This window comes from Gallinula chloropus, assembly GCF_964237585.1.
Source record: "Gallinula chloropus genome assembly, chromosome: 1".
NCBI lineage: Eukaryota > Metazoa > Chordata > Aves > Gruiformes > Rallidae > Gallinula > Gallinula chloropus.
Window position 1 is genome coordinate 167667358 of NC_140085.1, and position 72089 is coordinate 167739446.

Consider the following 72089-nt stretch of genomic DNA (forward strand, 5'->3'; position numbering starts at 1 on the left):
CCCACCACAATAGCCATTTGGTAACAGGGAACTGGGTGCGTGTTACATACCCTGGAGTCCATGAAAGTCTTTCAAGGATTCTTGAGCTGGGGGATTCCTGAGAGAAAATTTAGCTTGGAAGGAGCCAAACATGGCACTTCCACACAAGGAACAACACCTAGACCCAAGTATCTCCAAACCACACCTAGGTCTTACATGGAGAGACTTATTTAGTTCACACTAAACAGAAGCACATACTCGGTCTTGGGTCCAAGATCCAGGGGTGGCTTGGGAAGTTACTTTCTTCTGATAGTTTTCTTTTACTTAGATGGTGGTAGGGTGGGTTTTTTCTGCAAACACAGACTGTGAAGCATGAAGGTGTGCTCTGAAGCAGGAATCAAAATGGAAAAGTTGCAAACATAAAATAAAATACACAGTGACAAAAATAAATGTGGAGAGAGTACTTTGCCTGGTGATCTGTGGTTTTAGGCCCAGTGAAAAGATCAAAGTTTCTCATCGCTAGCAGGTGAAGGGCCCACCAGAGAAAAACATCTTTACTCATCAGATGCCCTTTGAGGAACAGCCAGAACAAACACAGATGGCTGATAATGCACAATATGTGTCATCTGCAGATAACATTCAGCCTGAACAAAAGTTAGAATGGAAGACACATGAAATATGAAGATAATTCCTTAGTCAGCCTGACTTAATAATTCACTCCTTCAGAAAAGCCACAAAAGATACTAATTTCCTATAAAAGTTTTTATAGAGAAAAACATTTTTTAAATTTCCTGAGTTATACTTTTCAGATAATAGCATGAAATATAAATGGTCTGGACCAGTACATCCCACTGGTATCATGATAATCCTCTGATCAGCATTAATCATTCAGTTTCAAGGTGTTTTTGAAGTAAGCAGAAACACTGAAACCAATTCGCATGGTGGCAAACTGCCCTAGAAGGCTTTCCCTTATCAGCGCTGTCTTTCCTATCTGCCTTACTGCAGCACACCCCAGCAGGAATTGGGAATGAGCAATTCTCTTGTTACCTTTTTGTACAGAATGAGAAGTCTGCTGAAATGAAAATCTTTCTGCCTGTTAGATACAATACAGTAGTTCCACGTACCGTAAAGGAAAGGCCATGCAAAGAAAGTCCCTCTTTCTGGTTGTTCATATGAAGTTACCCAGCTCACTTTGCTGGCTCTTCCTCACCCTCTGCTAAACCACATTACAAGACAGCAGGAATACAGTGAATACTTCCATAGTATCTGCTACAGGAATGTTTTGTAGCGACCTGTGTGAAAATTGCCAGCCTGTGTAATGACGAGGGAGGGGAACACAGTTTCCCTAGACAATCCCTCCCTCTCTCTGAACACTACAGAGATTCATACTGCAGAGCCATAGCAGACTGTGGGAAAACAATGAATAATTGTCGGTCTCCTACAGTCGCTTCAGAACTCAGAGCTACCATGTAGCTAAGTGACCTCTGCTTCTGCTGGGTCACCAGGAGGTAAATAACAGGAGAAAGGCAGTAAATGAAGCATTATTGTGCAGGCTCTGCCTGTACTGTATCAGTTCTGTAGAAAAATAATGGTTTCCTGTGTTCTCTTCCTCCATGGTCTCAATTGTGCGATTAAGCGCAGGACCGCACTATGCCTGCTGCGAGTTACTTTGCCCCAGGCTGAGCACTGGGAGGTTCAGGGAAACAAAAAGGTTCCCAGAATGATGTGGTTTACTCAATGAGAGCTTGACCAAACCGCTCTGTATCTGTGGCCTGGGACGTAAGGACTGACAGAGTGACAGTCCCACGCCTGGGCCTTTAATGCTGAGAGGCGGGAAGAGGGGACCCTGGTCCTGCCCTCTGCCTTTCCCTTTCCAAAGTATGTGTGCCTCCTCTGTGCTTCTCCCCGACTCTACTTAGGCCACAATTTGCAATATCATCCCTCCAACATATGAGTACATTTGTTACAAATCAGTGGCTGCATTTTGGTATGAAAACATTACTGGGAGGAGGATGAAAAGAGGGATATCAGGCTGGACAGAATGCTACACTATATCCTGCTTCTAGAACCTGATCCTGCTCATAAAGAGATAGTTTATATGTACATGGGGTTGCAGCACGCCTTGTGGTGATATTCTCAAGGAAATGCCTAGCTCTTGTCTAGCAAAAAGGCTTTGAAAACTGCGTGCTTTGGTTATGCTCTAAACTCAAAATAAAGCAGACACATGAAGCACCAAACTGCAATAAATAAAAGGGGTTTATCTTTGCTTTGCTACTGTGATTTCTAGACAGTCTCACGGATATAATTCAGAGTTTTTAAATGTTCAGTACCCAGCATATCACGTTAAAGTCATTTTGCTCCAGCAAAAAGGTGGTTGGCTTGTCAATCAAAATATAAATCAAGGTCAGTATCAATGCTGCCTTGAGACCAGATTGAGCATGACCCTATAAGCTTTTATACTTGCCAGTATACACATGAACAACCCTAGTTAAATAATCAGGATGATTCACTTCAGATGAGAAAGGTATTACTGGCCCTTTATCTTTCATATTATGAATCTGACCTCGAAAGCTCATTTATGCATGGCTTGGTCACATTCACTATTGAACATCTACACTTCTTAATTTAAGGCAATAGCATTTCCAGGTATTTGGGTCAGAATTGCACATTATACATTTCCTTTGAATCTCAAATCTGCTCCACCCAGTTTTTCACATGCAGAGATTAACCACTTTCATGAGTCAGTCACTCTTCCTCCAAGGATCCAGACAGCAATTTACCCTTTCCTTTTCTATTTCAAATGAAATATATGTTTAATGGGAAGAAGGCAATGCATGATTTCTCAGAATCAGGAGCAGATCTGAAATAGCCATAGGTTTGGGCTGCAACCCTGTTTCGTTTGTAGCTTGTTAATATGCAGCATAAATGCAAATGACAAAACTTCAAAGTAGTCAAACGTTTCTCATAAAAGCTTACACACACTACACTTTCAAGCAAAACTCTACTACTGGCCAACAGTATAAACTTAAGTAGCTCTTTTGTAATCAGTTGACCACTATATCCATGTGCCAAAGTTGGTATGATGGCAAGTCAGTGAACAGAAAAGGCAAGACTGATGTGCAAATGATTGAAGCTGTATGAAGATGCGTGTGTTTAGAAGAGAAAAGAGGGAGAATGCTGAGGTCCCACAGTAGGCATGGTATCTGGAAAATGTGTAGAATATCTGTTGAACATCTGAAGTCTGAAAGTATTTTTCACAACAAGCTTATCTGACACAAGGAGAAATAAAAAATTATTTCATTACATCTGGTTTTCAACAAAGTTTCTGAAACCACATCAGCCATGGCTTGGGTGGCCAGACTGCTTTGGTGGTCACTTCTTTTCCCATCAGAGACATTGAAGTTTATCTCAGATTAAAGTTCTACCATAATTAAATTTTATGATCTGCAACAGCAATCTATTCTCATTTAGACTGCTGATATATCACCCTGAGCATTCTGACAAGACAGAAAAGGTCTTGAAAAACAGGCTAAAAAATGCTGTGGATGTTTATGTACATCATACCATTCAGCTATTGCACAATGTATCGGCCTGGAGATATTTCTATTTATATTTGCATCAGAGATAAGAGATATTTATTTTTGCCTCCAAGAACTGTTGATTAAATAAAACTTGTCAACCAAGCTTTAAGTTTGCCTGGGTTTTTTTTTTAAACAATCTGACAATTAGATTTTTTAACATTGAATTACACTTCCTGGTAAAACGCCAGAAAAAATATAATCTAATAACTGTGGCCTTATTAAGGACAGTTATGCTCAAACTAAAGACTTAGGGATAAAGTTCGCTTGATTTTAGTTACTGGTAGAGACAGACATCAGAAAAATACAACATCTCTGCCTTTCATCTGGAGATATCTGCTCATGTACTCATGTATTGCCCTTACTCAAACAACTCATTCAGAGGGAAGAGCTGGGAATGCCGTGCAAATAGGAATTAATTGACTAGTACCAGCATCAGAAATATTTCCTGACGTTTGCCAGCATACAAACACAGAGGGACCTGAGTGACCCAAGTGAATACAGCTCAGCATGTATTCACTTCACCTTCTCCTTCTTGCTTTGAATACAGTTCTTACACAGGAGTTAGGATTCATGTTTGCACATTTCCTGACTATGTATGGCTCCCATACCTCACAAGTTCACCTTGGCCCCATGCAGGATGACTTTGTCCTTGTTTTCAGTCCTTTCTACTTTGAGAAACATTTTAATCTGATATATTCCTAGCTGGAAGATTCTCTTAATCCAACTGCCGGAAGAATAGCTCTCCACATCTGGACAGAGTCCTATTACTTGGTTGTTTCCCGGGGGACCATGCAAGTGCCACACAAAAGCCACTTCAGAATATGAAACTCAACACATGAATCTATGCTTTTCAATTCGCAGTGACACTGTCACAAGGAAAACACTCCAAACAACCTTAATGAGGGGAGTTCTGACAGCATTAGTTGATGTGTGCACACTGAAGCTAGCCATGAGAAACTCACTGCCTGGCAAAGCGTGCAACTGCTACATTTTCTAAATAACTGGTGCTTGGTGAAATATTTGTGCACACTTATCATTATGTCAGAGATGCCAAGGCCAATTGAACGTCTAAGGCATTCCTCAACCGAGATGACAAAGGCCCTCCACTGCGCAATTCATCCGCACCTTTTATGTCACGTGTGAGACAGATGTAGTCAAATGGGTCTGCTCTGTGTGACATTGGTGGCATTCCTTCTTGATAGCCATAGACTTTCCTTTAGGCTCATTCAGTTAAAGTTATGTGAGCAGGAAGGATACTCATACCGAGTGATACGCGCATGGGGTCTTCGCTTAAAAAACCCTTTCAAACATTTTTTTGTCTGTGGGCTGCTATTCCACTTCGTTGCCATTTTAGACTTCAAGGGACATTTCTGCTGTTTTAATATCCCTCAATAATTAGCAGGGGAAGACAATTTAATTAATACTGAAATACCATGAATATATGACTAAACTGGATTTATCATTTTGTCTCAGATCACCAGGAATTCTATTATAAGCAAGAACAAACACCCTAACCCTTTATCTCCAGTCCATCACTAAAGAAGAGAGCACTCCCTTTGGTATGCTCTAACAGCCCCGTGCCATGTCAGATATGCAAAGCAATCATAAATCCACTTTAGCTTGTTAGTTTACTGCTGTTTTCTATCACCAGACAAGCGCAAAGCAACTGGAATGTGTCAGTGAATCTGGCCCTAAATCACACTTCTTTTTTTTTCTTTTTCAAGTGGTATTTTAAGCTGTGCCAAGTAATAACATTCCAAGGCACCCAAGGAAGGGAGTTATGCCACATTCACTGACATAGTATGCAGATGGCCCTATTCTCTGTGAAGTCCTGGCTGGCTGCTTGGCACAATTTGGGAAAAGTAGTACAACCCATGCTCAGCTGACTAGCTAAATGGAATTTACTAAAGTAGTAAGAACAAGTATACTGTTCCTGAAAGAAGTCCACCAGAATTCAATAATTCAATTTCTTCTTTGCTCCATAAATACATCCTAATTGTTGTGGAGAAAAAGTTTCTTAAAATAAATACTAGGAGGAAATCTCTTCCCCTTCTTTCTTTCCTTTTATCTTGAAATACGTTACATCTACATTTTACAGTTGTTTTACCAAGAGGAAAACCAGAAGTACACAAGCGACAGTCAGGAAGATAAAGCTGAACTATTAATCCAAAGATAAAAGTCAGATCTGCAGCAGAGTGAAAAAGCAAAACAATGCATTGAAGATGCAAACACAGTGGCTGGTTAACCTAGAGAGACAAAATGTCTGTCCTTTGCAAGACATGGAAGCACGTAAAAGTCTCTTAAACACCACATTCCTGAGAGACTATACCTGGTTCCATAATCAAACTAAATGAAATGGTAATTGCTCATCCATTATTAAAAGAAGTCTTGTTTCTTTTGTATGCCATTCTCTAACAAAGAAAACTGTGAGAATTAATACACCAGTGGTGATGATATGAGTGCTCCTGTGACCAGGGAATGACTTATAAACGTATGGGACTTAAACTGTTTTGCCTAATATGATAGGAAACAGTGACAATCTAATTCTGCTTCTGTCAAACCATGGATAAGAGTTTTAGTTGTTTTAAATAAGTGGATCAAATTAGCTACATACGTAAAGAAGACAATCAGGAAAACCTATACAAATATAATATGCCAACCTATAGTCAGCAGCAACTCAAGTCGTCTAGGGCAGGAGAGAGGATATTTATAGTGGGAGTCAGTTACCCCATTTGTCTCTTAACTCTCGGGGCCAGCAGGACTTCAAATACAGCCAGCAATTAAAGCTAGTTATCCAATCAAAGGTTACATAGAGACAAATGGGGCTATTAAGGGGCTCTGTTTCTCAAAAAATTTGAGAACTACAGATTTCTTTTGTGTATATTCTTTTGCTCTTCTTTCACAGGAGATGAATTTTGTAGGTGTCTCACAGCACTAACTAGGGCTGCCTGAAAGAGACAGTAAATAAGTAGTGTAGAGGTTGGCATAATTTAATGGCCTGATTTCATAGTTTCAAGGATGTGGTCATCTTTTTCCCTACAAGCCTGTATTTCTGACTGATTTTTACAAAGCTTATTAAGTGTTTTCAAGTACTTCAGCCTGTAACAAAACATTTGGTGCTATGGCTGTGGCTAGCTGTCTTTGATACAAATATCTTAAAAGCAGCATGGGAATGTGCTTCACATTCAGAATACCCCGTGCTCATTGGGCTACCACATGGGTCAAGAGAGTCATCTATGTGTGCCCTTGTCCCAAGCATGCTACCACGCAGTGAATGTTTATGCCCAGAAGCCACATCTATACTAGATATAAAATAGCCAGGGATGGTGCTCAGGTCAAGTAGCAAAGTCATTTCCTTTGCCTTTGCCTTCTTGTAGAAGGTGTAATCTGCAATGTATAAAATCCAGCTCCTGGATGTGTCTGTTTGCAACTTGGAAAATAAAAAACCTACTAAGAAAAGGAGGAAGGTAGTCCTAGCCAAGCATCACAGGGCCTTACCATATTTCACCTCTAACAATGATGTTGGTTTTTGGGAAGTAGCTGTAGGATAACAGGATCAAAAGACAATTCAGGTGGGACCTTGGCAGATTTTCCAAGCTGCTGCTTAACGTAAGGGTAGCTCTAAGATCAAATCAGATTGCCCAGGGCTCCATGTAGTGGTGTTTGAAAACCTGACAGAAAGCACAGCTTCTCTGGGCAGCCTACTCCACTGCTTGACTGACCTCATGTTTGTTTTTTATTTTAATTTGATTTTTTGCCTTCTACTACTTGGTAGCTTTTTCTGTTCCAGTGTACAACTGGTGCCTTGTTCTCCTACCTGTACCTCCTTAAGGAGCCAGGCTCTGTTTCCTGACGACTGCCCATTACCAGGGATCTTCTGTTAGTCTCCCCTCCCCTAAAGCTATCCCTTCCCCAGGCTGAACAAGCCCATATCCCTCAGCCTTTACTCAAAGGGCAAGTGTGCCAGCCCACCTTAGCATCCTGGTGGCCTTCCACTGGACTGTTCCCATGATCTGTACAATTACATCTTCTATGCACGTGGCTGAGAACAGAATTCAGGTGAGAATGTGAATTTTTGAAGGTATTTAATTCAGTATGTATTTGAAATACAGTTCTGTGATCTATTATCTACAAGAATTCTCACTCTGCATCACACTGCAGAGCTTTCAGATGGTTCTCCTTTGACTTTCACATCACAAATGAACATGTCTCCAATGGGACTCCATATTGTATTCCCTAATTACCTTGGGACATTCACCTCTCTCTTTCTCTCTCCCTCTTTTGCTTTCTCATTCTTTCCTTCTCTCCACTTCCCATCTTCCCTTATATGGGGAAAAAACTCAAATAATTTTTAATACTGTTGGTGAAAGTATTTTCAAGCTTCAAGGCTGTAAAGTTGCAGCACACCTAAAAGGAAAAGCCACTTAGAAAACTTTGATTTCTCTAGCGGGTCTGGGCTTGTTTGAAAGAGTAATAATAGTAATAATAGCTGTAGTGTAACTTGAAGCAAGACCTGGCAATCTGTGAGACAGCTTGAAATGAAAAATACAAAACAAAACCAAACAATCATAGTAATTTCTGACAGCTACAAAACATTTCTTTTCTGTTACTATTTTCATATTTTTATCCCCACAGTTAGTTAACATTTAAAAAGAATAATTACCTTAAGCTGACAGGCTAAACCAATTTCTAACATATAAGAACTTCATTATGAGAATTCAAAAGATTTCAAAGACCTATTAAAACCAGAAATACTATACTTCTTAAGAAAATACTGTCTCAAAAAACCCTCAGTGTTATTACAAAGTATACACTATTTGGCAGCTGGTTGCCCTCTGCTTTTGGACTGGGAGTTGCAATTCAGCTTTATGATATGATAAAATATGTTCTGCAAATTGGTATGCCAATTTCGTATTTTGGTCCTTATTCAAATGAGCTCTAGGATAGTCAACAAAGGAATCAAGGCACTTACTGTGCCATCAAACCTCTGTGCACTCAGAATGCTGCTCCTCAGTGCTGAAGTCTTTCCTTCTGCTATCTGAGGTCCTAAAAAAAAAAAAAAGTTTATATATATACACATATATACACATATATATACATACATATATATATAAATTACTTCTACTTCAGGCCAGAGAGAAAAAAGCATCCCAATGAGAATGATAACCAAGCTAAATTGTCAGAAAGAGTGCCAGGATAAAAGATTAAATTTTCCATTCCTGCTCCCACTTTACCCAGTGTCTGGTTAAAACTAAACACAGTAAAATTCCTGGGCACCTGGGTCCATAACCTATTGAGTTGTTGAGCAAAAACCATCATCATAAAGCTATATTCTGTCTTTTTAAAGAAAGTGGCAGCAAAACCTGTCAGCATGGTTGCCCATACATGCCCAGGATACTTTAGTTGCATCAGAGGTAACACAGGCAAAGGAATAGCCACTTTGCAGACTGCAGCTCAGTTAGGCTCAGATGCTCTGTTAAAAACAAAGGAAACCTGGATGTAGTTTGGAACATGGAAGTCACAGTGGGAATTTTCTAAGGCACTTGAGTATTTCATGTGATACCTTATTTGTGCACATCATTTTGACTTCAACACTCCATCACCTATGTACTCCCCAAGATGTGATCTAGTTCTCACTGTGACTGCACCAGCTTTTTTTCTCTTCTTCCTTGCTATGGCTCCTTATCTCCTTATGGCAGATACCTACAAAATAACGATACAACAGATCACAGAGCACTAGGAAAACAGCTCCTATCTGACCCGGCCTCCCAAAGTCAGGAGTTCTTTTCAAAGTTGTAATTTCAAAGGAGCAAGATAACTTCTGACGAACTGATCTTGTTTAAGTCTCTTGGAAGAAACAGAATCACTCATCCTGCATGCCAAAACCCATGCCAAAAGGGGTTCTATCTTAGGTTTGCGAAACCTTTTCTTGTGAAATCTTAATCTAATGTAACACATTTCTCCAAAGGATTTTGGTTTCAACTACGGTTTTCTAATAAAAATCACTTTCCCCAGAAATGCCAGCTGTTTCTACCCCAAACAGGACATGAGTGTCTTTAAAGTTCAATTATGACATAGCAGTTGGCTATATCTTCTTGGGAAAGACAGCAGAGAGAACACCAATTCACAATGAGTTTCATCAAACCCCAGATTTGTCCATTCTGTACTGTTTTATGAGCCAGTAAACTTTGCTCCTTCGGTGCAATAACATAAGCGATGTGCATGGCAGGCTAAAGCATAAAAACCTCACACAGTTTGCCTGGGGATTGTCCTGGCAAGTTCCTATCAACTTTTCTTTAAGGCCTTGAAAGAAAGTTGGATAAAAACATCATTGTTTTGTTCTCCAGTCATGACATGGTCTTGACTCTTGTTAAACAATTAATCCTTTACAGAAGCCTAATCCTCTCTTTAGTGGTCCCTTGGAAGTGACACTAGCAGGGGCAGAAATAAAAAAGGGAGCATTATACTTTAGCATCTTAAAAGGAATGATATTAAGAGAGACAAATCAAAACAACTCAAATTAAAAGGGATTTATTATTATATTGTCTTCCCTGGAACAAATTGTAGTTTGTAACAAAAATTGCTCCAAATACTTCTGTGGTCTGGTTTTAGACCACTGCTATTTTTCAGGGCTTGTTTATTCAAAACAGTAAAACAGTAAGTGTTATATAATTAAAACCACTAATGTACTCAGTATTTTAGACTGATGAGAGACAATTTGGATCAGATTATGAGCTGTTTGTTTGTTGTTTTGCTTTTCTTATCATTGTTCTTTGGCTAATACAGCCTTGCTTGCTTATATGCCCTGAAATGGATTTGTCAGTGTCGTGGAACTAAGAACTTGGCCCTGCACGTTGTCCTTAACAGCTTTACTGTGTCAGGAAAAGACTGATCAGTGCATTGGCAGATCCAGTCCACCTGTATGGTAGAGAAAAACACCCAAAAACTTACGTGAAAGCTCCAAAGTTATTGTGTACATCACACACTTGGAACAAGCAAGCATCCAGGATTTGTTCTGGGAAAATGAAAGCAAGACTTTCTTTCCTGTGTTACTGGAGAGACAGAAGAACAAATTGTTAAGGATAATCACAGGGTAAGAAACATTTTCTGAGACCCTGGGTGTCTCACAAAAAAGCCAATTCACTTTTCAGGGATAAAGAATGGAGCACCTGGCATCACCAGGATTTTACTGAGAAAATGTTTTAGCATACCTTTCTTGCCTCAGAAATTATCAATATCTAATTATTTTGGGCTCACAATTCTTTTGCTGTTTTCTGCATTTTGACCAACGTGAAAAAAATGTTTTAGTCCAGAAAGCAAGCACATTTGAACCAAACATGTTTAGAAGTTCAGAAGTGGAAACAGAAGGAAACATACTGACACACAGACTCTTGCATAATAAATGGACTTTTAAAATCATATACTTAAAAGTTCATTGGTAATACAGAGGATAATCAAGTCTCCTGAGCTTATTTAGCAAGCTATTATTCACTTTTAGCATGATTTTTAACAGTAAAAAGATAAGGGAATGCTGGCATTATTGCTGGTGGAAGAAAAAGTTTCCATAATTAGGTTAATTACCATATTAGGTAAAAAAAACACTGTGATCTCAGTGTGCACAGAAAAGATCTATCAGATCTTCCAAACTTACTACTTCTTACTGAACGGCTTTTTCTCTCTGCTTTTTCTTTTTACAGATCACTGCTGCACAAACCCTACACCATGAACTGAAATCTACTTATTAAGGCTCTGTCAGCGATGGCATAAATGTATCTTACTAGAATCGGTGTAATTTCACTCCCTCCACATATCTGTGTATATTAAGAGACTAACATTAATTGTAGTTCAGATAGTAATCTCATGCTGCAGAATCACCTAAAATAGCCTTGCATTTTCTAGCCTCTCTGTAGGGTAGAAGTCTTTTATTGAAGTCTGAGTCTAAAGGCATAGGAAAACTGCACAACCATGTGTGATGAGATTGCGTTATGTCATTTAGGTTTCTCCTTAACTTCCTCCAAACATTGCAAGCATGAAATGCAGGCTATTCCCTGTTCCATCTGAACATCAAAAACCACTTTTTTACTGAGGGTGACAGACCAGTAACACAGGTTGCCCACAGAGGTTACAGAGTCTCCGTCCTTGGAAATATTTAAAAGCCATCTGAACATGGCCCTAGGCAACCAGCTCTAGGTGGCCCTGCTTGAGCAGGTGGGTGAACCAGATGACCCTCAGAGGTCCCTTCCAACCTAAACCTTTCCATGGTTCTGCAACTGTGTGATCTTCAGTGTAAAAAATATAAATAAATAAATGAAGCGTTATGAGGTAAGACTTGCAAAGGAAGGTTGATAAGGAACAGGGCAAGTATATATATATATATATATAAAAATAAAGCAAACTGGGATAGAATAGGGAACTTGCACAAGTTCAAATATTTGGCATGAAAAGACATCTCAATCTACATCTCATTGTAGCTCTTTGGCTTATCCTATCCACCACACATTTTGCTACATGAACCTTCTAAAATTCCATAATTTACATTTGATATTTCTGATAACAGACTGAGGGAAGGCACAGCAAACATGAAATGGCTGCCACATTTATGTTACCCTTCTATCTTTGTGATTTGATCCCTATTAAACAGCCAGGAAACCTTGCCAAGCCACTCAGAGCACCCACACAAAGATACCTGAAAATTGGCCACTCCAGGTCTCTGTAGCAGTGAGATTTACCTGTTGATGTCAGATGCAGCAGCTGACTCAGATTCCTCCTTCTCCTTAATAAATTCATTCTCTGGGTAAAGCCAAATTCTCCTTCCTTCTGGCTTTATTAGTTCTTCAGGTGAAAAGAATTCTTCACTTTATAGCAAATAATCCTCCTTTTTGGTCCACAGATCTCAAGAAGATCTTTTATTAAGGTATTTATTTGACTGCCTTTCGGACAGAATATTCCTGTATCCTGTCCTAGGTGTCTGTGGGCATGTCTGAAGTATCTAGTTGCATAATCAGAAATACCTTACACAGAGATTTTTTCAGTTTCCTATTTCTTAAGTGCATATCTTCTGATACCAATAGAGGAAACCTTCCAAGACTTCATTCACACATCAGTTCAGGGATCAGCCGTACTTTATAATATTGGCATGAGTTCATCTCACTGGAGTTCACAGGAGTCTTTTGAGATGGAACCTGAAGATTTCCTTTATTTACAGCGGTCTTGTAAACTTGCTTGATTGAAATATCTTGCTTGACTTGCAAAACACCTTAAAAGCTAAGCCTTGTTCTGTTGTTTTCCCAAATAGCCATTTAATCCATTGGCAGTTGAATCACACAATTTGCTGTGAAATCATTTAATGTTACTTTGGTTGGGCAGTTTAAACCATGTTACAATGATTTGCCATGTTTCTGTCGGGTCGCATTCACTTCAAACTTGTGAGCTACCTAAGTACTTAATGAAGTGTTTTCATACAGAAAATCATGGGCAAACTTTGGAAAGCTTGGATAAACCAACAGATGTCCAAATGATTATTTAAAGGTCTTTTGAACTTAATTAAGTTGTGTTTCATGACAACCTCATGGCATGAGTTTGAAGTACTTCCTAGCTTTCTGCCAAGAACACATGAAAATAGTAATTTCTTAAAATATACTGACAGACATGTATCTAATCCAGTGGCAAGTAACGCCCTGTAACAATTTAAAACCAAAGTTAACCAGATCTGATTGGTTTGATTTCAGAAAGGCTTTTTAGTTCAATTCACTTGGTCTTCTGAGTAAAGGGTCTAACTATGTTTCTCACTTCTTTTTACAAAGTAAGTTATTTTGTAAAGGTATTGGGAAATGTGATGAGCAACTGACAATATTTTATGCTGAATTAAGATGTTATAATATGTTTACGAAAGATTTCATGGAAACTATATGTCTTCTTTGGATTGCAACTGGACATCACAAAAAGAATGGTAGAAGAAGGAAAGGAAGAGAAAGGAACAAGAATAAGGATGGAAAGAGAAAAAAAGGTCAACATAAATAAATAAACCCCAAGAATTTAGAAGGGCATGATCCAGATAAATCTGGAATTACATTAGGAATCAGGAGAGATGGTTGGTTGCATTAATAGCAAACTCCCACAGTGGCTTTGTTGTAGTCTCTAATACCTTTGCATCAGTTTTTCCATCTTTAATAAGAATATTTATCAGTACAGAAGTAATGGCTAAAGTTAGATTACCTTTTGTGAGAAGAAAATTAATGCCAGTAATCTTACACCTCCTAAAGGATGTCCAGTTATTAACTACCTTATCTAATCAAAGGGTTTTAAAGCATAAAACACTCTGACAAGATTCTTTTAATAGATCACAAGCAGCCAATAAAAATGTTTCTTCCTAACATGTGTAGAAATAAATCATTTGTATAAAATAGAAATTGCCCGCTGTGCTTTTTATGAAAATAACAGTAGCACTTCAGACAATGAAGGCGAGGGTGGGACTACTAACAGTTATAAATACAACATTAACAACGTCATTGTATTTCCCTTGACTTCCACACTTGTGTCCCTAGGGAAATAAAAGCCCTGTTACTTACTAACTTGAATTCCTGTCATTGTACTTTGGGAATCAGTTGCTTGAGATGAAAACCTACAACATACGCCGAAGGCTGTCATGTTTGGAGTCATTCACAAGCACTGATGTATAGATGAAAAAAAAAATAATCTTGTGGGGGTTTTTTGCTCTTTTTGGGTTTTTTTTAAAAGCATACAGATAAATCAAGGTAAACAACAAACTGTGTCATGGCAGAAATTGTAATGGAAAAGTGAAAAATATCCCTTGGCTTTTTTATTATTATTAAAAAGTAACCACACTGTTCTGTAATAAACATAATATTTTTGTAACATTTTCATCCAGTCTGAAGCGGTGATGTGTCAAGCTTTGCAAAACCAGCAATTCGTCCTTTCCTTCCCAGTATCTTTCCCTCCCTCCTGCCACTACACAGTTAAAGTGAGCTGATGATAGCAAAACCTGGTAAAATGCTTGTCTCCTATTCTAGCTAATACCAGTGGGTAATTATGCTAAAAATCTACCCTGGGTCAGACAGAGCTGCTGCTAAATTTCTTCCATCAAGCTATAGCATTCTTTTCCCTCATCTATTTCCATAGCATCTAATAGAAATAGAAAAGCATCTATGTCCATTTAGAAAGGGCTGGATTAATGTAATTACATGTTAAATTGCATTATACATATATAGATCCTTCTTGGAATCCTGTTGCTCCTGCAAAGGGATGACTGAGAGCCCTGGTAGAGCCAAGCATGGTGCGGGTAAGGAAGGGACGGACCAATCAGTTTGACAGAATAATGTTATTAAAAAGTCAGCCAGATTTTCAAGGTCCTGCAATCCCAGTACCACCTCAAACATCGCCTGGTTCCCCCTCAAGACTGTCATTCAAAAGAAATTATTGGAAACATAAAAGAAGAAGCAGTCATACAGAGACAGAAAGATACAAGGGCAATGGCCCCGGGCTGCTTTGTGGTGCTTCTCCTTAACCTATCTGTGCTCATGGATATTTTATATCCTATATTTCAAGAAAAACTGAAAAGTAACAAGGCAGCACGGAATGAGCAGTCATTTATTTTGGGTTTAGATGTTTCTATTTGTCCAAAAAATTTATGGCTGTTCCTTTACAGGGGAATGGCCAAATGTCAGTCTCAGATGGTGGAATGACAGCACCAGCAGTTTCGTGTTTTAGTGTTATTTAATCTGTTTAGTTATGATAAGTCAAGGAATGGTCTTTTCAGTTTTAGTCCCTGGACTGAGAACACATCTACAACAGTGAAAGTAGGCTGGAGCTATTTGCTGGCACCGAGGCTGAATGGCATGGGACAGCCAACAATGATACAGTTAAAATCTTGTTTTTCAAGACAAAATAGCTATACTCTAACTGCTTGATGAGAATGGTTCTCATCCCTGCTAATTCTGGAAGCATGCCCAGATATTGTTTGGGAGTGTGCTAGCTAGTCACTAGAACTGTGCCATAGACTATAGCATACTTTAACAGCATGAACATCCAAATTCCTTTGCCTGGGATGTTCCCTGGGAATGTCTGATTTACTTATTCAAGTGTAGCCACATGTTCTTGGGATAGTAAGAAGTGTTAGCTCTGCCACACCTGAAACAGTCTCAGCAGTGGGAATGTAGACACAAAAAAGACTGAATTCTTCTATTTGCCTTTCTTCTACACTTCCTCCCTCATACACTGCAGAAAAAGAATAAATTCCAGATTCTTTTTTGTTTATCTCCATACTGGTATGGCAACAGCATGTTACTGAAGTAACCTTGTTTACACATAATTATCCTCAGAATAGAACAGTTGGGCTTGTTTCCCCTTGTCTTTCTCAATCTAGGACTGAGGAGGGTGTATAAGCTTTCTGTTTTCTCATACTAGGTTTTCCTAAGCCTACCTGAGGAGCTGATTCAGGAAGATGCTAAGTAGTGTAGAAGACACAAGCTGCACATGTGGGGTATGCATGAGAACAGATCTCACTTCGCAGTTTCTCTAGGTGTTACTTTTTCAACATTGTAAGGACTCTCTATTTGGGGTTTCAATATTTTCCTTTGCCCAGATGGAGAACAAACTTCAGTTTGTGTCTTCCTTATGCATGGCTGAGAAAAGAGGCCATGTGGTGGCCATCGAGGCCATAGCTTCTCAGATCTAGCCAGACACCCATCTTTCCTAGACATTTCAGGCTCAGATGCAAAACAAGGTTTACATATGCATACCTGTGCAAATGAGAATGCCTGTGGTCAGGGCATGTTGATAAGTCCAGAACTAAGAATTAATCCTGGAAAAAATATAGGAGTTGATGCCTATAAAAAGTGCACATCTATGGCTACAGATGAGTGAGAGTGAATGAGGTTAACTTGTTTTGAAGAGAAAATAAAAATACTGGGTGGACTAGTGAGAATAGGAACCTTTTAGAATAAGAAGTAAGGTTTGTGAAGACATCAGGTAAGAGGTGGTTTGTGACACAAGCCAAACCTAGGCTCAAGTGTGCCAAGTGTTATGAAGCCCTATTGTAGCCCTGTATTTTCCAGTCCACCCAAGACTGGGATGTTTGCTAAACCTTCTAACATAATTTCATCTCCAAAAAATTTGCAGCATCAATTGTGAACTCAGGAGAGGCTTACTGATTACCCAAACCAAACCTTTAGTTTGTACTTTGTTTGCCCATCATCATCAGAAGAGCTTTTTTGATGTGTGCTTTTCATGCCCTGTTGTTCTACATTCTGCTTCCAAACCCACTGCCCATTGTGTCAAATGCAGACAAATAGTGATGGGAACTTATTATATTGACAGAGTTCCAGTGGACACTAACTCTGAGCCAACAACTTATTTCACTTGGAACCAAGTCCAGGTTTCAGGCCAGTTTTCTGGAAGCTGAACCCATTTTAACAGCAAGCATTTCTAGCACTGACTGCATTGTCGTCAATTGTCTCTGTTTTTCAAGCTGGGCGCCGAAGCTGACGCTAGGAACCAAGGACAAAAAAGGCTGAAACAAAAACCATTGCAACCCCCTAGCATATAGTCCCCCTACAGAATTTGGAGAGTTCAGTCTTAAGTAATCCTACCTGAAATGCTTTCATATGGGGAAGGGAAGGGAAGGGAAGGGAAGGGAAGGGAAGGGAAGGGAAGGGAAGGGAAGGGAAGGGAAGGGAAGGGAAGGGAAGGGAAGGGAAGGGAAGGGAAGGGAAGGGAAGGGAAGGGAAGGGAAGGGAAGGGAAGGGAAGGGAAGGGGAGGGAAGGGGAAAGGGAAGGGGAAAGGGAAGGGGAAGGGGAAGGGGAAGGGGAAGGGGAAGGGGAAGGGGAAGGGGAAGGGGAAGGGGAAGGGGAAGGGGAAGGGGAAGGGGAAGGGGAAGGGGAAGGGGAAGGGGAAGGGGAAGGGGAAGGGGAAGGGGAAGGGGAAGGGGAAGGGGAAGGGGAAGGGGAAGGGGAAGGGGAAGGGGAAGGGAAAGGAATGGAAAAGAAAGGAAGGGAAAATTATTTGCCTCAGACAAGTTCTACACATTCAAATTCACTGGTGGGACCTAACACACATCCTAATAAAAAGTTTTGGGCCTTCTCTTCAGCTTTGAGACCAGATAAACTAGTTAGGGTCTCTACAGATAAATGTTTTCACCTTCCAAAGAAAGGTGGTACCTCTTGGGAACAGACCCTCAAGTGTTCTCCCAAATACTCTGACATTGTATAGGTAGCTATTTCTACTCAAACCATGCTAGGGACTACTTTAACAACTTAAAAATACCGACAGATGCAGAATAATGCATACTGCTTGGTTTTCTAATAACATTTGATGAAAGAGACTTCTAAATTAGAAGCATTATTGCTCTGTCTCTTTTCTTGCCAATAGGAGAGATAGGTTCTTCAGATACCATATGGCCCAAATTTCACTCTGTGTATGTCTTCTCCCATTGAAACAAAGGGAACTGGGAAAGTTAAACTCTAAATACAACTGGCTTGGTTAAGTTCATACGTTAGTTGGAGCTACACCAGTCAAAATTTTGCCACTGATATTTATCAAACTACTTGCATGATAATTTAACATTTTCAGGTAAAAAACCCTATTTATCTCCAGTGTTATTTATGCATATCCAACAAAGACAGCGTAGGCCATGAAATCCATCCAATTTCCTTTTAGAACAATAATGATTTTTAGATTTCCAATAATTTTGATGCTACATGAAGAAAATTTCCGTTTCTCAGAGAACACTGAGTTTTATTTTTAAGTACAAAAATGTTAGACTGTCAAAGACTTTTCAATAATGTAGTGTATCCTGTGTCCTTTTTTCATGACATATTTATTAAAACTGGATTTTGCCCAGAAAAATATACCACTGGTGCTAAGTTATTTCTTTTGGAATTACTTTTTTTAGCTTTAAGATAATTGAATTCACCAAAAGATATTTATTAAGATGGACCCTGTCCTGTCCCTCCAGAAACCCAATGGGAGTGCTATTATTGATTTCCAGAAGAGTAGGATCAGGTCCAAATTATCTGAATCGATGCCAAGAAAAAGTTTGTTTTGGTCTGAGCTTTTGGCTAGTCCTTCACGCCAAAAATAGAGATAAAGGAAATGTTTCCTCTTGATCATGAATATTAACCCATTTGAATCAAAATATGAGTTAAGCTCTGAGTGTGATTTTAGAAACGGAAACTGTCCAGCACATGCAACGAGTCATTGTTTAGAAAAAGTGATTTGAATTTACTGGTGTCTTAAATGGTGACTAAAGTTACACATAGGGAATTAGTTCATTAGGAAACAGATGTTAAGAAGGAGAATAAATGATGAAAGAGACAGTATGACATTATCTGCCCTTGAGTGGAGGTAAAATTTATGTGACAGTACGCAAAGAGGGTTCTTGAGAAATGCAACAAAAAGCTCCTCTCCCTAACTTATTTATCCTGTTTTAAACCTTCCTCCAGCCAAAACTCAGACACTTGGCTTCACCTCATCTAGCTTTAAACCTTTACAAGTTTGAAAATTAAATCTGAGCTAGTGATTAGGCTCTTACCAGACTCAAAGTAAAGAGAATAGTAGATTACCCAGAAGACAAATCTCTGAGCAATCTTGTGCCCTAATGTCCGGATGCAATTAGTCACTTTCAGAGACAACATTTCATTAATGCAAAGAAATATTATAAAAGCTGCTTCAGTTTGCATCTATCATGCAGATGCCTAGCTCAGAAATTACTCTCATGCAAAGAACAGCCTCCAGCACCTTTTTTGTGGGTAAATAAGGAGATCAGGAAAAACAGATCCCCATTTAGCGAGAGTCTATCTACCATTGCCTAGCTATTACTGAAGGTCTCATTTGCATCATACTCTTTGAGACGCAACACTAAGCTCCACAGACATCCTATGGGCAACCTGCAGAGACTCATTAAGCTATTTAGATAGCTCTTCACCTAGCTTTAAAAGGGATGGGCTTTTTTTTCTTCCCTGTTCCACAGCTACCAACTCTCTTGAGGTTCAGGCTGAAACACACCATTGTTTTGCCAGATGACCCTTTTCCATCAGCTGTTCATCTTCTCCACTATCTGCATTACAACTGGATCCACCTCTGACTTTGTGAGAGCTATGTCTGCTTACATTTGAGGTGAGTAGCTCACTACCTGTATGCCATCCCTCCCTGTGCTGAAGGCAGCCCCAAGGTCCACCATAACCCTGTCTTCAAGGCTTCCCTGGAACTTGCAGGATATGTCTGTATCAGCAAATAGGATTATCCAGGAACCTGAGGATTGCTGGTGTGGCATAATTTACTTGCATACATCTAAACCCTCTCTCTCACGGTCCCCCAACCCTCTCCTATCCCTACCATACATAGCAAAAAAAGGTGGAGGTGTCCAGATTTCTTACTGGAACAGACTCTATGGTGCATTATCCTCATTAATATACCCAGGCATTATCTAGGTCAACATTACCTGGTACAGACATAACCACAGTGCTGTGTGGGTGTCCTTTGAAAAGTGGTGAATTTAACCAACCCATCAATGAATAAAAAATACAAGGAATTAGTCGTTCCTGTTTGTCAAATCTTGCTCTTGCATAGTAATGTTTAGATCCATATATATAAACTGTTTAGATCCAACTGTTCATGGTGCTTAACAGACTGGCATCCTCGTGAAGCAAATTGCCTACCAAGGGGGAGGCAATATGAGGACATGAAGCCCTCCGAAATGATGGTTGACTTACATTCTTAAGACCCCGTTAACCACTTAGCTGCTAATACATGGTAGGAACCACTGACTACACATGGAATAGTTAAGGAGGAAATCTGTTTCTCTAACTGTTCCCTTCCTTTTTATTCCAGAAGCAAAAAAAAAAAAAAAATATATATATATAAATATATGTACACTAGTTTCATATTTTGGGCTTTAAAATGTTACAAGGGGTAAAGGGGTTGCTTAAAATAGCAACTGTAAATGGAATGATGAGAAAGGGAGTGGACTGTGTCTGTTTTTAACAATGAGAGCAAGTACAGAGATACATTGGCAGGCTCATTGCTGGTCTGAAGTATAACTGATAGTTATACCGTCTCATACCATCAGTACAGTAGCAGTAAATCTGTCCCTCTTCACTTATCAGTCCATAAGAGGGGTGTTAAATTTAGTGGGAATTAATTTTAACATCGTTACGTTTGTACTGACAAGATGCTTTTGGCCAATCGAATGTTACTACAAAAGCTGTCATAGAGCAGAGCAAATCACAGTTGCATTCCTAAATGTCATGGCATCTTATCTTCTTTGCCCTAATTCTCATGGCTTTTTGCTCTTTGCATCTGGATTTCTGGCGTAACACAACTATGAAAAAAATGTGCGTTTCAGTCAAGTGACTCCAAGGAAGGGTTGCATCAATCTAAATGCACAGGAATCATGTCTGAGGGATGTAACTCATATCTAACCAGGAAATTCCCACTAAAATAAAACGTCTTGTTTGCAAGGGCATTCTGTGTCTCAAATAGAGGAAGGAGTGATCCTCATTCACGTCATTAGAGTAGCCAGGCAAGGCGTCTGCAGTGAGGACATGGGCTAATGGGTTATCGTTCTCTTATATTTAATCTAAAAATACAACTTTGGTACTTTATTTTTAACATAACAGGAGCAAGCACATTCTGCTGACAATGAACAGAAATAAGGGAAATGGCTCAGATATATTGAAATCCTCTTTGACATCTCACTCAAATTAGGATGACCCTTTTGGAAGCTGCAGTACTTGCACTTGCTTTTCTACATTGTTAATTTAGTTTTCTTCCTCCAGTGCTAACCAGAAACATAGGCTATGAGGAACAAAATAAAAGACAACTATCGAGTAATTTTAGTCCTTATTAGAAACAAAAATAGAAATGGCCATAGACTGAATTTTCAGTAGGTTAAAGCTGCTTCCAAAAGGTACCCAGAGCTGCTTTTCTTAACCCTAATTGAACCCACACTTCAGCTGACGTGAGGTAATACAGTGCTGTGAATTTGTTACTTTGCACACTTTGCATGGTCCCATTCCAAAAGACAGTTAGTTGTATGAGAATGCCAAACACACCAGAGAAGAGGGACATGGGGCATAGGAATTAGACAATGGACCATTTGATCTGCCGTGCAGATTAATGAACATGGGAAGACAAAGGTGTGCTGGAGTTGGGTTTTATAGACCACCAGGAGACTGGCATGGTGGAGAATGATGAATGAGCAATACAAAGTAGGAATGGTGAGAATGATGCACGGCAGAACAATATTGAAAAACACATGTGCTTGTTTTTCAAGATGCTGAATATTTATTAATTTTAAGGACATTCTCTACAGGCATAAAACCCTGGAGAACTTACTCCCTGCTTACAAAGAGTCTTTAGCAAGATAGACTCATGTGGACTGCAGCTGTTTGGCACAACCCTTCTAAGACTCTCACCTGTTCATATAATTTTTCTGGAACATAAAGCTGAAATTTCAGCACAGAATTAATGAGACTTCTGGCCACTTACTACAGAATCACAGCCCTTACTCAATTATGGGCAAAAGACTATAAATACGCCTGTTAGAAGATACTGGATTTATGGAGGACTCAGAGGAAGTCTAAGCCTCTGCAAGCAAAAGGAGCATGAGCATGTTTCCAGAAGTAAAAAATGAAACAGTAGAATAAAGTTTGATTTAACCTGTGAAGAATGGGTGAGGGGATAGCAGCAATATGTGAATATCAGTTTTGTCAGAACAGATACTTGGATCATTCTGTTGGCCTGTGAATGTGTGGAGTTCTCTCTGGGCCTTGCAATACTTTCATGTCATATTTAGAAGTTTTCAAGTGATAGACTTGAAGAAGAAACGAGGTTTGCTCTGAGAAGAAGCAGTGTTCGGTGGCTGTGGCTTCCAGTAAAGTTCAAGTTCTTCTATGGAAAGATTTCAATAGATGAGGTCAAGGCTACAGAAAGTACATGAGATATTACAGGAAGAGATATGCCAGAAGCAGGATTTCAATGCTGGGATGAAAAATCCAAAAAGAGCAGTTTAAAGTGAAGAAAGTAGATTTAGAACATGGCTAACAAAGCAAAGGAGATAGAGCAGAACCTAGAAGTCAACATTTGTACTCCAGGCAAACTAGGAAAAAATGAAGTTTGCACTGACAGTGCTGTAACAGGGAAGCTTACTTGGAAAATGTAAGCAGCAGAAAGTCTCCAGTTTTAAAAAGTGCTGGGAGGAATTGTACGGAGTTAATTTCTGACTGATGTTGGTGACAACATGATTTTGTTGGCCTGGAAGCTTAAAAGAATGAGATATAGGTACTCTTCTCCAGCAAAGCAGAGAAAAGAGGAAGGGTCATGGAGGGGAGGTCACAGAAAAATGATACCTAAAGTTCAAGGATGGGGAGAGAGCTAAAAACAAGTTAGGGAGAACTTTTTCCTGGAGAAATCAAAATGTATTTTTGAGCAGGAAGTAGCTTTGGAGAGTTCCTCTTGAAACAAGAATACTCCATTTCCTGGAGATAAAAAATAGATTGCTGTTGGGAGCAAAGAGGTCCACCTCAGAGAATGGTGGCTTGATCTGAGAACAAATACGTGACCAGGCTACCGCAACATCTACAGAAGGTTACTGTAGATTTGGAGACCCAGAAACAAGCAAGGTGACATTCTATTAAATGGAGTGAGTTTTACAGAGCACAGGTTTGAGCAAGATGGGTACAAGAGCTCTGGGTTCCTCAGTACATAAGAGAGATGGAGCTACTGGAAAGAATCCAGCTGGAATGAACTGGGACTGTTTAACCCATCAAAAAGAAGGCTCAGGACTAATCTTGCTAAATACCTGAAGGGAGGGTGCAAAGAAGATGGAGCCAGGCTCTTTTCATTTCTGTCCAGTGACAGGAACAGAGGCAATGAGCACAAGATGAGACACAGGAGGCTCCACCTGAACATCAGAAAAAACTTTTTTGCTGCCAGAGTGACCTGGCACAGTTTGCCCACAGAATTTGTGGAGTCTCCATCCTTGGAGATATTCAAAAGCTGTCTGGAGACATGGTTCTGAGCAACTAACTATAGGTGGCCCTGCTTAAGTGGAGGGCTGGGCCAGACAACCTCCAGAGATTCCTTCCAACATCAACCATTCTGTGATTCTGTACAGAGTAGTGATGATAGTTCCTGTGGCTACCAAACCTACTAGTTGAAGGACCAGAGACAGCAGGAGATGCCACACAAAATCACAACATTTAGAAATTAAAATGTATTCCAGAAAAAAAACAAACAATGAAAAGCCCACCAACCAATAAACCCCAGTAACTCCAGTGCACTTGAGAGAAGGAAGGACAGCAAGTTAAAGAGTAGTCCATTGTGTAGCAACAAACTGGTCTCTCTTTTGTGGAGAACTTGGAGGTTCCAAGTCAATACCTGGATGGGTTAGGTTAAAGGGTTATTTTAATAACATATCTGGAATGGAAGGAAAGGTTTTGAAAACCTTTGAAAATGTAATATTTTCAGGTTTCTTCCTGAGGCCATCTTCTATAAACAAAACAGTATCTGAATACACAACTCCTGCTTTCCCTTGGCTAGGAGCATATGAACCTCTAGCACTAAAAGCAGATGTCTGTAAAACTGACATTCACAGTTTGAGCCTTTAGTGTATAAAGGGAGAAGTCATGTTAATCCCTAACTACCTTTTTATTTTTTAGTTGTTGAAGGCTAGGTTTTGCTGCAAAATGTGCAAGATGACAATAACACATGCCTTTTTGTTAAGGGCTGAAATTGATGAGGTCCCGAGGAGACACACATCAATAGTAACTACAGAATGTCTATGTAGAATATAAATAGAGCATCTTGAAAAATGTAGTTAAAGAAGCCATTGCAGCAAGCAGCTGCACTGATTTGGAAAAGTGTGGGTTCAGCTCATTAGATCTGGGCCTCCTAAACACCTCCTACCAAAAATGTGGTGTCTAGTTGGGCTAGGAGTGTTAGGAGCTTCCTAAAAGTTATCAACCAACTTCAGTCTTCGCTGCCTGAAGGACAGAGTGCTCCACGTTGAGAGCTGACAAGCTCCCCAGCTATTCCCATGGACAACACCCAGAACGGAGAAAATGGCCAAGCATTGTTTTCCATCCACAACCCATTTATTAATTCTTGAATTCATCTAAATAAGGACTATAAGAGACAGACAAATGCTGCTATTGTTTTGCATCTTGCTGTTTTAAGATAAAATATGTAATCTTTTATAATTAAATCTACATTAAAACAGGTATCTGCATGCAAATGTCATGCTTTGTGATATCTACTTCTATACTCATTTGTGATATCTACCTATTATAAGATTCTATGATAAAATTATAGAATTATAAAATTATTCCACTTTTTTTTTCTAGAATTGGGTGTTACATCGATACAGTGCAGTTGATACCCAACACAGTAACTTAAAAAATTGCTTAGTTTTGTAGAAGAAAAGTGACACGTAGCACTTAAAAGACTTTTGGGGTTTTTTGCATAGATTTAGACTAAGGGGAAAAAAATGAGACAGATTATGTCATTCTTCTGTATCATCTGTCCAATGTATAAACTTGCACAGTTACAGAACTACAATATCCTAATTTCTCAAATTCTCAAGTACATTGATGCCTTTAAAATTACCATCAGTAATGCTTCTGTGGTACCTTCTGAAACACAGATGGCTGCTTTCTGACTTTAATTCACCTCATGCCTCTAATGCCGTGGCTCACACTGAGTTAGTTATTCTTTCTATTCATCCCAGACCTGCCCCAGTTAGTGGGCAAATTTCCACCAGACTCATTAAAGAGAAAAAGCAGGCCGGGTTTCCGAGGCTACTTGGTTACCAAACAATGTAAACAGAAAACTAATGAGATTTACAAAAGTACCTGCGAGCCCGGGACACGATTCCTGTTGATGCACTGAGTATAACATGAATTAAAATATACAGTCATCAGGTGTGTCTCATGAGCTTGTTAATGAAAGGGCTTTCTGATGTCATGATCGTGACTGCTTCTCATGATTTATACCACATACAACAGGATAGCCTTAAAAGTCTTTCTGTTGTTAACAATCACTCTGGGGGTGATTACAAGGTATCCAGTCTACACGCTTCCTCCACTCCATATTAAAAAAAAAAAAAAAATTAAAAAAAATCAGCCGTGGATGGAAACACTGCACCTGACATAATTAAAATAGTGACTGGCTATAATCCATATATAATATATAATCCATACATTAGTAGCTGGTGGGATGGAATGCAGTGGAAGTGCAGAATGTAATAAAATGACCCTAAGTCTGGAGGATCTTTGAGATAGTGGAGCAGCTTTCCCAGTTTTGTCCAAAAGTGAACTTCCTGCAGGGCAAGAAGTAATCCTGCTTTCTAGAAAAAAAAATCCCACAACCAACCAAACAAAAAAACATAAACAAACAAACAAAACCAGCTAGATACACTAGCAGCAGTTTGCATAATCTTATAAAATTAATTATAAGCAGTTCAGTAAGGAATTTACTTTGTAGCTTAATTAGTAGAAGCCACTTAAAGGGCACCAGTCTGTTATATTTACATGCATTTTTTTTCTTGTTGCAACCCAAATTAACAATGTTAGTTGCTTCATCATTTAAACTACAGTGTTTGATACAGCATTATCTTCATCCTCACATAAATTTCAGTGAAACTGTGTTTTCCTTTGCTTTTTCATCAATTAAAGTAGACTTATGCCACAGCAAGCGCCCTTTTTTTAGTTCCTCAAATATTTTAATCTCTGAAAAAACAGAGTAAAAACAAAAAGGGTGTCAAACTTAGCTAGTTGCATCTCCTTGACTATCGCACCATTTCTAATTTTCATCATTAATTGTTCATCATAACCAAGAGTAACTAGGAAAAGAGTTGGTCCAGACAGTCTGCTGGCAGCCAGGAACAGCTTAGATGTCTTGTCACATAGACCCATTTTAGGGCTCATCAATGTGCTTCAGGTATCAGCAGCTGCCCAGGGTTCTAGATATACTAATGCCACCATTAAAAACTTCGGAAACTAAACTGCTACTACTAGAACTTCTGAAGCTGAACTAAGTGGCAGCAATGGTGCTGCCACCAAACAGCAGCAAACATACCTTTTGGAGTGGGGCTAGCAAAAAAAGGTTAGCAAATACATCTCGATATCATCGCAGTGGTGATGGTCAGGATCAGCTTGGAAGCCTCTGAGACTTAACAAGAACCTTGCAAGTGAAAAGCCTTTCAAGACAAAAGTTAATGCTGTGCTAATCAACAGAAGTTTCTAATAAAAACCAACACAGCCTTTAGGAAAGCATCGTTCCCTTATGGACTGCTGAACTGGGGATTGAGAAAGTGCAGAAGTGAAAACCAGAGAGACTTTGCTGAAGTCGCATGGGCTTGGAACATCATGGTGTTAATTCAGTGTTCATGCTTCAGTAGCTGGGAGAGGAATCAGCACGATGCTGCGCAACGAACCCTGCTGCAAAACACGAACTGAAAAAGCCTGAACCTGTAAAGATCAGCCTTCCAGATGAAGCACCAGCGACCTTCAGTTGCCCTCACTTCACAAGTACTGAAATAGGGAAAAAAAGGGAGCATGCTACCTAAATTAGGAAATGGATGATGAAATGGGAAAGGTGCTTAAACAAATATGATGTGAAAGGGAAAACTAAATGAAGATGAGAAAAGGCTGTCTGCCATGGTAGCTCAAGATGTTACGTCATTAGGTGATGCTGGAAGGATGAGACAGATCAGACCAGCAATTTTGGGAAAGGTTTGCAGAGAAATAATTGGGTTTCAGTGCGTTTCCTATGTCAATAATGTAGGTGAGCGGGTCACTTCTGAAATGAAGCATACATTCATGTTCTGCGTGTGATTTAGCTTCCAGCAGGACTTTAAAAAGAAAAAGAAAGAAAGAAAAAAGGAAAAAAGGAAAGAAAAAAGAAAAATCAAAATAATTCAGGAAGGTGTACTTAGAGATGCTGGAGACCAGCTTCAAATTAAACTCTTCTTAGACGTGCAATTGCTTCCAAACCGTCGGAGACTGCTCTTAGTGTGCACAGAATCCGGCACAAATCTCTTTGCTCCTTTAATCACGCTTCACTGAAGGGCGCAACGGCTGGAAGGAACCCGCCGGGATCGGATGCGCTGCTCGGGATGCCCGAAGCGGCACCTCTGTAGAGCTCGGTCCGGGCAGACTTCCCAACAGCAAAAATACGATGTCTGACCTAGGAAGAGTGTTCTGAGCACCCCGGGTTATGAAGCTCCTCAAAACGTGTCACTCACCCCGCAGGCGCTGCACGGGGAGCTTCTCCGGCGGTTTTTTTGCCGCTTTGGATGTATAAGGGATTGAATGTCTGCAGAGGGGAATAAAATGCAGGGGGAGATCCCCGTGACCAGCTTTTGGGAATGGGTCTAGGACAGACAGGGGAGTAATGCTCTCTTCCTGCCCGCGCGCATCTTCTAACGATGTTAAAACCTCTTCTAACAACCCTTCTGGCATCAAAAATTGTTTCAAAAGCCACAAAATGACCCTTTTTGGGTTTTTTTTCAGGCTGCCACAGTCAACCTGGTACAAGGCGAGACGGGCGGGCTACGGAAGGGGCAGGTCGCAGGGCAGACCGCCGGGTAAGTACCGAGGGAAGGAAGCACCTCGTACCGGGGTGGGGGGCAGCCCTCAGGGCAGCTGAAGGGATCGCACCGCAGGGCCGGCGGGCGGAGGGGCCGGGCTGGGCTCCGCGGCGGCCCCGCGGGGCGGGGGGGGAGGAGGGCGCGGGTGGGGTCTAGCCGTGACGGATGCGCCCGATGCGTTTGAATGTTTTAGAAAAGGGGGGGGGCCTGTCCCGCTAGCGCGGCTTTAGCCACAGGGTTTGGTACGCTGCTGACGACCGCCGGGTCCTGCCGCAAGCGCCTGTCCTTCCCGCCTCCGCGGCTCGGGACGCCCATCGCCGGCCAGCGGCGGCAGCCGGCCCGGGGAGGGGGGGAGCCAGCCGGGGTGCGGAGAGAGGCAACCGGAGGAGCGCGTTTCCCTCGCTCGGCAGGCAGAGCTCCCGCAGGCGAAGGGCGGGGAGGATCGGCTCGGCTCCGCTCGGCGAGGTGAGGGAAGAGACGAACGGGTGGCAGAGCGGGGCGACGCCGAGCAGGTTCGGCCGGCGGGAACTTCTCTCCCCAAGCCGCCGCGCAGGTTTTCGCCCGGGCGCTCCATTGCCGGCTGCACCGCCGGCATCGGTGCCCGTCCCCGTCCGGCGGCAGGCAGTGCCCTGGCTCCGTCCCCGGGCGGCGGGAGCGATGGCGGCGTCCGGCGGGGCGCGGTGTCTCCGCCGCTGACGCCCTGTCCCCTCTCTCCTCGCAGGTCGGCTCTGACGGCGGTGGGCGCCCGGCGGGGGATCGGCCGTGCCGCAGCGCCATGCCCGTCGCCCGACGGTGGGGGCTGCCCGCCCTCCTCCTGCTGCTCCTCAGCTGCCGCGCCGCCGCCGAGGGCGACGGTTCGCTACGCCCGCCGGGTCCGGGCAGGCTGAGCCCCCCGCCGGCGGCTGACGGCGTTCCCCCGACGGCCGGGACCCCCGCGCTTAGGGGCGCCGAGACCAACGCCTCCCGCCAGGCAGCGCTGCCCAAGGTCGGGGTGTCGGCCGGCGGGAGGCCGCGCTCGACCTCACCCCCCATGTGTACGGGGCAGACGGAGATCAAGGAGACATTCAAGTACATCAACACGGTGGTGTCGTGCCTCGTCTTTGTCCTGGGTATCATCGGCAACTCCACGCTCTTGCGGATCATCTACAAGAATAAGTGCATGAGGAACGGCCCTAACATCCTCATCGCCAGCCTGGCCCTGGGCGACCTGCTCCACATCATCATCGACATCCCTATCAACGTCTACAAGGTGAGGGGGGGCCGGGTGCGGGTCCGGTGGTGGGCGCGGGAGTGCGGCGGGCTCTCCTCGGGGCTCTTCGCCGGCCCCTGGCAGACACCCTGCACCGCGACGGTGCGGGGGGGAAACGCCCCGTTCTCCTGGCTGCAGAACCCCCGGGGACTAATCTCATGCCTAAAACCTGCAGGAGAGTGTTTTTTCTGGTCCGGTGTTTTTCCTGTTGTCCCAAATGGCACCACCTCTGTGCCCCGATCCCAACCCTCTCAGGTGGCCGGGCTGGGAATGGGGCAGAAGTGTATGGCTTGAGGTGTCCAGGTTCTGAAAACCCCCTAGTAACAGGTTCTGTCCCAGGGATGAAGGAAGTAAATGCACTAGATGAATCCGCAATGGATTCGTCCCTTTCCCCCGAGGAATGGAGGACGGGGCTGTGGGTACTGCTCAGCTGGGACAGATACAGTCATATACTTCACAGGGGCCTGTACAGTCGCTGGTGGCACGGGACCACTTTTTCAGGAGGAACCATAATAATTCAGCTGGGCGTTTTGCATTAGTTTTGTAAACTCAGTATTGGTGAGGCGCGGTGCTGTCCTGAGCTGCCAACACTTTCGGCCAGCGTTGCAGCACGGGCAGCTAACTGAGAGGGAATGAGCCACACCTGCTGCTCTTCTACCCTTCGCTGCTCCTCTTTGACGTGACAAGACTTGCCACCGAAGGACTATAACTATAACCTCTGCCTCTTCTGCCCGGTTTGCGCAGTCCATTCTCCTTAGGAATTCGATGGGTAGTTGAATCCAGCCTCTAGTTAAAGATCAGCCCCCTTGGGAGGGATGCTGGCAATCTTCTGACTTGGAAGTTTAGTCTGCATCCCTGAGCACCCATCAGTTACCGCATGAAGTGAAGATGAAAGCCCTTATCTATTCCTTCTCCTCAATTCATATGTATGGTTTTAAACCCAAGGGTTAATTACTGTTAGCTCTGGAAAACGCGAAATTGAAGGGACAGTGTTTGAATTTAGTTTTCTGTATCCATAGAGATCGGTCCCAGAACTGTTGGAATGGGACAATGCTGCTGTATCTTTATCCTTTTAAGTACTGAAGTATTAAAGTACTATAAAGTTAGAGGTATTATAAAGTATTATTGAAGTATTATAAAGGTTAGAACTCATCATAACTGTGTGAAATTAATGAACTGGATAATTTGCATTACATGGAAGTTCTTTGATTTGGAGTTTTGGGATTTTATGTACTACATGTTTTTCATAGTTCTTGTGAGAGCTGCATACTCTTGTGAGCAAGACTGAAACAAAAAAACCTTGGAGGTACAGTGCTTTGAAAAAAAGATGTTTTTAAAAATAAAAAGGATAATGAACAAAAAGGTTTTATATCTGCTCTCAGAAAAATAAATATTAAATCATTAACAGCTGCTCAGTACAAGACTTCGCAGTCTCACTGACACTATTGCAAAATTAAATTAATGATAACATGCAATAATATACCACAGTCCTTAACTTGATTGAATATCACCAAGTGGATCGATGTGAGTAGGTTGGAGCAGGAGGAGTAAAAGGTCAGATTGCCAACAGATAAGTATTACACCAGTTTGCAAGCCCAGGATTTTTATTGATAATACTGGGTGCTGAGCAATAGTTCTTAGGTGCTAAATCTCCCCTGCTCCTACTCAGTTCAATGAAGAGCCCATAATAAAATTATATGATCTCTTGCAATAGTGAATTGTTAAATATTTGCTGTTTTAAAACAGGACTTCTGAATAAATGTAAATTTTTAAGTCTTAGATGCCGTGCTTATTTAATCAAAATTAAGAATTTGAGTGTGGTTTGAGCTGATGATAACTTTTAATCTGCCCTACATCCCATTTAATTCCACCCACAGAGCAACCTCAGGAGGGAGAATACAGCAAGGCAATCAAAAGCCAGCCTGTGATCACCCACCAGTATAGGAAAACAAAGGCTACTGAAGGCTTGGTTTGTCAATCAAATGTACTTAGCAGTTGTAACTTGTCATTTGAAGCAATTTTAAACTGGATGAATCAGATTTTCAGGGTTGCTACCAGATCCTCAGTGAGACAGCCCTGTACAAGGAGTGTGGAGACTTTCACGTGTTAATAAAACGCCAGCAGTTTACTCAACCTCACTTGCAACAGAAAGTGAGAAAGTGTCTGCAGACACTTTCTGGACAGACCTGTAAGAGAGAGCTCAGAATTCCCACTTGGAGCAGCATTTTATTAGCTATTGAAAGTGATAACTGCAAAAGATTTTCCCTTGTGACTATTTAAGTGAATATTTAAGTAGGTGAAAAAAATACACAAACAAAAGTTTACATCTCTCAAACTGAGGATGTCTGAAGAAAAGCAGGTGTTACCTAGATGGTGACACAAATGCAGTCCAGTGTGTAAGATGCTAATTAGTCCATTGCACTTGGTAAATTAGAATATCAATCACTACACTCAGTTAAAAAATGGAAAGTATTGGGATTTATCACAGAATTGGGAAAACTGGGTATGAAATGAGGGCATGGGAGGCGTTCAGTCCAGCACTCAAACCTGGAAGACCTTTTTTGGTGTTCAAGGACCTGGTAAACAATCTGGCTTTGGCAGTACCCCCAGAACTGCAGAATGTGAAGTAGAGGAAAGTCTGAGATAATCTTTCTGCAGTACTTCATGTTGTGGTTGTGTAGATAACTTTGCAGAATTGCTGTTAATTGGATGTGAAGGAGGTGGTCCTATGCCTGTTCTGCTGCTTCAGTAAACAGGCTTAAGTGAGCATGTCTCTCAGAATTTGGGCCTGCAAACAACAGGTAAATGTGTGAATGTAAGGACCAGAAGGATAGAGTGGGAAATATTGGGTGGTCAGTGAGCTGCTTATGTCCTCTCTGCCCTAAATCTTTGGAAGACAAGACATTGGCAGCTGGTACACCTGATAGTACAGGTCTGTGGTTCTGGAAGGCTTATGCCCAGTTTCTCAAACTGATGAAGATGGCAATTCCCATGTGTAAGGCACCAAAACTGACATCAGGATTGGAAATTCCAGATTCGTATCAGCTCCGCTTCTCATGCATGTGCGTGCAATGAGATAGTAACCTACACTTTAAAAAGCTGTAATCAAATAACAACATGCCTCTCTTTTGATATATAGACAACATCTCTTCTTTTGTAATACTTACTCTTTTATATTAAATCAAATTAATTGTCATGTTCCAATGGCTTTTTAACAGGGGGAACAGCCTATCTTCTGCACACACTCGTGTGACTTGCTGAACTCTGACTGTCAATTTGTAATGACACAAATGACTGAGGAAAAATCTCTACCTGTAAATACTGTCACAGATTCCTTTATCTCAGAGCTCAATGGAAAAGCAGAGAAAAACATTTCCAAGGAAGGCATAAAAAATGGTTTTCAACCAGTGATCAAGTGGGCAAAGGCCAGAGCTTTGTGGGTAATGATTATTTTTTTTTTCCCCCAGTAAAGTATTTTAGAGATTGATTTAACATACAGCGTTTTCAAACACTGGGAAGATAAGAAAGGACAGATTAGGGACAGCATATCCCATGCTGAGGAAAACTGGCCCCTTTGTTAATCCAGCTGTGCTCTGCAAAAGGCAGGGTTTCCATGGAAATGGCTTTGATGGTCCTACCAACTTTTGTAATGCAAGTACCTGTAGGGTAGGCATCAGGATAAAGCCAATCTTTTCCTAACTTTCACAAAAAGTCATTGTGGTTGTGTTTTGCAAACATCCTTACCACCGGTATTCCTGGTGTTAAAGATAACAATTTTATTGGGAGAAATGCATTATTCCCTTGCTTTCAACATCCCAACCCTTTACTCAAGGTCTCACAAAGTTCATCTTGAAATTTTTGTACACAAAGTTTATTGATCTCTGACTGTATTAAATTAGAAGTTCAGTTTGCTTAGGAGCCCTTTATGGTCAGAAAATACAGCTCATAGGCACTTAAGAAAGATGGGAATTGTCCCCAGTGAAGGAACCTGTCTGACTCTGAAGGCAACAGGCGGTAACATCATTCTTTAGTTAGATGGGAACAATCTACTCTGAAATCCTATATATGGGGCAGTGGAAATGTCTGTACCTTGCTGAAAAGTACACATTCATGGTTTTCGTGCTGGATCTCCAAACTGAAATATGTTACATGGTGTCAGTATAACTTTTTCATTTAGAGTAGGTGGGGTTTTTTTTTCCATGATGTATACATTTTTTATATATGTGTGTACTTAAAAAACATGCATGTGACAAATTTCAAAGTAAGGTTTCATCTTATCTGTTCTATTGCTTCTACCCTGTGCCGTGCTTCCCAGTCTTAACAGCAGCAGGGCTTTCTTAAACGTTTCTTCTGATGCAGTCCTTTCACTGGGATTGTGAAATTCCAGGTATTTTTTACTTTGCCAACGCATTATGAGGCTTCTGACATTTTCAAGATGCCTGCATGATATTACTTCATTGTTTAGGGTTTTTTAAAAATGAGGTTTGTAAGCAGAAGGTACTAACAAAGACCCAGGAAAAGGAACTAATTGCATGCCTCATATTGAGATTTACACTGCTTATTAGATGGATTAGTAAAACATTCTTAGTTTAACTGGGAAGCGGGAAATATGTTTCCTTGTCTAGCGGGAAGATCCCCACCCTCATACCATAATTATTGTTAAATATTAATAAGTTTAGTAATGCTGACTTATCTGTCACTATAAGCTTCATTTCCCGGGCAAATTTCCTGTTTTGAAAAATGCTTGTTCCTATGAAATACAAACAAAATACTGGAAAAAAAAGTTTCGTGACCACTCTACCTCAAAATTATCTACTCTGCCCTTGTGAGGCCCCATCTGGAGTACTGTATCTAGGTCTGGGGCTCTCAGTACTTGAAGGATGTGGAACTGTTGGAGAGGGTTCAGAGGAGGCCACAAAGATGATCAGAGGGCTGGAGTACCTTCCCTACAAGGAGAGGCTGAAGCAGCTGGGCTTGTTCAGTCCAGAGAAGAGAAGGCTGTGGGGGACCTCATTGCAGCCTTCCAGTACCCGAAGGGAGCATACAAACAGGAGGGGATTCAACTTTTTAAAAGGGCAGATAATGGCAGGACAAGGGGGAATGGACTAAAGCTAATGGAGGGAAGGTTTAAGTTAGATATTAGGGGTAAGTTCTTTACAGAGGGAGTGGTGAGGTGCTGGAACAGGCTGCCCAGCGAGGTGGTGGATGCCCCATCCCTGGAGGTGTTCAAGGCCAGGTTGGATGGGGCCCTGGGCAACCTTGTGTAGCTCCAGGCCTGGGGGTTGGTGTCCCTGCCTGTGACAGTGGGGCTGGAACTCTATGATCCTTGGGGGTCCCTTCCAATCCAGACCATTCTCTGGTTCTATGATTCTATCAGGTGAAAAATCTGCCATTTCACAGATAGATTGAAAAGATGTTGCTTGTGACCTAGGCGTTCAGTTGCACGCCTGACTTGCCACGTAACTCTGCAGTTCATATGAAAATCATTACGGAAATCAAGCCCTATCGTCCTGTGAACTAGACTTGCTGAGAACACACAGCTAAGAGGAAGTACCAATTCCTGCTCTGCATTTCCATGTGCTTTCATTGCTCAGGACTACGAGACTGATGTAGGTGAGTGCACGCTCGGCTACATCTTCGTGCCCGACTGCAGCGTCAACGGGAGCGGGTTGGAGCTGTGGCATCAGCCTTCTGGCTGGTGGCCACGTCAAGAGCAGCATATGGTGCTCGCGTGCTGGCAGATTCCAGCAGCAAATTATGAGCATCTCTGTGTTCCTACACAACCAAGAAGAATCAGGGCAGAAATTGCAATTCACAGGTGTCTCTTGAGCCGCAACATCTCTTGTATAGATACCTTCATAGCTGTGCAGCATTCACATCAGTTTAGGCTCAGATCTGTGCCTGCTCTGAGAAGGTGTTTGCTAGGAGTGCATTGGATGTCCTAGGTTTTTTAATTTAAGTATGATTTAACATCGTCCTGCAATGTGTTCCCTTTCATTCTATTTCATTTCATTTTCAACACATTTCTGTGACTTAGCCCTTAAAACTTTGCCCATGTGAAATAATTGACTGTAAAACAGTGGGAAAGGTCATTTGGGATACAGCCAGTGGCAGACTTCTCTTGGCATTTTACTGCCAAAAACGCAACATTATTTTTCTCTTTGCTGCCACTTGGCAGTGTCTCATGATTCTAAGAAGTCATTTATCATTTGTAAAATGGCACTCTTTGAATAGATACCCTGAAATGAATGGTAATAAAATCATTTTACCCATAGAAAATTGCATTAGAGTACATACATACTTCACTAAGAGTAATCATTGCTCTTGTCCAAAAATATGATGCTCCTGAATATTTTATAGTGGGGTTTTACTGTACTTTAAAGCAGTGCTCTGAGGAGACGGCAATGCAGAGGAGAAAACCAAAGTAACAAGGAAGCATAGTCCAGCAATTAAAACATTCCACTTTCCCCCTTTTTATTTTCTTAATGTTTTCAAGCTTTTGCTGCAGAATCGTATCATTAACCGCTTGCAATAGGGTGACAGAGAAACTCATGACTCATGCATTAAAGTGCTCAAATTTCACAACACATCAGCTGCAAGAGATAAAGGACGTGTTTTTCCAATCCAATGCAAACAGCTGTGTGTCCAGTCTGCCCCTGTTTTAAGCTGGCTGAATGCAGGCAGCACTTTGATGTCCTGCTAAACCCAAGCTAATGCACCCTTCCTCTGAGTAGACCACATTCACTCATGTGCAGCCCCATTATAATCCAGCCGTGCGGCTCTCAAACTGGAGCTGGCTCAAATCCAGTCAGCTTGGAGCACAGGTGTGACAGTCTGCACCTACCTGAGAGATAAGCATTAGCTCAGGGAAATCGCTGATGTGTGGATGAATGGTTGGGATTTTAGGGAAGAGAGACTGGGAGTGTCTTGCACTTGCGCCAGCTAGTTGTAGCTGAAAGTCTCCCACCAGAAATTTGGTCAAAGTTTTGAATTTGAGTTCAGCAAAAAATAAAATATTTATTTAAAATTTTTAGTAATTTATTTTAATATGTTATATTTAATTTTGAAGTTTTGGGTTTTTTTTTTTAAACGAAGCATATCTGGTTTAATATATTGACATGTACAACGTGAAATAAGTACTATAAACAAGTATACAGTGAACTTGCTACCCGGTCCTTGATTCCTACAGGTGTGGTAAACTGGAGGTTTGTTGGCTGGTGGATATGTGTTAAATTAGTCCAGGTGTCACTGGATTCTGTAGAGCATGCACTTGGAACACCCATAATTATTCACATTGTGATTTTTACAGTCGCTTGTTACTATCAATCCCTTAGAGCAATTCAGAAGAAGTCTCAGGGAGAGGCTTTAGTGAAAATGCTTTATAATTACAGACTGAGTTATTTTCCCACATCACATAAGTAAAAGATACTGTATGGTTATTACAGCTTCATCCCTACTTCCTCTGCTTTATTACTTTCCATAAAATTCTCAAGAAACCTAAATCCTTAGAATTTATCTTTCTGCTTTGTTTCTGCAGAAGCATCATACTCTTTGCCTTACTTAGGTAGATCATTCACAGCCAAACTATGTTTTCCTACTGGTCTTCTTTCACAGATCCCATTTCAGCACAGGACAAAAGCAGGTTTCTGAAGGTGTTCTGGTACATGAAAATACTGGTGGGCACTTCATAGGGATTTCCAAAGAGTGTGTGGTCATGGTGATGAAATGTACTTAACTTCCTTTGTGTTAAATTAAAATCATGCTTAAATTATATCAGGGCTTTTCAAGTTCCAGACTGTCTTGGACCTTGTAACTGCTTAACTGTAGATGCACATGTATGTGTGTTTAAGGGCTTTGTTGAACCAAACCAACATAGGCAGCAACTCTGTGGCTATTTTTAATAATTTTAGACCCCAGCAGAATCTATACGGCATGATGGTGTATTTCTTATTTTCCTACATCCCTGGTAAATGAGGTGTGTGAGGAGACCTGAACCAAAGGAAAGATTTTACAATCTCTTTTGGGTAGTTATTGTTCTTCTTTCCTCCCCTTTTCCATTTTGTAGCCTTATATCTGCAGCAGATCCAAAAGGCCTCATTGGAAAAAAAGTAATGAAAAACAGAGATGAGCTTAGATAATGTAACTAATTACAGAAACTCCAAAAGTTTACTTTTGTATATAACGATTGCGACTATTTCTTGGCATAATGTCTGTTCTGGAGAGCCTTGTTTTTATGAGGAACTAGAAGATTTGGCTGCTGCTGTAGTGTATTTGAGCCATTGGAGCAGCTCACAGCAGAGTACGAAGACTGAATGCTTCTCAACTGAAGCTACAGATGAACGGTTCATAGCGTCAGATGGGAGGAACCTGCTTTCTGTCTCCAGTTAGTCTTGTCCCCTAAATCAGCTACAGTGCCCTGCTAGGGATGTGACAGAAGACAGCCGTTGAAGTGTATGACCAACCTACAAATTACTGTGCAGTCTCCTTTATTCCTCAGCACGCACTTACAGCTACGATGAACGTACAGGTTTCGGTATGGTAATGCGGGATCGCTGGAAAACTGCTCAATAAAGATCTTCAGTGTAGGATTCATGTGATCGGTCTTTATCAGCTGCAAAATACTTAGTTCAAACTAGCTCTTTAGGCTCCATGAGTGCGCAGTTCTGGGCTCCCTGGTTCAAGAAGGGCAGGGAGCTACTGGAGAGGGTATGAAGAAGGGCTATGAAGATGAGTAGGGGACTGGGACATCTCTCATATGAAGAAAGGCTGAGGGACTTGGTACTTTTTAGCCCAGAGAAGAGAAGACTGAGGAGAGAACCTTATCAATAATTATAAATACTTGGGGGGCAGGTGTCAGGAGGATGGGGTCAGTCTTTTTTTGGTTGTACCCACTGACAAGTCAAGAGGCAATGGACATAAACTTAAATATAGGAAGTTCCACCTAAACATGAGGAGGAACTTCTTTACCGTGGGGGTGTCAGAGCACTGGAACAGACTGTCCAGTGAGATTGTGGAATCTCAATCTCTGGACATACTCAGAACCCTCCTGGACGCTGTCCTGTGCAGCCTGCTTGAGGTGATCCTGCTGTGGTAGAGAGACTGGACTAGGTAATCTCCAGAGGTCCCTGCTAACCCCTATCACTCTGCGATTCTGTGAGTGTTCAGTGTATTTCTTCCTTCTTTATCAGATGGCCAGCTAACAACTATGGGATACATTGTTCTTCACTGTTGCCTGACTTTCTCAACTGAAGGAGCCTAGACACCAGCTTCAAATAAACCCCACTGCAGGCAGAATCACACAGAATCACCCAGAATGAGAGGGGTTGGAAGGGACGTGCAGTTGTTGGCTTTGCCCCTGTTCTGATCAGCCTCAAGTAATTTTCTGTATGTAAAGATGATGGAAATCCTCACCTGCTCAGTCTTTTTTTTGGCAGAAACACTGGGATGGTGAAGTTAAAAGCAAAACAAGTGGAGTTTATGGGGCTCAAGTAGTCAGGACTAAGCTTTTATGCTTGTCTTTGTCCAGCCAGGGAATGACAGGGATGTTACTGCCTGGTTTCTAGGACACTCACCTCCGAGTCTCGCTTGTGAAAAGGTTCTTCATAATTAAGTTTAACATGATGGAAAAGAAAAACAATCAAGAGAAAAGTCATGTTGCAGCTTTGGGAATTACCTTTTTTTAAATGTTTTGTTTCTAATTGCTGCTTTCTTTTCACAGTTGCTTGCAGAGGACTGGCCCTTCGGCGTTGAAATGTGCAAATTAGTACCCTTCATTCAAAAGGCATCAGTGGGCATCACAGTGTTGAGTTTGTGTGCCCTCAGTATAGATAGGTGAGACTCGTTTTTTTTTCACCAAACTCTATAATTTCACTCCAGGACTGGCATTGGCTCAAATTCATCTTTGCACTCAGCTGATATAATAGAGATAAGCTGGGTTTAAGCCAGTTTAACCAGGTGAGTGTTCTTATATTTTTACTTGGCAAATGTGTGCTGTTGCCTCAGGTACAGAGCAGTTGCTTCTTGGAGTCGCATTAAAGGAATTGGAGTGCCAAAGTGGACTGCTGTGGAAATTGTACTCATCTGGGTTATATCGGTGATACTGGCTGTCCCAGAAGCTATCGCGTTTGACATGATTACGATGGAGTACAAAGGAAAGGATCTCAGGATCTGCCTGTTGCACCCCTCACAGAAAACATCCTTTATGAAGGTAAGACACGTTTATAAAATCTCTGGGACTTGGATTGTGGTCTGGCGTAGATTGTAACGTACACAAGTGCATGTGAAATGTAGGTGCTTATAAATACAAACTTCTGAAGCATATTGGCTAAAAGAAGAGCATTCAGAAACTTGGGTCTTTTTGTGGGCTTTATCGCTATTACTGTCTTGCTGTGTCCTCTTCTGCAGTGTACACCTTCTAGAGATGCTTTTCAGGACAGGCTGACCAATCAGTTATAGCATATTTCCCAAAAGGCTTAGCATTCCTAACAGTGGGTTTTGGTTTTGTTTTCATTCTAGTTCTACAAGCAAGCTAAAGACTGGTGGCTGTTCAGCTTTTACTTCTGTTTGCCACTGGCTATCACAGCATTTTTCTATACTCTCATGACCTGTGAGATGTTAAGAAAGAAAAGTGGGATGCAGATTGCTTTAAACGACCACCTAAAACAGGTAAAAATTTATCACTGACAACTCTACTGACTGTAGGCGGTAATGCCTTTACTGACTTTTACTGCCTCATCATAATTCTATTGTGTATCTACTTCAAGATTACTACTAAGGAGTTGTTTCCTCACAGTGTTGCTGCTGAACTCATATATAAATAAATATATATTCTCTGAGGGACCTGATACATATTATCAGAGAAGATTTTCACTGGCAGTCACAAAACTGTTGTGGGTTTTTTTTCTTGTTCAATGTTAATCCTTCAAGTTAGTTTTTATTTTTATTTACAATAACAAGAGCTGGATATTTTTTAATGAAAACTGAGGCCATGCTGCAATCTAGAGGCTCATGCTGTAAAACTATTAATTTTTGAGCAATTTAACACTGAACTATAATGAAAGGGGGTGAAGGGTCTGGAGGGGAAGACATACGAGGAGAGGCTAAAGTCCCTTGGTTTGTTCAGCCTGGAGAAGAGAGGCTGAGGTGGGACCTCAGCACAATCTGTGGCTTCCTGATGAAGGGGGAGTGAAGGGGCAGGTGCCAATCTCCTCTCTTTGGTGACCAGTGTTAGAACCCAAGGGAACGGCATGAAACTGAGACAGGGGAGGTTTAGGCTGGTTATTAGGAAGAGGTTCTTTACTGAGAAGATGGTCGGGCACTGGCACTGGCTCCCCAGGGAAGTGGTCACAGCACCCAGCTTGACTGAGGTCAAGAAGTGTCTGGACAATGCCCTCAGCAACATGCTCTGACTTGGCTGGCCCTGTGTGGAGCCAGGAGTTGGACTCCATGATCCTTATGGGTCCCTTCCAACTCGGGATGTTCCATGATTCTATGATAACGAATGTTACATATATGTTATAATGTTAGCAGAACAAAACTCACTCCACGATACATTCCAGGTTAGCAGTGTACCAGACACAAACATCATACATCACTAGTATTAAACCACCTTTGTACTGTAATGCATATTCGTGCTCCTTTCCTCGTTCCTTGTTAAAGTTGTAATTGGAATCTCTTGGGGCATTTAAAATAAGGCCCGAGTTCAAAGCATGAGAAAATGCAGTGGAAAACAAGATGCTATTTGAAAATTATTGAGGAGACAAATACATTATTTTTAATTTAAATTACTATTTTCATCTCTGTCATTTTTAATATTATTCCTCATACTTTTTAAAATTAAGAGATACAAAGAGTCAGTGCAAGCCATCTAAAACAACAGAAAAGTTTTGAGTACACGCTCCAAGAAAACAAGGCATTTGGTGTTCTCCTAACTCCTATTTTGGTAGGGGGGGTTATTATTTTGTTTATGAAACATTTGGGTATTAGATGACAAGAACAATCTAGAGATGGTTGAGAGGCTATAACACTGCCCTGTCCAATTTTCTGTTTCAGAGGCGTGAGGTAGCCAAAACTGTGTTCTGCCTGGTACTTGTTTTTGCTTTGTGTTGGCTCCCACTTCACTTAAGCAGAATACTGAAGCTCACTATTTATGATGAAAAGGACCCCAACAGATGTGAACTTTTAAGGTGAGACAAAAATTAAATTTAATGTTTGTGCACTGCTGACATTCTCTATAAGCACATCTAGATTTCCTAATGAACTAGCTTGTTCCGTGTGTCTGAAGTTCCCCCTGCTTCTATATTCAGGACACTGGTTTTGCTCCAGTAGCAGAGTCAGGAAATGATGAGGAATCCCATGAACACAGGGCTTCTGTCCTGTTTGCCTGTTTTTTCCTGATCCCCTTGGGGAACGTCTTACTGTCTAGTGGCATTATGTGGGTAGAGAGGGAAATTCTGTCCCCACTTTCCCTTTCTACAGAACAGCTAGGATTAAATCTGTGAAGCAAACCTCATGAATGTTTCCTCCCACGAGTTAAGGTGGTTGGATCTTCTGAAATTACTCTCATGAGAGTGGTCTATTGATTCAAACTTTATTATTGAGCACAATTGTTACCTCCATAAGTTAATCCTGTTGATATAAACCCCTTTAATACTATGTTTAATGTTTAGTCTTGGTTGAGTGAAGCTGAGTCCAATTAATGTAGTTGGAAAACCCTACAGAACATTTTTGGAGAAAACGAGAAGTGTCTCACTTTCTTTATTTTCCACACAGCTTCTTCCTTGTCATGGACTACATTGGTATTAACATGGCATCACTGAATTCCTGCATCAATCCCATAGCTCTGTACTTGGTGAGCAAAAGATTCCAAAACTGTTTCAAGGTAAGACACTGCTGGGAGCTGGTCCTTTGATTAAAAGGTGATGTCAGCAGTAAAATTCATTCTGTAACATGCACAACAGGTTTTAAATGGTCATTGTCTTTTATTTTAAATTTTAGCTGGGTTGTGGTAGGTGTTCTCTCCCTCTCCCGCTGAAGCTACATAGAAAGGAATTCAGGATTCATGAGTACAAAAAGAGAAAGCAAAAGAGAGGAGCTTACAATAAACCCTCTCAACACCATGCTAATCAGTGCTGCATCACTTCCTGACTGGTGCTGGCACCCAGCCACTTCAAGAGCACTGACAAAGCCAACTCAGACTGCGCTGCAGAGATTCACGTAGCCATATCCTCTGCAACCCAACGGGGAGGGCCCTGACCCCGGGTTCCCCCATCCTGAGCGAGCACTTAAATCAGTAGGCAGTTACATAAGGCAGGGTGTGCAAGCATCCACTTGGCCTTCCCTAACACCAATGTTTTATCAGACAGACCTTTTCATAGTTTTGCCTTCTTGGTTTGAGTGGATAGTCCTGGGCAATAATTCTCCATGTAGGACTGGAGGCTCTGGATTGCGTGCGGATTGTGATTGGTCCTTCAGCCTTCATATCTGCTCAGAAAATGTCCATATTTGGGCTTTTTTGTGGCCCTTTACTGTCCTCAGACACTGTGTCGTGGTTCTTACGTTGTTTTTACCGCAAGTTCTTAGATTTTCCTTTTGTTGCAAAGCATTTAAATGTTGGCCACTGCGAGGCTTACAGCCTCCTTACTGGCTGTATCCATGTTCCACCCAGAGCCAGGCAGCTCTACATCTAGTATTGTTGGGTTGTTTCCCTCACAATTGCAACCACAGGGGTTGCAGGGGCTCATTTAGTGTTGGTCTCAGCTTCCCCGTCTGCATTGCCTGAAAGAGTCACTGGAGGTGAGAGAACATCAAGAAATCTGTAGCAACTTGACCATGGAAACAAGTGTGTGTGTAGGATCCCAGATGGACTTCCAGCATCCTGAGGCCAGTCAGTAGCACCAGCAAAAGATCATCGTTACATCTAGTGAATGTTTGAACTGTATGTAGGTGTTCATTGTTCTCCTACCTAGTTCTTCCCCCACTCCCCCAAAAAAATACATCCCACAGCATAGCAGCATCTTGCTCAGACAGTAGATTGCTGTGCATGCATTTTTTCCAGTGAAGATGATCAGAGAAAGGAAAACAAGGAGTCATAGTTTTCTTTTCAAATGCATTTAGGATTGCAGACCAGACTTAAAGCGATATGTGTGTGGCCATTATTGTGTATAACTCACTATAACTCTTCCTGCTCCCTGGTGTTCAGGTTGCTAATTGGGCATCCCAGCAGTTAGCAGCAATTTGTCCCTTTGCTTACGCTGTAATCCCAGAAAGGGCAGCTTGCACACATGAACAATGTAAAACGCTTCTTCCTTTTGTTTTAACAGTCATGCTTGTGTTGCTGGTGCCAATCCAAAGATCTGCTGTCCCTGGAGGAAAGGCAGTCCTGTTTAAAGTTCAAAGCTAATGATCACGGATATGATAATTTCCGCTCCAGTAACAAGTACAGCTCTTCGTAAAACAAGCATAGAAGGTATATTCTCTCACATTAATGCTGGTGCCTTTTTAAGTAGAAGTGGCAATTACTCTTAACGAGATGGTAACGTTTAGAAAAACCTAGTTTTGTGTTTGCACACACAAAAAAAAGGTTGTAGATAAATAATTGCCCCCCAAACTGTGTCACGTTCAAAATTGTGGACGCTTCTGCAATTGCCATGTATGAACATGAAGAAAAGCTTGGAAAGAACAAGTTAGCACTTGAATACTTCTGAATCAGCACTTCCAAATGATCTCCACTTTCTGTACATTAAGCAACCATTTGTATTCACTGTAACAGTTGTAGGAAGTGAAGTCGCAGTAGTTACTAAACAGTATACTATAACATTAATTGGATCAAAGCCATTATTATATATAACTCAGTATATTATCATTTATAAAGCAGATTAACCACCATCACTATTGTGGTTTGGGTTGTTTGTTTTTTTAAAATAAAACATGAAATACTTTGTAATAGAAGTTTGAATGTAAAAAAGTAGAATTTTTATCAGGGGTATTATAGAGGTAGCTAATTGAAACTATTAAAGACGCAGTCAAGTCAAAAGTACCTTTCACTCTGTTGATCTTTTTTTATGTATTGTTGTTAGAAGGAACATCCCAAGGCCTCTATAAGTACCATTTTGTAACCACTTTGTGTGTTCAGTGCATTTGGCAGCACTTTGGGTATGGCCCATTTCACTGTTCCGATGTTATTCCTGCTTAATGACAGCAGAGGAGAGGAAAAACAGGCCAGAAACAAAAATTAATACTAATAGAACTGTACGAACCATGGCTAGTATTGGAAAACAGCTATTTTTAACTGAAAACAACTTGATTGTATCCCATGAAAACATTGGGCATTCAAGAGTCTGAGGGTTCTTTATTCAAGATACTTTTGTGACAATTTACAACTGGTTTTGCAATCCAAATACCATCTTGGGGCAAAATCCTTTAGAAACAGCGGGAGGAAAAAAGATGTAACCAAGGAAAACAGAGGGAGAATTTGAACTTCCATCTTCATTTACATTTAAATCTTAATAGAGAAAATAATTCACCAACTGTCCTTCTAGAGAACAGTACTATGTAGCACACTTGTCTTCATACTGTTTTAAAATATGTTCTACTTCTGTAGTTCCGTATTTATGGGCTTAAGATGTGTGATTAGTTTCTGCTTCTGTAAATAGTTTAGTGAAGCCTAATTAATTATAAAGTATTAAAATATGGGCAGGACCCTGTGAGAAAACAGAAAGATGAAGATGCCTGTAGTAAACACGATGTATATTGCCAGGAGCAATGCACATTTTGTACATACATGACAGGTCATTCTTTGGCTTTTCATTTCCTATTAATTTGTTGCAGATGCCCCCCAAAGACCTATTAACATATTTCATGCACTAAGGCATGAGTTTTTCAAGAAAAAAATGTCATATAACATGCTTTTATAAAATACATGTTTTCAATAGGCATGCTGTTTTATTATAATAAAAATATTTATCAAAGCTCAGGTTTTTTTATTTTATTTTTTTTTTAAATTTCCAAATTTAACATTTTTACCCAAGGATTTTAACCTTTTATTTTCCAGTCTTGGTTAACTTCAGATTTTTTAATAAAGTGCCTTAAATATGCTCAGGATGAAAACAGTTTCAAATTAAAATATTCAGCTGATGTCGCCTTAGGTGGGTTTCATCTCATCTCATCTGACTTTAGGTAGCTCCAACTACCTTGCAGACAGCTTAAAAACAAGAGAGGTGAACCCCATTCCTGGTGTTGCCCCAGCAAAAGCCAGTAATAAGCACATGCTTGTATGATCAAGCCGAGGACCTATGGTCATGCATTGGAGCATGGGCATGTGTGTGTTTGCGTGTGTAAGTGTGTGTGTGTGCAGGTGTGTTTGTTGTCTGCCATTCGGCTGCTGTTACCACCTTTCCCCAGCACGTGTACCCAATTGCTGTAGTGCTGAATTTTTATACATACAAATCTATTTAAAAGTTTGGGTCTTTCCACACTTCACCTGAACTTTCTCTCAGTAGCTTATCTCACCCGTGAGTATCACTTCACTTCACCCTGCCTGCATCTTGTCTCTGTGAAATGTGTTTCATCTCTTAAAAATGGATAAATCGGTTAAATCCTAGGTTTGATACCGATCAGTGTTATTTACATCAAGTTATATATATCATTACAGTATTGTACACCTATATTGTTAATTATTTTTATTTAAAATATAGCTGTTGTGTTGGCAAGCGAGTAACATGTTTTTCATTTTTTCCTTGACTAATGCTTTGTTGAGATGAGACCTGCTAAGTCAGTTAGGTTTTGCAAATAAGGACCATATATACTGCCCACTTTTTGGAGTTAAAATATACACATTTATATATATATATTTGACTTATTTTTCCAGTATTTTTCAAAGCAGTTTTTTTAACTGAAGGGCTCATTTCCTGTAATAAAAGCGCTCCAAACTTGTGGTCTCAAACAGTTTAAAGAATCTATGTTCTGGTTAAAATTAAATCTCTTAAAACTGAAGACAGGCACTTTTCTAAAGAAGTCCTGAGTACGGTTCTATTCCTCCATCCACTGAAGTCAGTGAATGTCTTAACTATTTAGTTCAGTTGGAGCAGGATTATGGCACAGCAATAGGTCTTTAAGAAACCTAGCTGACATTTGCTACATGGAATAAAAAAATAATTAAACACTTTTTTTTCTCTTCTTTTTTTCTTTTTTTTGGACAATGGAGTTGTTTAGAAGAGTTAGGAAAAGGGTAAAATCATCTTGTGAGGTAAAGCAGCAGTCTAAGGCTCTCTAATCCTCAAGACAGGGGTGTCACAGGTAGCAAAACAACTGCAGAGAGGTGCACACTTCTTTATCAAAGTTCGATGTGCTTGGCCAGAGTGGTGTGACACAGTCATCTGTCCTAATGGCCTGAAGAGTTGGCTTGAGATGAATAAAAAAAACCCCAAATTGTAAAACTCGGTATCACGTTGCTGTCTTGGCCTTGGGGGTAGTAGCAGAAGTAGGTTTTACTACTCCAGCTGCTCTGAATTCTGCCCACACACAGCTCACTCTGAGTTAAGAGAGGGCATCTCCGACTGGGTGGACTGAACTGATAACACTGGTACTACACCTCAGAGAGCCAATTGCAAAATCTGATGGTTATGGAGCATCTGCTGTGAGCTGTGGCATTTCACTGTCCAAAACAGCTCTTAACATACGATCGGCTTAGCAAGTGAATGTTGTATGTACTGAAATAATGTTAAAAGGGTTTGGGTTTTGGGTTTTTTTTGATTGCTCTGTATAGCTCTGTAAAATACTTCTATATTTCATTTTCTGTGGTCACATAAAATAGCAACTTTTGTGGTTCAGACAGTGTAAACATACTAAATTACCAATAAAATATTTGTAATTTTGATTCATTACAAAAAAAACTTCTGACCCTTTTTCTTCTGGGGGTTCCCATGTAATCGTTAAACGGTGCCAGGGATGTAAAAAAAGAAATACACAATACAGAGGTAAAAATTAAAGCTTTTGAGTGGGATGGTTTTCTGCAGCTGAAAAACTGGAGAGCGTTCAGACTTGCCTGATGTTTGTTGGAACAATCAGTCATGCCTATCTTTGCTCTGTTTGTTTTTGCTCAAAATGTCAGTTGCAATCTCTTCTCTGCACATCCATATATAGTTACAAATCCTCCTGTGTTAGGGACACCACAAAGACAAGGCACGAAACTCTGGGTTTGCTAATTTAGAAGTGGATATGCTCGATGCTGGAGAATGCCTCATGAAAGCCATCGTCCTTTTCTATGCTGACAGTGTAGTTTTGTATGTATTTCCATTTACCCTGAAAGCAGTGGAAAATAGTATCAGCCTAAATATGCCATAGCTGGTCAAATATGTAACTTTATATGCTTGCACATCCCCAAATGTCTTTGCTGTTACTGCTAGTTAGATTTCCTTTTTTAACTGGTGGCCTGCTGCATCTGTGTAGATCTGTCTTTTTTCATCATCCCAGGGACTTTTTAGCACATAGTTACAAATCCCCCATGCCAGGAACAGAAGCACCTGTAGAGATAAAACTCCTTGTACACTAATGCTCTATTTAATATCTCTCATGGCCTCTTTACTTCCTTTCCTGTCATCTTATGCTATAGTCCAAAGTCTTCACCAACCACTCATTGTAAAGAAACATTTGTTTACATATTTCTTTTGAGATCCTACAGCTTTCTACAGGTAAGGCTTCACAGCCCCTCTAACTTAAGACCTCGCCACCATTCACTTACAACTTTTGGTCTCATCCACAGCTTCATCTAGAATCACAGAATCATAGAATGCATTGGGGTGGCAGGGACATTTAAAGGTCATCTAGGCCACCCCCCCTAAAGTAAGCAGGGACATCTTCACTAGATTGGGTTGCTCAGAGCCCCATCAAGCCCTGACCCCATTTACCACAGACTTGTCTCTTTTAGTTAGGGGATTAACTGCAGCTTGTTGTCAGTTTATAGCAACATGTAGTTTATGTTCTTCAAACACTGACTCACTAATCATTCTTGAGGAGGGTAGATTTGGCACTCTGGTGCTGGTGGAGCAGAATGTTCACAAAGGCCCAAGAGTACATGCTGTGCACCAAATTTCTAATCGCAAGTTGCTGGGCAGGTATCCACATCAGAAGATCAAGAGAGACAAAAGAACTCAAAATGAGTCTTCTCTGTTCTGCTGGTCACACTTCCTCTCAGTCAACAGTGGCAAGATTACTGTATTGCACAGCACCAGCAGTCAGGTGGTTTATAGGCTTGCAATTGCTAATTGAAAAGTGCTGTCATGAAAAGCCTGGCATCCGTTTGGTCTTGTCATCCTTTGTAAATGCTCTCATTTAGCTGTGAAGGAGGTCCCAAAGCTCACCCTCACCACTGGAAAGGTGCATCACCCTCAGTCCTCTCTTAAACAAGAAAACTGTTACTTACACAGAAAATGTTACTATAATGACAAGTAGAACCTTCAGAAATTGGTACCCACTACCTTAAACCTCCATGAAATCTCTACAACAAGGCAAAGATGTCCTGATTGTGGGAGGTAGCATTTTGCTGCATTGGAAGGGATATTACTGTAGTGAAGCGGTAATCAGTTAGACCATACAGCTCAGCCGGGAGCTATGCATATTATGGGATGCGAGGCCACATCAAAATTTTGAGACCAGTAATGTGGGAAATGCCACGTTAATACCTAGATGGTGCCTGCCACTGGATATCTACCCTTATAACTTCAGTGTCGCCATGAAATGTCGCATCCTCTGTAGTCACCCTAGAAGAGCACCCTGGAAAAAAGTGAGATGGTAGCATTCATACTAACTGGATTTTTTTTTTTGATGAAACTAAAATATGTAATTGCTAGTGGGTGTTCACAGGAGCTTCCTGAAGTTACAGAATTATAGAATCATAGAATGGTTTGGGTTGGAAGGGACCTCAGATCATCTAGGTCCAACTCCCTGCCATGGGCAGGGAGACCCTCTACTACACCAGGTTGCCCAAAGCCCCATCCAACCTGGACTTGAACACTGACAGGGATAGGTTGTCCAGAATTTCTCCGGGAAATCTGTTCCAGTGTCTCACCACCCTCACAGGAAATAATTTCTTCCTAATATCTAATACAAATCCTACCCTCCTTTAGTTTAAAACCATTACCCCTTGTCCTATCACTTCATTTCCTGATAAGACTCCCTCTCCAGCTTTCATTGTAGGACCCCTACAAGGAGTAGTGGGTACTGGAAGGCTGCAATGAGGTGTCCCTGGAGTCTTCTCCAGGTTGAACAAGCCATACTCTCTCAGCCTGTCCTTGTAGGAGGGGTGCTCCAGCCCTGTAATCATCTTTGTGTCCCTCCTCTGCCCTTGCTCCAGCAGGTCCGTGTGCTTCCTATGTTGGGGCCCCCAGACCAGGAAACAGTACTCCAGCTGGGAGTAGAGTAAAGCAGAGGGGCAGGATCACCTCCCTTGACCTGCTGGTTTTGATGCAGCCCAGGATACAGTTGGCTTTCTGGGCTGCATGTACACATTGCCACCTCATGTTGAGCTTTTCATCAACCAACAGCCCCAGGTCCTTCTCCTCTGACCTGTAGTTGTGCTTGGGATAGCACCAACCCATGTGCAGGATGTTGCACTTGGCCTTATTGAACATCAATGCAGTTTGCATGAACCTACCTCTGAAGCCTGTTGAGGTCCCTCTTGAGAACATCCCCTCCTTCCAGCACATTGACAGCACCATGCAGCTTTCTGTCACTGGCAGACCTGCTGAGGATGCACTCGATCCCACTGCCCATGTCTCTGACAAAGATGTTGGACAGTGCCAGTCCCAGTACTGACCTCTGAGGAACACCACTCATCATTGATCTCAACTTGGACATCAAGCCATTGACAGCAACTCTTTGAATGCAACTCTCCAGCCAATTTCTTACCCATCCAGTGGTCAATCCAAGAAATCCATGTGTCTCCAATTTAGAGACAAGGTTGCCATGTGCAACAGTGTCAAATGCTTTGCAGAAGTCCAGGTACATGATGTCTATCACTCTTCCCTTATCTACCAGTGCTGTAAACCCATCATGGAATGCCATCACCAGTCATCTGCCATGCTGTCCTCAGTCACCTCCTCCAAGCAAATCATACACTAGTCACTGAGGGCAAAAAATATGAAATGTACTGAAAATATATACAAGGATTTATTAAGTGGTATTCCTAATGAAACCCTGCAGTTCCAAACAGAAATTATTATGAAATAATTTTATAATTTTGTTACTTTAAGCATTGGTAATTTGAATATTTCATAACTTTTATTTTTGTGGGCTTTATGGCCATTTTATGATAATGGAAAAGCTGCTTTTTCTCCCCCCAAAAATTTAGAGCTTCATGTTTTGATAGGTAGAAACAGACTGCAGAATGTGAAATTAACCAGGAAATGGATACTCTGTTTCAAGTACCTTTATAGGTTTTGAAGATACTTCCTGTAGGACTAACTAATAAAATTCTTGTTACATTTGCTTACCCAAATATTATGTTAAAGAACAAAGAGACAAAGAAGATGACAAAGTTCTTAATATTTGCAACTCACTTAGCATTTAGTATCTTGATACAAGCGTGCAAGTACAGTATTTTGCTTATAAATAGGAAAATGTGTTCACAAACAAATGGGGTTGTTTGATACTTGTTTACATATGTATGTAATTTGTGCAAGGTAACTTAGAAAATTGTTTAATTAAAAAATAATACATTTCTATTGTAATACTATTGTAATACCTAATATACAAGTCAAATGCATTAAAAATCCTTTATTTATAAACATATGTATGGATAGATGTGTTTTTATCTGTGTGTACATGTATACACAAATATACATCTCTCAGATTAGCCAAAATGTTGGTCACAGTAAAAGAAGCAGGAAAAAGTAGAGAAGGTATAATTGGGAGTAAAAATAGCGGAAACTTCTAGTATGTAGGATTAGCTGAGACTTCCACCGTGCTTTTGCCTACTTGAGAGCTTAAAGCTCTTACAACCAGGTTTTCCAACTATTGAAGGCCTGACTGTGCTTACTCCAGTCTTTACAATGAGTTGTAAAACCTGGATTACAATCACATTTCACAGCACTCTTACAAAAGAGCAGGATTGCCAACCGTGGGCTCTTGGCCAAATTCCAGTTTAAATAATTACAGTCTGCTTCCTCCGTTCCCCCTCTCTTCCCATCAACTGCAGTGTGGCTCAGAAGAGCACATACCACCCTGGTCTGCAGTTTTGCACTTTCCACGGAGACATGTGTTACATCTCACACTGAAGGTGACTGCATTTCAGTGCTGGAAAATGGAAGCCTTCCAAATCCTCTGTCAGTTTGTAGAGTCTTTGGGGGTGCCTTGGAATGAATAGCAGAATTGAAATGTAAAATCAGTATCTTAACACTCTCAGTATATGTCAACTCAGTGTTAAGTGGATCTAAATCACTTCTTTCTTTACTGACTCTGTTAAGGAGTTTTATAAACATACGTTTTAAAAGGCTTTTAAATTTTTGTGTATCTTCTATTTGTACAGTTAGAAAGATTGATTAGGATCTGGAATCCATTAAATAATACTCAAGTACTTTGAATAGGCATTAGGCAAGGCTACAAGGTTGATTACAGAAATCCAGGAGCTGCAGAGCTCAGTATGCACCCAGCTTAGGCAAAGGAAGTTGTATGGCTTCCAGACCAGACCAGGCCAACTCTTATTCAAATCTCAGGTACAGTGAGCTAGTGACAGTCTGCTGACATCCACGTCAGTGAATCATAAGTGATGCCTATCTGCTTACTGAGGCAAGGCTAAGTCATTGAACAATTTGACTGTACAAATAAAACAAGATGAACATCACTATTTTTAGTGTTGATTGATATAAAGCTCAACATGAGGCGGCAATGTGCACTTGCAGACCAGAAAGCCACCTGATGTGGCTGCATCAACAAGAGCGGGACCAGCACATCAAGGGAGGCAGTTCTGCCCCTCTGCTCTGCAATCATGAGACCTGACATGAACTACTGCATCCAGCTCTGGGGTCCAAGAAAGATAGTGAGCTGTTGGAGCAAGCCTGCAAGGACAGGCTGAGGCAGTTGGCCTTATTCAGCCTGCAGAAGAGAAGGCTCCAGGGACTCCTTTCAGTACCTCAATGGGGCCTACAGGAAAGATGGAGACGGACTCTCTGCCAGGGGGTGTAGCGATAGGTCAAGGGGCAATGGCTTTAAAGTAAAAGAGGGGAGATTAAGATTAGACATTAGGAAAAAAAATTCTTTCCTGTGAGGGTGGTGAGGCCCTGGCACAGGTTGCCCAGAGAAATTCTGGACACCCCCTCCCTGGCAGTGTTGAAGGCCAGGTTCAATGGGGATTTGAGCAACCTGGTGTAGTAGAAGGTGTCCCTGCCCATGGCAGCGGGTTGATACTAGATCATCTTTGAGGTCCCTTCCAACCCAACCCAACCTATTTTGTGATTCTATGGTTTAATGGCTTTATTAAAAAAAAAAAAAAGAAAAAAAAAAAGAAAAAAAGGCTCCTTGTTTGCTTATATTCAGAAAACATCAGAATATCTGATGGAAAACAGAGTATTATGCAACCACTGATGTGTATGACTTAAAAGATGACTCGGAAATTAACTTGGTTTGATTGTATTTGATAGAACCAGTGAAGAACTGGCAAAATTGATTTTAGGGTATTTCATTGTTTATATGTGTTTTTGGAGCATCTGAGAGGTAAGGAGAGGTTGACAGAGGGGACTGCTTAGCCTGGAGAAGAGAAAGCCCAGGGTGGATCTCACTGATGTGTATAATAATTATCTGATGTGGGTAGTAAAGATAACAATGCCAGATGCTTCTCTGGTGAGCAGTAAGCAAAGAAGAGGCAGTGGGCTCAAATTAAAACACAGGAAATTTCATTTAGAATAATAAACATCTTTTAGTGAAAAATTAATAGCTTGCTCCATCCTTGGAGAAAGCTAAAGTGTGACAGGGCACAGCTCTGAGCACCCTGCTGTACTGTAGGTGATCCTGCTCAGAGCAGGGGGTTGGACTACATGGTCTCCAAAGGTTTCTTTAGAATGATGCCTTGGAAAGCCGGAATCAGGAAGACTAACTGCATTAGAAAAAAAGGGAGATCCCATTTTTGCCCTTATCTGTTGCCATTTCAGTGCTGGTCAAGCCTTCTTTTTAAGTCACCTTTCCCTGACTAAAATGAGATGGAGATTATAGATGAGGAGCTGATCACAGAATCACAGAATCGTAGGGGTTGGAAGGGACCTCCAGAGATCATCGGGTCCAACCCCCCTGCCAGAGCAGGTTCCCTAGGACATATCGCACAGGGAGGCGTCCAGACGGGTCTTGAATATCTCCAGAGAAGGAGACTCCACAACACCCCTGGACAGCCTGTGCCAGGGCTCTGTCACCCTTACTGTGATGATTTGATATGTAGCATTAAGTAAGAATAGAAGTACTTACAAAAACAAGGGTCAGTGGACATTTTGAAAAGTTTGTCTTACCACCCACCAAAACTAACCTCATTGTTGTGGAATAGCTGGACATCAGTCAATGGAAGTTTGCCAGGGAAAGCTCTGTTGATATGTAAGAGAACTGACAGTACCTTCTTAGAAAAGACCCTTAAGGGCTGTAATTTTTTACGGGTATCATGGAAGAACTATGCTGTACTTGACATGCTGATTTTGTGAGAGATAAACAAGTTAAATTCCACTGAACAATTATTTTACTTTAAACAAAGCTATGTTAGGTATAGTGTTAATGCAAGGTAGGTATATATACTTTTTAGTTAAAAAAATTTTCAAAGCCCGCATGTCTTCTTTCTAGACTTGATCATAGCCGTCATTTACTTACCCTTTTATATCCTTCTGCAGGAATTAAGTTATGGCTGTGTCTCTCCTTGCATTAAATAACTTCATAGCAAATATGAAGCCATGAGCTCCCAAGGTTTACTTTTTTTTTTTGAACTTTTTTTTCTATAACCTGATCTACAAGGTGAACCTCATACATCTTTTGGAGGCTAAGAAGCAAAAGAGTATCTTATTTGTAAGGTAACACTAGTGAGAATGTATACAGCTTTCTCCATTTTGCCCCATTAAGAATTGTATGCTTTTAGAGTGACCTTGAGGGAGTAATTCTGTTGTTCAGAAACCTTTGATTTTGCTGGGCTTCTTGAAGAGCAGGAAGGAAGTTGTGAAACACACATCATATATATACAGATGTCAAGCACAGTTAATGAAGATAAGCAGATGCATTCCTTAATAGTAATTAAACAAGAGGAGGGAACACGTTGTCTACTTTGATTAAGAATTTTCTCTTCAAGGCTCCTTATCTGACAAGTCATGGCAGTTCCTTCATCTCATTTGTACCAATGTGCTTTTTTAATTATTCCTTAAAATAATTTCACACCACATTAAAAATGACACCAGACTTCTATGTAATACAGGATTACAGATTTGCAGCTTCAACTGCAGTGCGAGTACTTCAGACTGTGACTTACTCTGCTGTAACTGGCACACAATAGACACTGACAAACTACTACACAGCATTTGAAATGTATTAAAATCGAAGTTACCTTGCACTAGAACTCTACAAAATATATTATCATACATATGATTCTCCTTTCACTATGTCTCAGAATGGTATTTTACTCTTTTTACAATGGTAAAAATATTAAATAAACTTTACACATTGATCCACTGCCATCCCCTCATCTTTCCTACTTGTAGCAGTGCACACTGACCTTCAAAAAGTTCACACTGTTGATTGCAGACCACCTTACTGGCCTCTGATTCATCGAGACAGTTTGAATTCTCCAGTGTGCTTCCATGTTCTTTTTAATGTGTGATTCATTAAGTGCACATTAACTATAATCAGTCCAAGTCAATTGTAAAAGTAGCAAACAGAACCGTGACTGCAGATGAGCCTTGCAAGGTCTTATGTGAAATGTTCTACCAGTTTGACAGAGATAGCTCCTGTATAAGGATGGGTTTAAAACCATTTGGCTTTAGAACAACCTCATAATGATCACTTTCTAGAGAAGTCTTTAGAGTGTTCATGAGGACATGATATGAAATAAGGTCAAAAGTCTTGGAAAAGTCAGTCTAACCTCTGAATCCTTATTTCTGCCTCAAATAAATCATTGCCCCAACCACGATTGCATATACAAGGTCTTTTGCACAGGCCCTTCTCTCTGTTCCTCTTCATGCTGTTTCCAAGTGATACTGCGGTGTCTTCTGCCAAAACTACCTTCCCACCCAGAATTTGGACAACATGGATTGTGAGGAACAGAATAGGTGAGGAATGAAAACTTAATCCTATGGTTGCAGTGGCCTCCTCTGCAATGCCCCTTTCTCTGAAGCAGAAGACAAGCGGAATTGGTGTCCTTGTCATGGCCACTGCTTTGAGCACAGTTGACTGGAGGTTCTGGGCCTGAGGAAATAGCTTCTTGTTTGTGTGCAAAGGTCAGGATCTACAGTGCTGAACTGAGCAGGATTCAAAGGAGTTGTGTTCAGGGAGGGGAAGTGGGCACATGACAAGGTTTTAGTATTAAAACCTTGGAAATCTGTTCTCAGGCCTAGCTGCATGGGTGGCTTGCTCAGTTGCTGAAACTGCAACAGAAACACTTTAATCAACAAAAAAGACAGACAACTGTTTCTGAAGCAGCATGTTGCTATGTAGATTAAAACCTGCAGGTCCTGGTCCTCACGCTTTAAAAGGGACAACAGCCCTTGCAGTCACAGCACGTGGCCTTTAATGTAGCTGAGGAACCACTTTGGGGTGCCACAGGATTTCTCAGTGGCATTCAAATGCCACATGTCTGTTAGATATTCATGGGGCACTACATGATGGTGTGGACCCCACTGATATCCCCATCAGACATTGGAGGACATTTCAAGTGGATATGGATTTAGTTTCTTCCAAAACTAATCTACTTTGAAGCCACTCAAATTGCTGTAAGAACCAAACCAAATCCCATCAAGTGAAGAAAATCAAGAGGTTTATTTCAAAACCTACTCTACCGCTCTGAACCCAACTGCTGCAGTGACGGAAGCACTTTAGGAAGACTGATTCATAATGCACCTAAAATTTAGATATAGATTAGTTCCTTAGTCCATCTTGATTTAAGCTACATATGCTGTCACTGGTTTTATATCCATCCTCAGCCTTCTCTCTTAATTTTTGTGTAATTCCTTTGTCTCATTATTAAAGTGTTTCTACAATTACATGTAGCACAAGAGCTGTAATTTTAATTCTGATTTTTCATTGCATATTTACGTATTGGGATTGTTTACTTGGGGAAAGCTTTTTAGAAAGATGTTGTAAAGTTCCAAGTGACTACAATATCTAGGAAACCCTTGCTTAAAGCTATAATAATGTATAATCCATGTCCCTAGCCCACACAGGTATCATGGAATCACAGAATGTGTCTGGAAAATTCCAGGAACAAGATCTAGTAATGTAAATAATTACTTGCATGTTACAAATATTTATTTGGAGTAAATAAAGAGCGAGAGAGGTTCTGCTGCAATGGCTCGCCTACTGACTGAGATGATAAACAACTAGAAGCAACTGTGAAAAGCTTTCCATTAGATTTTTGTTACTTCACAGTTTTTCACAGAGGAGTTATCAATTTTCTTGTCATCTATTTCCTCTTCTCAGTATAAATAATGTCACAATAAACCCTCTGTTCAGTGTTTCTCATCAAATCATACAAGTAGGAACATCACACACATCAGATCCAAAAACCAGCAAAGAAAACCAAGAATAGTGTGTCATGGTGTGGCTAATATGCTAACGGAAAAAGACACCCTGCAATCTACCACTGGTGTCCAGACCTGTAAAATGGTTTAAAATACTACAATGCAACTTAAAATAATGAATTTCCCCTCATTAAAGAGAGAAGCACTTTATTGCAACAAGTTTTTAGTGCATGAAAATGTATTTTCCTAGGGTTTGTACTGAACTGTACATACATCAAACAGCTGCACAACCCTGGCTTGTGCAGAGCCAGCTCCACAAAGGGAAGCGGCATAGTCATGTTACCACAGATGATTGACTGGCCCTTGTGCATGACATGGTTAATTAGCCTGAGCTCATCACCAGAACAACACTGCTGTACTGCTTATCACATCTAAGGTAGCATCATTCCTATGTCATGCCATACAGATACAGATACCAGCTCTCACAGAGCACAGAGAAGAATGGACATATCCATAGGGTCATAAATGCAGGGCAGAAGGGCTCAAATAGCCTTATCCAGTCTGATCTCATCAAGGACAGAGTTTCACAGGGTTATTTCTGCTTCAGGATAAGTAGTCCCCTTTAAAATTTGTCTTTAGAGAAATGTCTGATCTAGATTTAGTTACTTAGTGAGTGAATTCAGCCACTACTTTCGTGGACTGTTAAGAAAAAAATAATAAAAAGCTTTATTTTTTGTTTGAATTTTTAGCTTCACCTTTTCAACAGAGTAGCTGGTCAGATGTCTGAGTGCTGGACTGAACAGCCCTTTGCTATTTGTCCTGCTTTTGTGTACCATGACCAATTATCCTTGAGTCATCACGTTGATAAACTAAGTAGATTGAACTCCTGGAGACTTTCCAGATCTTTACTATTCCCATGGCTTTTCTTTGACCCTTCTCCAAATTACACATATCCATCATGAATTCTGAGCACTAGAACAGGACACAGTATTCTAGTAGCAATTGCTTCTCTGCCAAATGCAGCAACGACTTAACCTTCCACTTCCATCCAGTGAGTATACCTAAGGATGGCATTTGTCTTCTTTTCTTCATGTGGTCTCAATAAAGGGCTATAACATGCCCTCTTCAGAATCCGTAACTCACAAAAAAGTCCCCTCTCTGATTTTTATAGTTTTCATTTTTGTTCCTAGATGTTAGACCCTCTATTTCTATGTACAGAAATGTAATTTGCTTATTCTTGCTTAGCCAGTGTCTCTGGTTAGTCTTTTATCTTGGATCCACATCTTAATTTTTCACTCTAGTTACAGGATCATAGAACAGTTTGGGTTGGAAGTGACATCAAAGATCATCTAGTTCCAACCCCCCTGCCATGGGCAGGGACACCCTCCACTACACCAAAGGCCCAAAGGCCCATCCAACCTGACCTTCAACACTGCCCAGGAATTTCTCTGGGCAATCTGTTCCAGTGTCTCACCACCCTCACAGGGAAGAATTTTCCTAATGTCTAATCTAAATCTCTCCTCTTTTAGTTTCAAGCCATTACCCCTTTTCCTATCACTACACTCCCTGATAGAGTCCCTCTCCAGCTTTCCTTGTAGGCCCCCATTGAGGTACTGGAAGTTGTCTCTGGAGCCTTCTCTTCTGCACGCTGAAAAAGCCCAAATCTCTCAGCCTGTCCTTGTAGGAGAAGTACTCCAGCACCCTGATCATCTTTGCGACCCTCCTCTGGACTTGCTCCAGCAGGTCCATGTCTTTTCTATGTTGGGGACCCCATAGCTGGACACAGTACTGCAGCTGGAGTCTCACAAGAGCAAAGCAGAGGGGTAGAACCACCTCCCTTGACCTGCTGGGTTTGCTGCAGCCCAGGATACAGTTGGCTTTCTGGGCTGCAAGCACACACTGCTGGTTCATGTTGAGCTTTTCATCAATCAACACTCCAAAGGCCTCTTCAGGGCTGCTCGCAACCCATTCTCCGCCCAGCCTGTGGTTGTGCTTGGGATGGTGCTGACACATGTGCAGGACCTTGCACTTGGCCTTGTTGAACTTCATGGAGTTTTTATGGACTCGCTTCTCAAGCCTGTCAAGGTCCCTCTGGACAGCATCCCTTCCTTCCAGCATGTTGACAGCACCATACAGCTTTCTGTCGTTGGCAGACATGCTGAGCATGTACTCAATCCCCCTGTCCATGTCACTTAAGGAAGATGTTAAACAGTGCTGGTCCCAATATGACCGCTGAGGAACACCACTCATCATCTGTCTCCACTTGGGCTTTGAGCCATTGAGCGCACCCGTTTAAGTGTGACCATCCAGCCAATTCCTTATCCTCTAAGTGGGTCCATTCAACAAATCCATGCCTCTCCAATTCAGAGACAAGGATGTTATGCAGATATCTTTGTGTCATTACCAAATTTTGTCAGACAAAATGTTACATCTTTCTTCAGTCATTGGTAAAAATGCTCCATGAGCAAAACCAGTCCTTCTGGCATCTCATGGAAAACATAATTAATGAAACAAAGCACAGATACACTCTTATTTACAATTGTGGAGGTGAACATATGTGCTATGTTGACCTGTTTTTCTGTAATGTGTTAATGAGTATGTCATGTGTTGCCAGGTCCAAGCTATATCAGAAGTTTCTCAGTTTTCCAACCAAAGTTAGATCTTCATTCAGAATAACCAGTAACTTTGCATATATCTCATTCTCTTGATTCCATGTATTTTCACGAACGTTATAAACTTATCTTAATATTTATTAATCAGTGTATGTAAACTCATCCATTATTTAGCCTAAGAGTTTGGATGTTAGGCCTGCATTGTCCAGATCTGGTTTTTTATTCATTTCTTGGTTTAAAGTAATGGCATGGTGTTAACCTCTCTCCAGTCCTCCGGAAATTCCCAGGCTTTTTGAAAATCAACACCAGAAGCTCTTTATATTAATTGCAGCATTAATCTTGACAAGGGTTTTATTGGAAGATTACTGGATCCATTAACCTAAAATCATTCAGCGTCTTGCACCTGCTCGCTATCTTTAGTACCACTGGATGATATTAAACCGTTGTCACCCAACAAGAAGACATCCAGCATTTTTCTCCTCTGTCCATAACACAGACCTGAAACACTTACTGAATGCTTCTGCCTTTTCTGTGTCAGACATTGCAATTCTGGTAGGATCATCTAGCCTTTATTATTGTTACCATGGAGTTTGTCTGGATCTACTCAGAACATAATTTATCTTTAACCCAGACAGTCACAGGCTTCCTCTTCCATTCCTTAGTCTTCTTTCATTCATCTTCTTTATGCACTGGCTTCGATGCTGTTCACTGCTATTGCACATAAATACACCTTCTTTTTTGTTATTGCCCTGATTTGTCTTACATCCATACTGCTTCTTTTCTTATATACAACCCTCTGTTTTCTTTGGAGAACTGTCACTTTTTCAACATCTAGTAGAATATTTCTACACAGGTCCTAGTTATTCATATTTCTTTTGATATACTTTCTTCTAACTGCATATGTATATCAGAAATAAAATATATTGAATGTTATATATAGTAATTTAATAATATATACTGAATGGTAAGGTGCAGCAGTGTGTATACAGCTAAGAGGTTCAGGCTGAAATGCAAAGACCTATCACCTGCAGATGACACAGGCATCCCGCCACTTCAACCATCTGGCAATGGACCAACACAGGTTTAATGGGAGCAAACAAGCCCAAAATTGTCTGCTTCCCACTGGTTTGTGTACAAAGCAGTGAAAGCATCCCCATCACCACACCATAGTACCACCATCATGTCAGCAGAAAAAGATATACAGGAATGTTGTGATGAAACTCATAAATCCTTGCCATTCCACAGCTGCATCTTCCTAACAGCATACACAAGACTGGTGTCAGACATGAAAACAATTACCAACTTTTATTTCTGTTAAAAAGTATCTGCAGTCCTTGGTTGTCTTTTTAATACAAGAAATTATTTGTGCTGGTTCCAAAAATATTTTCACCTCTGTGACAAAAAATGGTAACTGTTATTTGGATTTGTTTCCTGCTGTGAGGCAATGCGAGAAAGCAACAGAAAGAAACCTCATATCAGTATTGGTTTGGGGTTATGCTGGTTCTTATAAGAAGATGATTTTTTGTGCATGTTTGGACAGCTATCAGAAGGCTACCACATAACTTGCTGTCTGATCCCAGGAAGGGGCTCATTTTCATTCCATTCTTTTTCTTGGCTCCACGTTTCTAAACTGCCAGCACACATGTTTCCTGTAGCACCTCAGCAAACATCATTTCAAGGCTCCCAAACCTCAGTTTTTCCCTCTGAAGTGTGACACTCGCATTTTTCTCATTTTTCTGGTTAGCTATTCATGCCAACTTGTTTTCTCAGCATTGGCTCCATGGCAGACTAGCTTAGTGACCAAGGCCAGATGCACCAGGTGGACATGGCAGTTTAGCCCCAGCTGTCAATGAAGCACCACACAGCCACTCACTCACTCCCCACCCAGCAGGATGGGAGAGAAAGAAGAGTAAAGTGAGGAAACTCATGGGTTGAGATACAGACAGTTTAATAGGGAAAGCAAGGAAAGCAAACTGAGGGATTCATTCACCACTTCCCATGGGCAGGCAGCCATCCCCAGGACACAAGTAACCATCTTGTAGCAGGGCTACATCACGTGTAATGGTTTCTTGGGAAGGCAAATGCCATCACTTCATTCCTCTTCTTCCCCTAGCTTTATATGCTATGTCATATGTTATGGGATATTCCTTTGGTCAGTTGAGGTCATCTGTCCTGGCTGTGTCCCCTTCCAACTTGTGAACCCCCAGCCTGCTGGTTGGTGGAGTGCGGTGAGAAGCAGGAAAGGCCTTGGCTCTGTGTAAGCACTGCTCAGCAGTAACTAAAACATCCTTGAATCATCAACAGTGTTTTCAGGACAAATCTAAAACACAGCCCCAGACTAGCTAATGTGATGAACATAAACTATCCCAGCCAAAGCCAGCACAGTGGAATTCATGTTCACTAATTAGATGTCTGCAGATACCTACATTTTGGATAGTGATACTACATTTGCTTTTTAGTCAATGGAGAGAACGAGGCGCCCTCAGACTGAGGTCCATTTTACCTAATTTAGGTCTAGAATACTAGAGGGGACCTACTATTTTCCAACAATAAAGTTCATACTTTAGCAGTGAAGGACGTTTAATGCAAATAGCTCACATGTAGATATTTATACTTGATTCAAGGAATATCACTGCTGAGGTCTCACAGCTGCTTACTATCAACAGTGCTGTCAGCCTTACTTCTCATTCCATCAGTGCATCAACATTTTACCTAACGCTGCACCTGAGCTTTTGTGTGGAGGTTGAATTTTATGTTGATGAGGAATACAACACTCTTACTTTATAGGGGTGAAATGTTTTGGGTTGGGTTGGTTTTTTACATAATTACAGCCTGAAGATTGTACAAAAGTGAGAAAATCAGAATCCAACTTTGCACTCTAAGTTTAAAATGTCATAGCATTTTCTTAAACTTATGTGTCTTTACTTCTGATACCTTCAGCAATAATGAGGCATGCCTGGAATTTGCAGCTTCAGCGGGTAAAGTCCTAAACTCATGGCTTTTATTAAAACTGGAATGTTTTACTTTGAAAAAAAGAATGTGCATATACAGAAACTCGGTGATCCTTAGAACAGAACACCTATGGTGTGAACTGTTACTAACTGCCATGATGATCTGGCAATTAGCTGGTAAGAAAAATGGAGAATAAACTGAAGGATAAGCAATCATCTCCAAATAATAAAGGTAACAAACTAAAAGCTCTCATCTTTTTTGATACATTAAATCTGTATTTTAGAAAAAGCATTAATAGGTTTTTAGAGGAGATATATGATGCATATTTCTTTTCCATTTTTGGATGCCTCTTTCCTACATGCCACTACCTCCAGAGATCCTGTCCTCTTTCTTCAGGACTCTTGGACAGCCACTGCTGCCCCTTTGTCCACACAGTCAGACATTTTATTATAGAAGGGAAACAGACTTGGTCAGGCACATTTTTGTCCTCCGTGTGCTTGGAGGTGGTTTCCAGGAAGGTTTGCTCTATAACTTTCCCGCTGGCTAAGGCAAGACTGGCTGGCCTGTCGATCATCTTCCCAGCACTTAGTGGAGATGTACATGGCATTTGACTTTTTCACATCTTCAGGAACCTCCCACATGCTATACCACCTTTCAAAGATGATGCTGAGGAGCATCACAATGACATCAAAAAGCTCCCTAGCAATCTTTAGTGTATCTTGACTAGTCCCAAGGTTTCATATATGTTGTTTGCTTAAGTGGTCACTAATACCAGCATCCTCTACCATGAGTAACCCTTCTTTTCCCCAGAATCTGCCACAGGCATTTGAGAAGCCTGAAAGCAAACCTTGCTAGTATGAACCAGGGCAAAATAGACACTAAGTCCATCTGCCCTTTTTACATCCTTTATGATAAAGTCATGCATCCCAATCAGCAGCAAATCCACATTATCACTGATCTTCCTTTTGTTCCTTACGTACTTATGGAAGATCTTCTTCTTGCCTTTCCCATCACTTACCAGTTTAAATTCCAACCAGGCTTTGCCTTTCTTAACTTCATCCCTTCAAGATCAAGCCAAGCTTTCCCTACTCCTTCTCAGCCCATCCCTGCTTCCACTTTCTGTGTATTTCCATTTTGTGTTTGAGCTCAGTCAGGAGCTCCCTGTTCAGCCAAGCTGGCTGCCTGCCACACCTGCTGTTTCCTGCACATCCGGATGGTCCTCTTGTGCTTTGAGGACTTGTCCCTGGAGATCATTGCCCTGCCCTGCATCTTTACATGAAGGCTTGATACGGAAGGGATGACCGAAGATTTTAGCATTTCTACAGCACTGCTAGAAGAACAGTTTATATTAGTGTTTCCTAGTCCACTTCAGACAAACCAAACCAGGTAAACTGCTTAATCTACAGAAATAATTCCAAGTAGCTTTTCCTGAAATGGCTTGGAGAGTACTTACAAATCACTTTAATGGCTGGATATAGGACAGCATATGGCATAAAGATGGTAACAAGCTGGGGGGAGGCAAACCACTGAAACTCAATGAATGTGTTTCCCCAGCCATGGCTGGAATTGGCTATATTAAAGCAAAATTACAAAAAGATTGATCTGGTACTAACTAAAGTGCACATTTTTCAGGTTATGTCCCAGAAATACCACACCCCAACACACAGATTTATATGCATGTATATGTGCAATAGTTAAACAAATTAATTTAAAGTTGATGTTTATATTTAAACATTTATTTATATCTCATATACCTCTAGTTGCCTGGGGTATCCTGACAGTTCCTCTCAATTCTCTCTTCTTGATGTTGTTTCTTTTTCTATTAAATACTTAAATATTAATTCACCTAGGAGAAAGAAAGATGATGAGTATAGTTCCAAACATAGGCAGGAGTTAAGGTCATCTCAGACAAGGGTAATATATTGAATATATCGCTTCATGATCTGGATTACAAGATAAGCTCTCAACTTTCAGGAAAACAAAAGTAGAATCACTTTTTCTTTTCTTGGTGTGTAGATAAAACCCTGACAGTATCTGCAAACTGAAATTGACTCTTACAGTTACTAGGTGGTCTTTAACCAATTGTATCCCCTCCTCATGGATACCCTCACTGCTGGGGGTAAGTGCACAACCACTCCAGTGGTGCTTGTGGTGAGTTCTGGTTGCCTTCACCCTGCCAGCAGGCTTGATAGGTTTGAAGAATAGTAAAGGTGGAAGAAACTCTCTGTAGTTTGTTGTGCTTTTGTGTGGTGGGGTGCTGCTGGAGGAGGAGGGCCTGCATGGGTGACTTCTGTAAGAAGAGCCTAGAAGCTTCCCCTAGGTCCAAAAGAGTAAATACCAGCTGGCTCAAGAATGGACCTGCCACTGATCAAGACTAAGACAATCAATGACAGTCATAGTGCCACTGTAATAAACATATTTAAGAGGAAAAAAAACCCTGCAAGCAGACACTTTTTGATGCCAGAGAAGGGAGTGAGAAGATGTAAGGAACTGTGCAGGCACCAAGGTCATTGCACAGGAGGGGGAGGAGGCGCTCCAGATGCCAGAGGACAGATTTCCCTGCAGCGTGTGGAGAAGACCTTAGTGGAGAAGGTGTTCCCCTGCAGCCCATGCAGGATCCCATGCTGGAGCAGGTGGAGATATGGAAGATGCTGTGACTAGCATTGGAGCAAGCTCCTGGCAAGATCTGAAGCCTGTGGAGAGGCCAATCCACGAGGGAGCAGGTTTGCTGAGGGCACTTGTGACTCTGTGAGGGACCAGGAGGCTGGAGCAGTCTTTCAGGCTGCTCCTCATAAAAGTGACCCACGCTGGGGCAGTTGGTGAGGAGCTGAAGCCCAGTGGGAAAGGACTCACATTGAAGAAGTTCATGAAGGACTGTCTCCTGTGGGTGGGACCCCACACTGGAGCACAGAAGGGTGTGAAGAAATCACCCCACCACCACTAAGAAGGAAAACAACTCATGAGGACTTGACCAAAACCCCCATCCCCGTCTCCCGCCGTGACACCTCGGGGCAGAGGGGTAAGGGAGAGAGATCATGAATAAAGTTGAATCCATTGAGAAGAGAGGGTTGGGGTGGGGGCGTGTGTGCTTTAAGATTTGGTTATACTTCTCATTATCCTACTCTGGGGGGTGGGGGGGTGGGGGGCTGTGTGTAGTGTAATAAATTAGATAAGGTTTTTTTAATTCTGTGCTGAGTCTGTTTTGCCTGTGACGCTGCTTGCAGAATGATCTCTCCCTGTCCTTATCTCGACTCCTAAGCCTCTCAATATATATTTTCTCTCCTGTCCAGCTGAAAAGGGGAGTGATAGAGCAGCTTTGGTGGGCGTCTGGCCTCCAGCCAGAGTGAAATCACCACAAGTTACAGGCCTTTTCTTTCTGCAAAATCACAGTTCCTGGCCTTCCTTTGAAGTGCCCTATCACTAAAAACATGTCACTCAGTGGTGTGTCCTATTGACTATTACTGACAATTCTGTGGTTGAGATACACTTGGTAAACAGCTTCTCCCACAGTCTTACTGGATATGTGATGTAGTCTATCAATTCCTTGCTGACACATCTCCATGAGTGCTCTGGGTCTCAGTTTATTAAGTTGACGAGGGCTGAGGGAGATTCACTCACTGGTCCCCGTGGGTTTGGTTTGGTGACACACCAGAGACCACCTCAGTGTACAGGCTCTGTGAAGTACTTTTGCTGAAAGCTCACGTGACATGACCTGAGTCCTTATCTATCTGTTACTAACTAAACAACAACCAACCAAATTTTGTAGTTGCAAATAAAAGTTAAGTTTCCAGTTAATTGAAGTCATATTTCTGTGAAATAACCAAATTGAGAGCAGAAAACAATATTCAGTTCCAGCCTTACATTTATTGCAATAGCTTTCACAAAATTCAACTACAAATAAATCATAATCATAAGTGCCTTGGAAAACAGTTAAAAGCAGCAATGTTGCTCTTTATTTCAAATACATACATTCTTTTTTTTCCCCCCCAGATATTCCCTGGATGAAAATTCTAACGTTCTCTCCACTGTTTGTTTTTTCATAATGATTTTGCCATTGTTAAGTCCCCTCCCCTTTACTGGAAAAAACATTTCATTTTTCCCTCTCTTCAAACATCCTAGTCTGCAGATGAGCAGGATACAGAAAAAGGCACACCTACTTGCTGAATCTAAACATGCCTGAGTTATCATGACATCTTCAAAGTGCTCCTCTTCCTTCCACTCTGCCCCCCACCCTTGTTGCCACATGCATATTACAATTGCTTTTGATGTCAATGTGTCTGGATTCCTGGTTCTAGTGTGACCATCATCTAGGACACTTAAAAGAAAAATTGAAAGAGGAAGAGCAAGTCGGACCGGGACTACGGTTTGTTGTAGGAAGCCTTGAGAATGTGAATCATTTTTGACATAGAAATAATCAGATTTAAATCAGGGTTTTTTTAACTATTCATCTTAAGAAGCTGTGAAAAATACTTTGCAACACTAAGGAATAAGAGCTAAATCTAGATCCATGTTTTTGTATACATAGCATAAACCAATACTTTGAACTATACTGGAAATCAGGAACAAATTATGGCTACTCTAATTCAGTCATGCTAAAGCCCAAGGTGTGCTTTTCACTTGCCTAAATGCAGGTGACTGGAATAAATTGAGATGTCCTGCACTCTGCCTGCTCTCCTTGGTGTCTTGTTTTTGTGTGCAGGTGTTGATGTGCTCAGTATGGTGGCTGGGAAGAAAACTCCCTGAGGTCTTTGGGTCATATCACCCCCACCCCACTGCTTATTGACCAGCCTAACAAAATGTCACTATGAGTGACAGGGATATAGTCCCACATCTGTACCAGTGAATCTCCTCTGATAGCCTGCTTCTATGCATGCACAAGATTGCTACCATTTTGGCACAGCTGAGCTGCTCATCACACATCTCGTATTTGTACATAAATGTAATTTAAAATTATCCTTATTTTCCCAAGAAGCCCAGTCTGGCAGGTAGGCTCTGTGCAGTCATAATACACTTCTAAGGCATAAATGCCATGAAGAATATGGTGGTGTTGACCATTTTCCTTCTAAGATTCAAAACTAGGGCATTTACTATCAAAAAACCCTCGGTATTTACTATTTAAAAAAAGGTTATTAACTGACTGAATCTCTTCCAGCCCTTCATACTGCAACTCAACAAATACAGTGCCTTCTAAAAAGGGGGAGGAGAGGAAGGAAACTGTTTTTAAATGTCAAATTGCCTTTTCTCATCTCTAAAGAGTGTATCAGACATGAGACTGCTGGTATCAAGAAGCAAAGACTATCTATCCATCCCTGCTGTCCATCTGTGCTGCTATTCAAAAACTAAAAATGCAGCCAAGATTGATTAGTCTGGAGAAAAAGCTGAAATCTGATTACTCTTCTCCAGCAATTAGGGCACTCACTCACAAATGTGGGAAGCTGAATCCTCATTCCTACTCCCAAGTCTGCATTTGACATGAAGCAGTCCCGAGTTAACAGAGCATTGGGTTCATTCACGATTTCCTTTTCTTGTTTAATTATGCAAAGCCCTGTAAAGAAAAAAACCCAATCAACACTTTCTTCAATAGAAAGAGAATGCCTCATCAACGCATTACAAAAGTCATCACAAAAAAAGAGCTGTGTTTGTTTTCTGTGACCAAATAGTATCTATTCAAGTCTTTATTTAGAACTAGGAGGGTAATTACAAGTCAGTCATCAGAAGCATTTGACTCGGAAATCAAATTATTTTGGATTACCATTTGTATTTCTTGTCACATATGAATAAGAATATGGGACATTTAAGAGAAATTCACTAAGCTGCAATTTATGCAGGAAAGGAACTAATTCTAAATTCAAATTTGTGGTGTTAACATTGGCACAGACATCCACAATCCTGAGGTTGCTGGTGAACAAAGCCCTTTCTTCAAACAAACTGTAAATTAAACTGAATCTACCTGAATGTTATGTGAAAGACTGCCTTGCAACTCTGGGAATCCTGTCTTTCTTTGTTCTTCTGCATTTAGAAGATTTTCTAAAATTTTTCTGGGAGTTGTGGGGACTCTACAAAAATATTTAATTCAATTTGATTTCCAGTACCATATATTCTCTTTTGAACTCAAAACCCATATACGCAATAAAGCAAATTTCAGCGCTAGAATTGCACAAATGGGTTCTCTTTAAGTAAACTTACTTAACATTTTTAAAATTTTAACAAGAACTGTGGAGAGCATTATGCCTTCTTGGTGTACTGGTTATTTCAGGTCTTTTAAATAATTAAATTAATTTGACAGTGTGACATAAATGGGTATTTTCGGTCCCAAAGCCCAAATGTTGTCAATACATATATTGTATGCACATCTCTCCAGAACACCATGCACAAGCTCTGGGAAAACCTAGCCCCTGCAACCAAGGGAAACTACAGTCTTATCACACTGATAAAGCCAGCAATGTCCTATCCGTATGGGCATCTGGTCTCAAGAATATCACAGAGCAGTCCACAGGCCAACAGAGAAGCATGCTGGATTTTTACTGCTCCTTAGAATTCCTGAATATACACATGGGCATGTGGCTTTTGCCTGGATACTTAATCATGGGAGATTTCAGAGAATTTTCAGTATTCCTCCAAGATTCAGTATGGAAATCCTGAATGATATCTTGATCTCCTGTCAACATAACCTGGGTTTGATTGCAACATGGCAGGAAGTTCATGTCCCGTAAGCTGCATGTTTCAGGTTTAGTTTCACATACATTTTGTCTTGAGGCAAAATGAGTGATCTCCCTCTTCCCAACAGATCATAACAGATCATAAGAAAACACCTTGTTTGGTAGATCAGGGGCAAAAGGGCTCCCCAGGGGAGTTTGTATTGTGATCCATGAATCAAGCACAAGTGTAATCTCATAGTTTGTTAATAAAAAGTGCTTGAGTGATCCCTTCAGAACAGAACTGAAGCCAGGATGCTTTTCTTCCACCAGTTTTTGTTCTCAGAAGGGTTCAGACTCAAGGACATGGTTGACACCCCATTACCCCACAGACAGTGTCTTTCATCATAGAATCACAGAATGGTTGAGGTTGGAAGGAGGTCATGTGGACCACCCCACTGCTCAAGCAAGGCCACCCTGCAGCTGGTTGCCCAGGACTATGCCCAGATGATTTTAGGTATTTCCAATGGGGAAGACTCCACAACCTCTGTGGGCAACCTGTGCCACTGCTCAGTCACGTTCACAGTAAAAAAGTGTTTCCTGACGTTTCAGTCTGTGCCGTTGCCTCTTGCCTTCATCCCTGCACAGAGATCCAGCTTTAACAGCAAATGAAGACTGGCCCTGCATTTGACTTTGGCAGTGATTATACTTAACAGCAACTCTGGATTCAAACCTTTTTCTAAAATGGACTTGACAACCAAAGCTGGAACTTCCTAACTATTTCATGAAAGCCATGTTGTGCCTCCAGCCACATAATGAGCATTCTCTGCCATCTATATGCTCAGAGGAACACAGGCACCTATCAACTCCAACTAGGTTTCTCTTAATTTCCTGCAGGTACGTAAGGAGTTTCCAGATATATAGGTGTTTACAGTCACTTAGGTACCACAATTGGTAGGTTTGACATAGCCCTACCTGTTTTCATTGGCTTGTAAATTGATCAAAGGATACATCAAGAGAAGACAAACATTTTTTGACAGTATCACATGGCAAAATGTACCATAAAAATGAATCGTTACTAGTATCTAATGAACACATAATGTCTTAAATACTATCTTTATTGGAATGTAGCAAAGGTTAGAAGACATGGAGACAACTAGCAATTATATTAATAATCTTGTTTATTGCTCACTGAGTTACTTCAGTCATCCTGAATGAGACTGAATGACCAGTTTGGCAAGTCTCTCTGAAGAATGGGTACTTAACATTTAACAGAAGCATTATTAGTTTGCCCTTTAATACCCCCTGTACTTCAAACCTGACAACAGTTCAGCATTCAGCCTCGTCTGCACTCAATCTAAATCCCATTAAAGTCAATGCAAGTCTCTTCCATTTTAATGGGTTTTAAATCAAGCCTTTAATCCTCAGTGTCTGTGTCACTGAGAGAGAAAATTATGAATGTGTGTTTGTCATGTAGATACTGCTGCCGTGGGAGGTAGCAATCAGTGCAAGGAACTATGAAAACATGGATATGTATAAGAATATGCTCACATTTGAGCATAAGACCTCGTATCCTTTAAGAAAATCTAAAGCAAAATAAATATTTAATATGTAACAACCTAAAGCCCTTCACGCTGCCAAATCTACAGCTCTGCAAGAATTCATCTTCCCTAATGAACTTCCCTAAAAATTGGAAGCTAATCCTTCAGGTTCCTTTCAAAGTAAAAAGGAGAGAGAAGTCACCTCCTGAGGGCAATTCATCCGGTGTGTTTCAGGTGTAGATTTTCAGCTGAGATGAGCAGCCTTCTTCTGATACTTATTTTTTGATATCGATCGTACTGGGAACCTAAGCTCAGGCTTAGATGTCTAATTTTTGCCCATCTTTAATTAAGGCAGATATATCTCACTCCTTGCTGGGTATTTTGAAAACTATAGAACTCTAAGAGATGCCCTTTTAGCCTGGAAAGTAGGTAGTTCACCTCTACTGTGATGGTGTTCAGTTCTATTTCTGAGGCTAGATGCAAGGAGCTGGTTTGACTTGAATAAGAAGGTAATTAAAAAAACCCAAACAAGAACCAAACAAAAAAAACCACCCCCCACATTTTAGATTAAAACAACTGGGTTTATATACTTTGAATTGCTGAGATATCATCACATCACTTTGTTAGGTTATTGCTAAGATTATTCATCCTTACTGCTCTACATATTATCCCAGCTCTGATAGAACTTCATCATTTCTTTAGTGTTTGATGCATACCCTCTCTAATTTTGCAGTTCACAGGCGGTACACTGAGGGCTTGCATTAGCCCCTTTAATCACAGCAGTATGTGAGGAGCTCATAGATTAACGTGGTGCTCACCGCAGCTCCTTAGTGCTCTTGGGCACGTTGCTTTTCAAGGCACATATCTTTGAATAGTAATAAAAACTATACATCCACTTTTCCTATAGTGAATGTTATTAGTTGCTTCATAAACCTGTTTGTCTCCACTAAAGAGAGCCCATGAATTTGCTCTCCTGGCAGAGCAGTTTTAGCAAAACAAGATACTAAAGGAGATTTTCCACCAGTCTATCTGCCACACCTACTTTAATGGTTCTAACTAAGCCAAAATTAGAACTGCATTTTGTATGGACAGATACATGAGTTTAGGGTGTGTGATTTATTTTTCTTCCCCGCCCACCCCCCGCAGCTCAGCTGAAACATTTTACTGACAGAAAAACTTCCTGTCACAGATCAAATCCATACTTGAAATTTTGCTCACAGAGCCTTACCAATATAGCTATGCCAGGGCA

The 72089-nt window shown here is 41.1% G+C and overlaps 1 protein-coding gene across 1 annotated transcript; it reads left to right on the forward strand.

The window, feature by feature from the left end:
* Positions 1 to 28940: 28940 nt before the first annotated feature.
* On the forward strand, positions 28941 to 44357 carry EDNRB (endothelin receptor type B; the record flags this gene model as incomplete). Its single annotated transcript, XM_084269989.1, has 7 exons — positions 28941 to 29414; positions 39133 to 39245; positions 39417 to 39621; positions 39930 to 40079; positions 41466 to 41599; positions 42186 to 42294; positions 43736 to 44357. The coding sequence occupies 7 exons, from the start codon at positions 28941 to 28943 to the stop codon at positions 43865 to 43867; spliced, it is 1317 nt and encodes a 438-aa protein (XP_084126115.1). The 3' UTR covers positions 43868 to 44357.
* Between the last annotated feature and the right edge of the window lie 27732 nt (positions 44358 to 72089).